At 39.7% G+C, this 72,089-nt stretch overlaps 1 protein-coding gene across 1 annotated transcript; it reads right to left on the bottom strand.

The window, feature by feature from the left end:
* Positions 1-24,175: 24,175 nt before the first annotated feature.
* On the bottom strand, positions 24,176-65,270 carry clvs2 (clavesin 2). Its single transcript, XM_018094305.2, has 5 exons — positions 63,647-65,270; positions 45,852-46,026; positions 30,210-30,320; positions 26,879-27,099; positions 24,176-25,560 (listed from the first exon to the last, which is right to left on the bottom strand). Exons 1-5 carry the CDS (start codon positions 64,033-64,035, stop codon positions 25,473-25,475), a joined length of 984 nt encoding a protein of 327 aa, XP_017949794.1. The 5' UTR covers positions 64,036-65,270; the 3' UTR covers positions 24,176-25,472.
* Positions 65,271-72,089: the final 6,819 nt, after the last annotated feature.

Below are 72,089 nucleotides of genomic sequence, written 5' to 3'. Positions count from 1 at the left end.
CAGAGCAGCAGTTCTCTCATGCTTTATGGCTGACGTTCTAGCTATCTTTATAGAAAGTAATTAGATCACACCCTGTCTGAACTGTAAGTTATTTCTTAATGGAATACTGCCATGGCAAAACATATCAGTTAATAGAGCTTCTCCAGCAGAATCCTGTATTGAAATCTAAATGCTAACTTTTTTTATATTTAATTTTGAAATTTCATATAAATTTGTCCATTTTTTCAGTCCTATTGACACCGTGTTAGGCTTTCATTGGATTATGTTGCCTTTTCCATGAGATGATGCAGGGTCGGACTGGGGTGTGAAGGGTCCACGGGGCTCCCGTCCCTCTAACCACCCCCCCGTAGGGGCCCCCCTAACCCCCCCCCCGCAGGGCCCCCCACCCGACGTCCTCCCCCGAGCGCGTAAATTTGACGCAGCAGGAGAGGAGCGTTCGGGAGGGGGAGCACCGGGCCCACCAGGATTTTTCCCGATTTCCTGGCGGCCCACTCCGACCTTGAGATGATGTATGTGAGATGCACTATTGCAGAGGCCTCCTTAGTTTGAAAGTGTAACGTGATACAATGTGACTTTTGGACATGAGTAATGCCATTAATCTTTTTCTTGGCCATTACTGGGTGGGGGGGCTCCAGTCTTTCTCGGGGGGTTGACGTTCGCTTTTGCTTGGCGGCTGGATTCTCACCAGGGTGGTGTGAGCAAAATGTGCTGCGAATGGCCCATGCACGTCAGAAATTAGATCCAAAGTACATGAAGGGGAGGTTTTGAGAAAGATAATTAGAAGCGTGAGATTCTGGGTCTATGAGTCAACTGCTGCGTGACTTGCAAGTTAAAGTCAAGCCCCATAGAAATGAAGGGCTTGTTACTTGCTAAGGAAAGGGGCTTTCTCTAGACAAGCCAGCAGGTGCCCATTTGGCAATCGGTATTCATGAGACTCCATCAGAACCTCAGGAGGCACTTCTACACCAGAAGCCTTAGCCACCCACAGAAGGTTTATAGCTCTCCAGCAGAAATGTGTCTTTGACTTACTACTGCGGGTTAGCATAATGCTCTTCCTTTTGCAGCACGAAAATCCTCCCATATTTAGAGATCACTAGGACAAAGGTATGGTAAGGAGCCGGGGGGAGCTTGGTAGTGGGAAACTGCACAGCCTATAAATAATTCATACAAAGTTCTGCAGTCAGTCCTTCTCTGCCCTTTCCAGATTGCAGGTTTAGGATGAGAAGACCATACAAGTACAACTTCCTTAAAGGAGACATATTGGATAAATTGGAAAAACCCTAAATTTGTAGGCAATTATGAATAATATATGGTACTGGTTTCACTTTGTGCTAAAAATGAATCCTATCTGCAAAAATGGCCCCTTTATTGGAACTCCCTATAGATTCTCTGTCACTGTCTGAAAATGAAGAATGGGCGTGTCCTAACGGTCCCAGCCAGAACGCAGTAGGAGGGGGTGAGCCAATCACAGTCCTGCAGTCACACAAGCAAACTAAGGCTTCAATTCCCTATCAGGTCAGCCTAGCTGCTGATTGGTTCCTATCCTACAGTGCCTGTACTGAGAGCCGCTGGCTCCCCTGCACATTCAGAGAATTCAGCCAACAGGAAGTTAAACAGATGGGTGGGACTAGTGGGGTTTCGTGGGAATTTCTCAATAAATCAGTCCGAAACACAACTCTTTTAGGCTCCTTCTATATCTAGAGGAATATAATTCACTGGTACATTCCTAATTTTTATAGTATATGTCTCCTTTATGGCTTTCGCTTGGAAGGCAACTCTTCCCTACTTTCACCATATAAATGGAGGGAACTCTTGTTATGTTTCCTAAAACAGCTGTTTTGTTGGTAGAATAGCAATACTGGTCTTCCTATACTACTATATTTCTTTTCTCATAATAGCATTGGCATCATGCATCATTTTTAGTGCCCAAAATACCAGCCAGGTGGCAACCCTCTTTGTTAGCAAGACTGTTATTCAGCTTACAGCAAATGGCTATACCACCTCTTGTTGGGATTATGTCAATCTTACATCTGTCCCCTGGTCCAAACATAGCACCAAATCATCTTTTTCAATGTGCATTTGAAAGTAAAGAGCTGTAGGCTATTAGAAAGGAAATACAAATTATGTGTTGCATTTAAAGGGGCGGTTCACCTTTACATTAACATTTAGTATGTTATAGAATGTTCAATGCCTAGCAACTTTCCAATTGGTCTTCATTATGTATTTTTTAAAACTTTTGAGTTATTTGCCTTCTTCTTCTACCTCTTTCAAATGAGGGTCACTGACCCAGGCAGCCAAAAAACGATTGCTCTGTGAGGCTATAATTGTACTGGTATAGTTAATTTTTACAACTTATATTCCTATTCAGTGCCCCTCCTGTAGTTATTCAAGCCTATCACTCAAACCTGTGCCTGGTTGCTAGGGAAAATAAGACCCTAGCAACCAGAAACCAGCCACTGAAATACTGAAAGCAGATAAACAAATAGCCAAACCTGATGTTGCTGGGTTTAGAACAACTGATGCAGGGCAAGAAATTAAATCAATTCTTTTTTGCTCAAGAGCATAAAATGAGGCCTTTGCAAAAAACAGGCATCTCAAAGGACCACTACAGCCAGTGAGAGAATCTATTACCTCACTTAATAGATCAATGTAACCAAAGACCACATTCCACTATAGAACCCTATATATAATGTAAGCTTGCCAATGCCTTCTGCTAATTAAAGGGCACATCAAGTACAGTGATCGCTGCTGATTTTTCATTAAATAGCAGAAGTGACAAAATGCTAGTAATTTCCAAAGATTCCCCCGTGGCATAGCTAACAGAGGCACTTTTTGGAGGTCTCTTGGTGGAGATCTAAATAATAATATAATTTCTGTGTACTGCTCCCAGCAAACTATACATGCCATGCAAAAACACAGTGGGAATATTTATTGTCAGAACCTTGCCAAAATATACTTGCAGCCAAAGCAGCTTCCAGTACACTCTGCATGGGACGGCTCAACGGCTGTGCTGCCACATGGGCATTCTTGCCCTGGGTCACCCAGACACATGCCAATTTATATCATACTTTTCAGATGGAGAATATGCAAAATTCTGTTCTTCTGAATCCGCTGAGTCTGTTTCACTTAATACATATACAGATTCTTTTAAAGAGAATACACCAAGTGAGCAGATACAAAGCTTAAGTGAAGGCTGCTCCTACCTCTGCAGGGAAAATAGGCTTAAAGGAGAAGGAAAGGCTAGTAAAGAGTTAATCTTAAGATGCAGGCATACCTTCAGTTCTCCCCATATTTCTTCCGTTGAGATGATCAGAAGCTTCAAAGGCTAAGCTCTGTAAAGAAAGTTCCCATAATGCCTCGCTCCTGCACCAAGACTGGTGTACATGCTCAGTTAGTAAGACTATGGGGGAGATTTACCAAGATACGAACGCTCCGAGCATATTCTTGCCGATTTTTTTTTTTATTCTTGCCGATTTTTTTGTGACTAATACGATTTTTTCGTAAGCATTTTCGGGATATTTGCGATCTTCAGAAATTTTCATTTCCAATCCAAATTTTTCCCATTTGTGATTCGAATTTGCGGATTAGTTAATCTGCCCCTATGAGTCAGCTTCCTGTTGATTGGCTCAGATCCACATTCCTAAGGGGGGAGGGAGTTCTTAGCATTCTTGAGGGAGGGGGGAGCAGGAGAGGGGAGAGAGCAGTGTGTCTCTGGCAGAGGAAAACAGAGAACTCAGTGCAGTGTTTCTGTGAGTGCTTATGGCTGTATTTACATAGACCTTCCTGATAAAGCTTACTTAGTTTGTACCTTTCCTTCTCCTTTAACAGATTGCTGCCAACTTGCTCTTATGTCTTCTGTCCATACCCAGACATTGCTGGTTACCAGGGCCGGAACTAGGGGTAGGTAGAAGAGGCAGCTGCCTAGGACGCAACGATTGGGGGGCGCCAGGCAGCAGCCTCTCTTGCCTACCCCTAGTACAGTTCGCGGCGCTTCATATCACGCGTCGCAATGTAGCGGGGGTTGCCTAGGGCGCCCGGTCGCGTCGGCCCACCCCTGCTGGTTACCCATCTGTATCAGTTGGTTGCTGCAGGTAGATTGTGCTCTATCTTTCTTTGAGTCTTAGTCGTCTTTCCCTTTTTTATTTGACCCAGCTATTCTCCATGTTTTGCCACTGAATGAAGTGTTTACTGGGGAAGGCACTGGTATTAGCGGCCAAGCAATTCTGTGAGTTCCAGGCAATATGATACCTATGACGTGTTGAAAGACACGAAAACGCGTCAGGACAATTGTGAATAAAGCTATTTCTTAAACCACCTTCACCCGTGTCTGGAGTGCGTACCCATCGAGAAATTGTGCTAGTTCCAGGCAATATCTAACTAGATATGAATAATTGTTACTTGTGTTTCCCAACAGGAGAATCAAGTATACTTTAACATAGATCTGCACATGGAAGTAAGATACAAGGAGCAGTTCCTTGAATACTTTTGGAACCCTCACTGCCAACCTCACTGCAATAGTAACAGTCAACCCTGTCTAATTCACTTTGGAAAAGGGTACGTCTTCCCTCTCATATGTTTATGGTAGCTTCCATGATAAAGGGTTTTTTTTACCTTTAAATGAACTTTTAGTATTATGTAGAGAGTGCTATTCTAAAACAAACTGGTCTTTAGTTTTCATTATTTGCGGTTTTTGGAATATCTACCAATTTGTTCCTTTCCAGTTTGCAATTTTGCCAGCTATCTGGTTGCTAGGATCCAACATAACCTTGCAACCAGGCAGTGGTTTGAAAGAAAGGCAGGAATATAAATAAAGAATATAAATAAATAGACAGATAAGTAATAAAAATGAATAGTAATAAAACTGTAGCATCACAGAGCAATAGTTTTTCGCTGCCGGGTCAGTGAACCCCATTTGAAACCTGGAAAAAGTCAGAGGAGGATGGCAAATAATTCAAAAATGAAAAATAACAAATGAAGAAAAGTTTCTAAGAAAAAAGTTGCTAAGTATAAGCCATCCTATAACATGGTTAAAATTAACCTGACGTTAAACCACCGCTTTAAAGTACGTTAAGGAACACCCCAGTGAGTAAAATTATAAAGTATTATTTCCTGGGACGCTGCTCCTTTTCAGGAAATAATTCACCAGCGCAGGGATCTTTATAAGGAAGTGCTGTGCCACCATCTTACTTCTAATTCCCAGGGAGCCTTTGCGTAGTCTTGGACTTGTAAAATATACTAAAATTGCATGATGTTACTTAACTGCACATGTGCAGGGCTATGTAGGGCTACTAGAGAACTAGTACAGGGAAAACACTTTAATGGGGAGGGCTATGTTTGAAACCCCACCTCCAGAAAATGAGCCATTTCTTGTCCTTTAAGTACCAGTGGCACAGTGACCAAAACCTTGTGTGTTAAAAATGGGACAAACTTATAAAAAATGCAAACCAAGTTACCCTTGGGTGGAAAGGAGTCAGAAAAACATTTTCAGAGTGAATAGTTTGGAATTTAACATAGAAGAATAATCAGTACAGCCAAATTGGTGGATATTTTCCCGATTTGGCCACCCATATGCAGGACCAAATTGGCAGATCTGATTGTTGGTAGGGAACAATATTATTGCACTAATGTGGATCTCATCCCAATAAGAATTAAAAACCCGCCCCATAGATATGTGAGCAATTTTAGGGCAACATGTTTGAAAGGCTGCCAACTCGGTCGGAAGGGTCAAATCAATAGTTTTATCAGCCAGGGTATGGCTGGCTTAAGTCTAGATAAGTATTAGTCTTAATTATGGGGATATCCTCACTACTCCCAAACAGACCACCCAGCAGTAGAATAGGCAGGAGGATTGGTTGTTTTGAGGCTATTTGTGTGTTGTTAATTCATAGTCATAAAACCACAGGGGTTAAGTGATCTCAGGTTCCCTGAAATATAAAAATATTTAGTTTCTGCAGTAAAATGGCATAAAAACATTATCTCCCTTTTTCAAGTCTGTTATTGCTAATTGCAGAATTTCTGGTACTGACACAAAAGCACATTGCTTAGAACCTGCATGTCCTGGTTAATTTCTGGCCAGAGCCAGCATTAAAAGCCTTAGGGGGGAATGTAATAAAATTCATTAACAGAAAAAATTGGGCACAAACAAGAATAGAAATTCACACTTCGCAATGTAATATTTTTCATTAGACTTTTATTGCATTAAGAATTTTAATTGTACATTGCATATGTGTAAGACGTGCTTGAAGATGGCATAATTTTTAGTGTAAAATAAAGATTTTTTTAATAAGAAGATCCATTACAGATACTGCGCACTGGCACAAGGTAAAAAATTGGGACGTTTTCCGTTACTGACCTATATTCCATTCTCTTCTATAAATGCCTTGAAAATATACATTAAGGTATCTGAATGTTACTAGTTCTGTTGTATTTAGCATCTTCTTTAGATTTAGTTTTGAGCAAGATACAAGAAGGCTGAAATCCCCCCTAAACTTCCCCCGTTTCCCTCATTATCGCACACATTGGGGCCGATTCACTAAAGCGCGTTTTAACGTGCGCTATTTATAGCGTGCGTTAAAAATTTTATCGCGTCTAAATTTTCGCGACTTAACGCACGATTCACTATAAGCATACTTGCGTTAATTTACACGCGATACTGCATGCGTTATTTAACTCGCAAAGATTATTTTCATGCAGTATTTGACGGTACATGCGCTAAATAACGCCCGCGTATAGTAGCCGCATATAAATAGTAGCATATAAATAGTGCATATAAATTGTCGCCGCATATAATGGTGTATATAAATAGTAGCCACATATAAATAGTAGCATATAAATGGTAGCATATAAATAGTAGATGCTTATAAATAGTAGCCGCTAGTGATGAGCAAATGTGTTCTGGTTATCTTCGGTGAAAAATTCGCAAATCTTTCGAAAGATCCACGAAACAGCAAAAATGTTGTGTGGCCAAAAAAATTGTTGCCCGCGACTATTGTTTTTTGACGCCTGTGTCAATTTTTGGACGTGCCGTGAATTTTTGCGTGGCAAATTTTTTCATGCGTTTTGCCATTGGCAGATTGTTTCGCAAAACGCATGAAAAAATTTGCTGTGGAAAAATTTGCCGCACGTCCAAAAATTTGCTGCCAATCCATGCCTGGCGAAACATTTCATCACTTGTAGCCGAATATAAATAGTTGTGCGAATAAATGCACGCCATGTTAGCCATACACGCCAATACTTGCGGAAAATTACTGTATTAAAAATGACCATTTCGCTGCAAACTGGTGGCTGCGTCACCCTAGGGGAAACACAGACTTGAATAAATAACACTGCAAAGTCCATATTTTATTGCCAAAAGCTCACTAACTGTACTTTTCTATAATTATCGCCTGCCTCAAGTAGGTGTTAATTTTCGCATAGCCTAATGCGATATTTAGCGCGCCTAAGTGATTGTGAATCATGCGTTAGTATTCTTTTCTGTGCGCTAATTAACGCATGCGTTAAAACTACCGCATGCGGTCACGCGAAAATTAACGCATGCGATATGGCGACTTAACGCACCCAATAATACTGTAGTGAATCGCGTGCTAATTTTCGCATCTATTTTAACGCAAAAAACGTGCGATAAAATTTATCACACTTTAGTGGATCAACCCCATTGTTTCAATTCTTTTAAACCCCTTATCCACTATCACACCCTGTCAATGTGCACATAGGCTTACAATACGCAAGTTAAAAATATATATAAAATATATGGTTCATTCAAGTCAGAATGTGTCTTAATTATAAAAGTGCAAAGCCCTGCCTAGCAACTCCTTGTGACATAGCATTCCTGACAGCAAAATACACACATGCTGGTGAAAAAGGTATTGTTCCAGGGCTGATTAGGGGCCATGGTATAATTAATACAGCTGTAAAATCATTATCGGTTTGTGAAGTGCCACTCAAGACAGATTAATTAAATACTGCTGTGTTCCTACAGCTTTCTGATACTAACTGTAGATACAGTATAAGCAGCAGACTAATAAAACTCAAAAGCTACATTTGGGGAGAGGGAGACAATTTGTACATAAGGTGGGCAATGGAATAAGGCCCCTCTGTAATGCAGACAGGCCACACGCAGGTTCCCTTGCTTCGGCCACACAGCTAAACATAACATGGCTGCAAGGGACTATGGGTAGACATTTTCCAAACGATCCCTTAAACAAAGCAATTTTTTTCGTAAAATCAGACATATATGGGAGATTCTCAGAAAGTGATGCTGATTCCTAATCTTCCTTATTTTTTTCCCCAGTGCGATAGGAAAAAAAACCTGATAAAAAAGACCAGCCAAACAGGAGACTGGATCCTCCAAAATCTGCTGTCTTGATTTATTGACATTGCTTGGCTAAACATCCATGTTCAATTTAATTTAAAAAATACAAGTACAGGTATAGGACCCATAATCCAGAATGCTCAGGACCAAGGGTATTCCTGGATAAGGGGTCTTTCTGTGATTTGGATCTCCATACCTTAAGTCTACTAAAAAATCAATAAAACATTAATTCATTAGGATTGTTTTGCATCCAATAAGGATTATTTATTTCTTAGTTGGGATCAATTACAAGGTACTATTTTATTACAACAGAGAATAAGGAAATCAGTTTTAAAATTCTAAATTAGTTGATTAAAATGGAGTCTATGGGAGACAGGCTTTCCGTAATTTCAGAGCTTTTTGGATAACGGGTTTCGGAATAAGGGATTCCATACCTGTATAAAGGAGATACTTGGTTATAATATATTATGAAAATAAAACAGAACCTTAAAGGGGTAGTTTTCTTTAAGTTAACTTTTACTATGTCATAGAATGGCCGATTATTAGCAATTTTTCATCTTTTATTCATTCACTTTTATTTTTTTTATAGTTTTGGAATAATTGGCCTTCTCCTTTTGACTCGTTCCAACTTTCAAATGTGGGTCACTGAGCCCAGCAGCCAAAAAACAGTTGCTCTGTGAGGCTACAATTATTCCTGTCTCAAACCACTTCCTGGTTGCTAGGGTAATTTGGACCCCAGCAACCAGATATCTACTGAAAACCCAAAATGGAGAGCTGTGAAACAAAAAGCTAAATTAAAGTTAATTAAAGAGTGAAGACCAAATCATGGAACATTAGGGGCCTCAATGATAAGTTAAAAAGAGCCCTCCTATTTACAGCACTCAAACAATGGTCTCCAGCAATAGTCTGTCTACAGGAGACTCATTTAACAGGTCAGAGAGTGCTGGCTATTAAAAGAGGTTGGGTAGCACAAACATATCATGCCACCTTCTCATCCCACGCAAGGAGTATCAGTATTAATTAAAAATCTCCAATTTGCACTACATCAAATTCACACTGACCACTATGGGCAGTGTCGAACTGAGATGCCTGGGGCCCACCAGAAAACCATGGGCCCACTCCCTAAACTATTATTCCTCATTTGATCATTTAATCTCTTTATTGTCCTAGTCTCTTTGTTCCTCTTTGTTCTTATACAGCATTAGGGAATGACCATGAAGCAGGCCACCGGGAGTTTTCCTGGTATCTCAATGGACCAGTCCAACTCCAGCAAATAGTTAGAAGTAAGAGGGCCCACTGACACCTGGGTCCACTGGGAGTTTTCCTGGCATCCTGGTGGGCCAGTCCGACACTGACTATGGGAGATATATTATCCTTCATTGTACTATCCTGGCTTTTGAGCTCATAATAATTACTGTGTATATACCCCACCCTTCTCTGTAGACATTCTGGGCCAAATCTCACAGAAAGTGGCCTTACTACCACTGTTGCCACAATGTTGGCTGAGCGATTTTAACTCTGGTCTCCTACCCTCACTAGATAAGATGGGATCATTAGATGACACGCCTACCAAATTAAAAAGCTGGGCAGAATCTATGGGACTCCAGGATGTCTGGAGGTCTAGAAACCCTTTGTCACGAGTCTACTTATGCCACTCAATGACCCACCGGACGTTGTCCCACATAGACCAATATATCTAAAATATCTCTCCAGATATGTTTCCCAGAATTATTGATATTAGATATGGCACCAGATCAGACCACTCCCCCCTCATTATTCAAGTGCAGTGAATACACACTCAGATATTAAATGGTGGTGACTTAGCCCCTTGTGACTGTCCCAGGAAGAAATAGCTGAGAAGGTGCAAAGCTCAGCAGAACAATATTGGGAGGAGAATTCTGGTTCGGCCTCACCAGCCATCCTATGGGATGCCTTTAAGTTGGTAGCTAGGGGTAATCTTATACAAGCCATTAAAATAGCTAGGACCAAAACTAAATTGGAGGTTAACCAAGCAACAAAGGAAGTAGAGGCGGCAGCGGCCACCTATATAGCAACCCCCTCACCAGATACTCACCACAGGCACAGACAAAACTGAAATGCAAACTAACTGAAATCACACAAAAGAAGATGTTATATGCAGCACAGTGTGGGAAAAAACAATTTGGATTTAGGGGATATTTTATAAAATGGATCAAACTCCTACACAACAATCCCATGGCCTGTATTCAAGCAAATAATTTTACCTCACCGGATTTCTCCCTAACCAGAGGGACAAAGCAGGGGTGCCCCCTATCGCCCTTACTATTTGCGTTAGCAATAGAACTTCTTGCAATACAAATTAGGCACTCTAGGCAAGTGACAGGGCTAAAATACGGCCTAATTGAAGAAAGTGTATCACTGTATGCTGATGATGTTCTGTTTTACCCAGCAGACCCAGGCTCCTCTCTAACAGGAATCCTAAGAGTTTTTTCCCGGTTTACTATATTCTCGTGCCTCCGCATAAACTGGACCAAACCGGTCATTTTCCCCCTGGAACCCACGCTGATGCCACATCAGCCAGCAGACTCCCGACTACAGTGGGTCAACACATTTAAATATTTGGGGATAAATGTAGACTTGGACCCTGAGCAACACATCCCAATGAACATCACCCCCATTAATCAGCAACTGGCAACAACCCTAACGCATTGGGCCCCCCTTCCCCTCACTTTGTGGGGAAGGATAAATGTAATTAAAATTATATTCCTCCCAAAGTATTTATACATCTTTCATAATGCACCGACTATAATGCCTAAACAAATTTGCGACTCTATCCACACTCAGATACGCCCCTTCCTTTGGGAAAATAAGTTACCCCGGGTCTCATTCACCACACTGACGGCCCCTTATGATAAAGGAGGATTGGGTCTTCCAAATCTCTTCTTCTACTACCTAGCAGCACAACTTAGTTATATTAACAGGTGGTTTACTCAGGAACTGGAAAACCGAAACGTGGTACTCCAGGTCAATACTCTAGGTTCACTGGAAGCACTGAAATATTACCTGTTTAGAAAACCAAAAGATCACCCACCTTTACCTCCATGTATGAAGGCACCGATAGCCGCTTGGCACATAGCATCAAAACTTGCAAAAGCTACATTCCTAATACTCTCCCCCTCTCTACCATTGTGGAAAAACTCAAATTTACAACACTTCTATCATTCTAAGGCTATATGGTTTTGGGCACCAAAGAAAATTAAATATCTTTTAGACGTACTTACGAACTCCAAATGTATTGATACATTGTATCAGGTATCTGCAGATGAGACGTATTCAGAGCACAGTTTGGGGCAACCAAGCTGACCCTAAAGGAACCACCACTCCTCTCCCTGTTAAGAAGAGAAGACCCCAGTAAAATGGTCTCCAATATATATATACACAAATACTATCTACTGGTCCAGCTCCATTTAAATCAGCATATCAGCAGCGAATATCAGCATTTCACCATTGGCGAATTGTTTTGCAAAACTTCAGTGAAATTTCGCTGTGTAGAAAATTGTGCCAAATTGGGAGCAGTCATGTCAAAATTGGGCACGGCCATGCGGGCGACAAAAAAAATAGCCGCAAGCGACAAAGAATAGATGCGGGCGACAAAAAAAATTGTGCAAACAATGTGTTTCGTGAATTTTATGGCAAAGCCATGGCGAGATGTTGAGAAAATATTCCTGGTCTAGGGCCCAATCAATGGGAAAAAATCATTGGAAACCTATATACATTTCTGATCTGCTCTAGAGACAGATTGATTCAGCATAAATTTATACTTAGAACATATTATACCCCAAATAGACTATTCCGCATGGGCCAAATATCAGCTCCCATTTGTAAAAGGTGTGGAGAAGTAGATGAGTCATACTGGCACATGATCTGGGCTTGTCCCATCATTAGCAGATATTGGGTAAAAATCACCAGGTATATGATAAGAACCTTAGCCCTCCCACCATTACTTCAACCAGAAATATGTCTATTAGGTCTTGTCGATGATCTTGTTTCTACTAACTATGCAAGAATTTTGGTAAGATCAATATTGTATTATGCTAAAAAAGTGCTAATCATGCATTGGATGACTTCCATTAATCAAACTCACATATGAATCCAGAGGCCCACCAAATAAGTTTGATAGAGTCTGGGGAGGCTGGCTGGAGACCCACCTACTTAGATTACCATGAGTGAACATGTTAGACAGAAAGAATGTATTTGTATGTTATCCTGAAATAAATGATAAAAATCAACTATGGCGGTAATCCCCTCCCCCCTTCCCTTCCCCCTCTCTTTTCTGTATCCCTATCCCTACTAATACAAAAATCAATAAAAAGAATTTCTGTTAAAAAAAAAAGAGTGAAGACCAAATGTTAATTGATTCAGAATATCAATCTCTACATAAAAACATAGTAAGTTAGGCTGAAAAAAGACATACGTCCATCACGTTCAACCATAATTCCTATATATAACCTGCCTCACTTCTAGTTGATCCAGAGGAAGGCAAAAAACCCCATCTGAAGCCTCTCTTATTTGCCGCAGAGGGGAAAATAATCCTTCCTGACTCCAAGATGGCAATCGGACCAGTCCCTGGATCAACTTGTAACCCATAACCCTGTATTCCCTCACTTGCCAAAAAGCCATCCAGCCCCTTCTTAAAGGAACAGTAACACCAAAAAATGAAAGTGTATAAAAGTAACTAAAATATAATGTGCTGCTGCCCTGCACTGGTAAAAGTTGTGTGTTTACTTCAGAAAGTCTACTATAATTTATATAAATAAGCTGCTATGTAGCCATGGAGGCAGCCATTCAAAGGAGAAAAGGCACAGGCACATAGCAGATAACAGATAAAACACTATTGTATTCTACAGAACTTATCTGTTATCTGCTATGTAACCTGTGCCTTTTCTCCTTTTTTCCAGCTTGAATGGCTGCCCCCATGGCTATACAGCAGCTTATTTATATAAATTATAGTAGTGTTACTGTAGCAAACACACCAGTTTTACCAGTGCAGGGCAACAGTGCATTATATTTGTATTACTTTAAAGCTTTTTCATTTTTTGGTGTTACTGTTCCTTTAAAGCTATATAATGTATCAGCCAGTATGACTGGTTCAGGGAGGGAATTCCACAACTTCACAGCTCTCACAGTAAAAAATCCTTTCCAAATATTTAAACATAACCTCCCTTCTTCTAAACACAGTGGGTGCCCTCGTGTCCGTTGGCAGGACCTACTGGTAAATAAAGTATGACAGATTATTATATGATACTCTTAAATATTTATACAAACCAAATTAGATGCCGCACTCACAGGACTTAGTAGAAATAAAGAAAAATTTATTTGATGGAAACACGTCAAATTAACGTTTCGGCCGTATCCACAGTCTTTCTTTGAGAAAGGCTGTGGATACGGCCGAAACGTTAGTTTGACGTGTTTCCATCAAATAAATTTTTCTTTATTTCTACTAAGTCCTGTGAGTGCGGCATCTAATTTGGTTTGTGCTACATTTCTTCATACTGCACCCAGGCATACTTTGACCTTGATAAACGTGAGTGCCTACTTGCATGCATTTCTTAAATATTTATACATAGTTATCATGTCACCTCTTAAGCGCCTCTTCTCTAGTGTAAACAACCACAACTTGGCTAGTCTTTCTTCATAACTGAGACTTTCCATACCCTTTACCAGCTTAGTTGCCCTTCTCTGGACCCTCTTTAACTCAATAATGTCCCATTTCAATCATTGCACACTCACAGTCTTTGGGGTACCTGAAGAAACAAAGATATGCAACTGCATATGGTTCCTGTACTTTAGAAATGATCAAAGCAACTTCTTTATGTAACGCACACACAAAATGTAAGCAGCTTGTTGTGAGGCTTTCGTTTACCTTTTACTTCAATGCTCTATATCAGTGCTGTCCAACTGGTGGCCCCCGGCCCCCCTCTGTGTGGCCCTCATAAATGTCTTACTACTGTGACTGCTTACCTTTGTGTAAGCTTTAACATTGTAAACTTGTAAGATTTAGGCTGTAATCCCCTAAATTGTTTACACATGTAATCCCCTGTACTGTTCACATCTTTTAGTGCCTTCATTGTTCACCCCCTGCATTGTTCACATCTCAGGCTCAGACTGTAAACCATCAAATTGTTCACCTGTTCACACCTCAGACAGCCAGCATTGTGTCACTGTGTGCTAAGCAGAGTATGGCACACACAAGCAGAATAGGGCAGGCAGAGTATGGCACACACAAGCAAAATAGGGCAGGCAGAGTATGGCACACACAAGCGGAATAGGGCAGGCAGAGTATGGCACACACAGGCAGGGTAGGGCAGGCAGAGTATGGCACACAGGCAGGGTAGGGCAGGAAGAGTATGACACACACAGGCAGGGTAGGGCAAGCAGAGTATGGCACACATATGCAGCATAGGGCAGGCAGAGTATGGAACACACAGGCAGCATAGGGCAGGCAAAGTATGGCTACACAGGCAGGGTAGGGGCAGGTAGGGTATGGCACACACAGGCACCATAGGGCAGGCAGGATATGGCACACACATGTAGTACTCTGTCTGCCCTATGTTGCCTGTGTGTGCCATAATCTGCCTGCCCTATGCTGCTTGTGTGTTCCATACTCTGCCTGCCCAATGCTGCCTGTGTGTGCCATACTCTGCCTGTCCTATGCTGCCTGTGTGTACCATACTCTGCCTACTTGTGTGTGCCATACTTTCCCTGCCCAATGCTGTCTGTGTGTGCCATACTCTTCCTGCCCTATAATGCCCATGGGAGTTGAATCTGGCATTGGTTTGTTCTAGATGTTTGTATATGGTATCTAAGGTGTGTAATTATGTGCTGGGGGTTGCTGTGCTACGCACAGGGGAGCAGGAGACATGGATTTAAGCGTGTGTCTTAATATGACATAATATAATTCTTTTACATATGAATGAAGGTACCAACATTTTATATATATAGATGCCAGGGGTCCCCCAAACAGTTTCATGCCCATTGTGCATAGGATCACCAAAGTATCTGACATGTAGAGGCCTCAACTCACTTCAAGTACTAAATAGCCCACTTTCCTGTCAGAGTGCTTTGCATCTCTCATCGCTACACCAGCGGCGTAGAAGTACGTTTCCCCTGCATGCAAGGTAATGCCAATGACCCACCCGGGATACACAGGTATTAGCCCATGAGTCACCTGGGAGCCCTGGGTGGAGAGGCCTGCAGACCAAGTACCATGATTCCCCAATAAAAGAATATTTTCCCTGCTGGCAAGGTCACGCCAATGATTCACCAAGGACACTCCTTCACCTTCCCAACCTGCAGCCCCCCAAATCTATCCCAGCAAGACCCACCCCAATGGAACCCACCAATACAGCAAATTGGCAGCTCTTGCGTCGGCCCTGTATTCATTACTATTGGAACTTTGCGGAACTTTGCTGGAGCTGCCATCATAGGCGGAGGGTGACTGTTTTGTTTGGGGAGGCTAAAGATGGGCCATAGATAGACTGGTTTAAAGCTAATGTGAGACTTAGTGGATTCACTGCTGGTGTAAAAAATTAACTTTCCAACTACCTCTTGCAGTTCCCACTGACTTCCAGGGATAATGCGCAAAAGTGCGGGTGGAAGTTTGTTTTTTTTTACCCTAAAATGCTAAGGATGTAAAAGTATTTATGTGCACTTCTGTGAGGGGTTCTCCATACATTTTGTTTGTGATCAGTTAGCTTAAAGGGGTAGTTCGCCTTTAAATTAACTTTGAATATAATGTAGACATTGATATTCGGAGACAATTTGCATGTGATCCTCTTTTATTTTTAATGGTTTTTCAGTTATTAAGCTTTTTGTTAAGCAGCTCTCCATTTGGTATTTCAGCAGCTATCTGGTTGCTAGGGCATTTTACCCTAGCAACCAGGTAGTGGTTTAAACAAGAGATGGGAATATCAATAGTTAAGGAAAAATAAGTAATAAAAATTACAATAATAATAAAATTGTAGCCTCTCAGAGAAATACTTTTAGGCTGTCGGATCAGTGACCCCCATTTGAAAGCTGCAAAGAGGCAGAAGAGAAAGGCAAATAATTCAAGAACTATTAAAAAAATTAATTAGGAAGACCGGTTGCTAAGTTGCTAGGAATAGGCCATTCTGCGTACCTGCGTATAGTGCCCGTGTATAATACCTGCGTATAGTTCCTGTGTAAAGTACCTGTTTATAGTACCAGCGCATAGTAACTGCCTATAGAACCTGAGTATAGTACCTGTGTAAATTAAATGTTTATAGTACTTGTGTATATTACCTGTATATATTACCTGCATATAGTACCTGTGTATAGTAATTGAGTATAGTACCTGTTTATAGTAATTGCATATAGTACCAGAGTATAGTACCTGTGTAAAGTTTCTCTTTATTGTGCCTGTGTATAGTACCTGTGTATAGTATCTGTTTATAGTACCTGCATATAGTACCTGTTTATAGTACCTGCGTATAGTACCTGTTTATAGTACTTGCGTGTAATACCTGTTTATAGTACCTGCGTATAGTACTCTTTTTTAGTACCCTCTGTATAGTACCTGTGTATAGTACCTGCGCATAGTACCTGAGTATAGTACTCTCTGTATAGTACCTGTGTACAGTACCTGCATATAGTACCTGTGTATAGTACCTGCGTTTAGTACCTGTGTACAGTGCCTGTGTACAGTGCCTGCGTATAGTGCCTGTGTATAGTACCTGTTTATAGTACCCTGTGTAAAGTACCTGCGTATACTATTTGTATATAGTACCTGTGTATAATACCTGCGTATAGTACCTGCGTATAGTACCTGTGTAGTACCTGTTTATAGTAATTGCATATAGTACCAGAGTATAGTACCTGTGTAAAGTTTCTCTTTATTGTGCCTGTGTATAGTACCTGTGTATAGTATCTGTTTATAGTACCTGCATATAGTACCTTTTTATAGTACCTGCGTATAGTACCTGTTTATAGTACTTGCGTGTAATACCTGTTTATAGTACCTGCGTATAGTACTCTTTTTTAGTACCCTCTGTATAGTACCTGTGTATAGTACCTGCGCATAGTACCTGAGTATAGTACTCTCTGTATAGTACCTGTGTACAGTACCTGCATATAGTACCTGTGTATAGTACCTGCGTTTAGTACCTGTGTACAGTGCCTGTGTACAGTGCCTGCGTATAGTGCCTGTGTATAGTACCTGTTTATAGTACCCTGTGTAAAGTACCTGCGTATACTATTTGTATATAGTACCTGTTTATAATACCTGTGTATAATACCTGTGTATAGTACCTGTGTATAGAACCTGTTTATAGTACCTGTGTAATGTACTTGTTTATAGTACCTGTGTATAGTACCTTGTGTACAGAACCCTGTGTAGAGTACCTGTGTACAGTACATGTGTATAGTACCTGTGTAATGTACCTGTTTATAGTACCTGCGTATAATACCCTGTGTACAGAACCCTGTGTATAGTACCTGCGTATAGAACCGGCATATAGTACCTGCGTATAGTACCTGTTTATAGTACCTGCGTATAGTACCTGTTTATAGTACCTGCGTATAGTACCTGTTTATAGTACCTGCGTATAGTACCTGCGTATAGTACCTGTTTATAGTACCTGCGTATAGTACCTGCGTATAGTACCTGCATATAGTACCTGCGTATAGTGCCTGTGTATAGTACCTGCATATAGTACCTGCGTATAGTACCTGTGTATAGTACCTGTGTATAATACCTGCGTATAGTACCTGCGTATAGTACCTGTGTATAGTACCTGTGTATAGTACCTGTGTATAGTGTCTTTGGGAGTGGGATGAAATCTGCAGCAAAAGTTCAGAGTTGATTCTTAGGTAAAGTTACAGCTGCAGATTCTGCTTTTCAGTCTTGATTTCTGCACTGCCTTCAGTTCGTAATATCTCTCGAGCCCTGTATGCATCTGTACCTTCATTGGTCAATTTTACTGTCTGTTAAGAAAGCTGTGCTCTGATTGGAGAATCCACAAGAAGAAATATCCAATCAGAGCACAGCAGAACCAGCTTGCAGGAACAGGAGAAGAATTCCAGGACAGTGCAGAATTGGAGAGAGTTGTTTTTTTTCAAGGTGCCAAGCAGGTTTAGGGAGGCTTAGTTTCCCCTAGCCTTATTGAAAATCCGCCTGTGGCTGCCATACAGCCAAACAGAGCCTGTGCAAAATGAAGCCGTGGCTTAAAACAATGCAATACGGGAGAACCCCTGTGCATTAGCCCACCAGTGAACGGGGCCTCTACCTGCAAGCCCTGCCCAAGTATGACACGCTGGAGCTGCCATACAACCAAACAATCACTTGGTATTCAGTATTTATTTTGTTATTAAATTATCAGCCCTCCAATAGTAGCCTATCACAGCCTTCATTTTGGTTGTCATGTAGTGCTCATCCCAGCAGCCAAACTGATTTCAGGGCTTTAGTTTTATCACTAGTCTTAGATGTTAATACGATTTTTTTTTTCCTAGGGAGGCGGCAGGAGGAAGAAGCGACATGCTTGAACCAGGAGACCAGCCCCTTTAAAGATTATAAACTAAGTTATAAACTTCATAAAAAGCTTGGGCAAGGCAGTTCTGGCAATGTGAGCAATATATTATCGATGGAAATTTTTGTCACATAAACATGGAAGTTGAAATTTTTTCCTAAAATAGTAGATTTAGTGCACCCATAACACCTAGAATTTATAATAATGTGAAGTGTATTTATTTATAAATCACTGAATTCTTGTCTTCTACTACTCCTGTCACTACAACAGACCCAGTGAAGCTTACTCTCTCTCAGGTGACCACGGATCATGGATGAACATCATGTGCAAGTGTTTGCTAAAGGAAACCATTTCCTGTGCCATGCTTTCCAGTCAAAGGTACCGGATGGGGGGCAGGGTTGCCAGTCTTCACTTGCAGGGCCGGAACTAGGGGTAGGCAGAAGAGGCAGCTGCCTAGGGTGCAACTATTGAGGGGCGCCAGGCAGGAGCCTCTCCTGCCTACCCCTAGTGCTACTTTGTCATTGCCTCTGCCGCTTGTCATTAGCGGCAGAGGCAATGACCAATCTAATTGCACCGCCCCCCCCTGCACCGCCTCCTGTGCTTTGTCGCGCATGCGCCGTTAGGGGGGGCAGGAAGGTGGGCGGAGTTGGCCGACCGGGTTGCCTAGGGCACCCGGTCGGCTTGGCCCGCCACTGTTCACTAGGATAGTGTTTCAGCAACCTTTGCTAATTTTATCTCAAAGGAACTCTCAAAAAATATCTCATATATATAAGGAAGAATAGAGGTAATTTACTTATTATAATAACTTAATATGTCCCACCTCCCACCACCTCTCCATCCCTTGTGCATAATTCAGATATGCAAGTTAAGCTGTGCCAGAGGATGCAGGTCAGAATATCCTAGAAAAAGGTGGAGAGCTAGTATACACTCTGTAATTTGGTGTAGAGTGAAGACAGTGGCATTCTAGGGGCATAAATGCTTTGTTCTCTTGCATTTGCTCCCCTGGAAAAAATAAATGATCACTAAGGTCTATATATGCAGCAATCAATACTTAAATAATGGCATCAGTTTAAATATAAACCATTGAAATTTAAAGGGTGGAAATGGATTGGCTGTTGGTGGCTCTGCCCACTTGTTCTAACCGTGAATATGTAGTCAGACAGTGACTGACTGTTTGGGGACCCTGACATAAATAGTGTGAGAAAGGCAGCATTTTAAATTTAAGCAAAAAGTCTGATTGGCTGGTAGTGGCTCCACCCACTCTTTAAAACCTAAAAATGCAGTCCCCTAGTGACCCTGATGTTAATACTGTGAGAATAGCAGCAGGTTGAATTTCCCCATTGAAAATTAATAGTTAAAATCTGATTGGCTGTTGGTGGCTCCACCCACTTTTTATAACTTTGAACCACAGTTACCTGGTGTCTAATTCTGCAAAATGTGGGGACCTTAGTATTCATATTTAAAGGAACAGTAACACCAATAAATGAAAGTGTATAAAAATAATTTATATATTATGTACTATTGCAATGCACTGGTAAAAGTTGTGTGTTTGCTTCATAAACACTACTACAGTTTATATAAATACCCTGCTGTGTAGCCATGGGGGCAGCCATTTAAATTGAAAAAAGGAAAAAAAGGCACAGGTTACTAAGCAGATAACAGATACAGTAAGTAGTATAGATTCCTATTGTATTCTACACAGTTTATCTGTTATCTTCTTATGTAACATGTGCCTTTTCTCCTTTTTTCAATTTAAATGGCTGCCCCCATGGCTACACAACAGCTATTTCTATTAACTACAGTAGTCTTTCTGAAGCAAACACACAACTTTTACCAGTGCAGGGCAACAGTAATTATATTTTAATTATTTTAAAACATTTTTATTTTTTAGTGTTACTGTTCCTTTAAAGAATAGCAGCAGTTTAAATTTAAACATATGAAGTCTACAGGTGAAATCTGATTGGCTGTTGTACTTGGAACATAGTGACCCAGTGACAAACTGTGAAAAGTTTGGGGACCCTGACATTAAACATGTGAGAATGGCAGCAGTTAAAATTTCCCCACTGAAAACAATGAAAGAAATTTAATTGGCTTTTGGCGGCCCCGCCCACTTTTTCTAGCCATCAGTACCCAGTGACTGACTGTGCAAAGTTCAGGAACCCTGGCATCAAACTAATAAAATTCAATAGGTGAAATCTGATTGGCTGTTGGTGGTTCTGCCCACTTTTTTAAAACTAAAACTGCAGTCCCCTAGTGACCAACAGTGAAAAGTTTGGGGGCTCTGGTGTTAATACTGCGAGAATGGCAGCAGGTTGAATTTCCTCATTGAAAGTTAATAGGTAAAATCTGATTGGCTGTTGGTGACTGCACCCACTTTTTCTAACCTTGAACCACAGTTTTCATTCAGGCTGACCCCATGACTATGGGATTCAAGTTTGGGGAGTGTAGCTGTAAGCTGTAAGATTGGCAGCAGTTTCAATTTCCCCATAAAAGTCAATAAGTGAAATTTGATTGGCTGTTATTGGCCCCTTCCACTTTGGGGGTCGTCCAACAAATGTTGTTGTTTCATTCGGGGTGACCCCATTATTACGGGGGGGTGTAGCTTCAATGCTGTGGCAGCAGTTTGAGAATCTTCCCTGTCAAAGTCAATGGGAAAATTGGGGTGTTCGGAGCGGCGTCACAAAAAGACGGGGACTGGATCACTTAGAGAAGCACAAGCAACCTGCTCCGCTATAGGGCAAAGAAGTGTGGCGAGTTTGGGTGTTGTACCCCTAAAACTGTAGGAGGAGTAGCGTTTAGAAAATGGGGGGCGCTCAGAAGAAGAAGAAAAAGTGGAAGATTAAGCTGAAGTCAAAGAACAATATGTTGGGTTTTTCAACCCAACAACCCACATAATAATTTGTCTTCGTTCAATATGTCTGAGCACAATTATTGCACTGCAATACTAAAAATAAATATGGTTTTAATTGTGCAAATAATAATTCTTATTCTTAATGTAATATTAAAAGTATATTGAGCACATATAGAAATGCTCTTATTTTTGCAGATATCATTACAGTTATGTGTCAAAAGAAATATATATATATATATAACCTTAGTTTTTTTTCATGTACATACTGTAAAGACAACACACTTTGAAAATATTGGAAGACAAAAGAAGAGATTGCAGAATGCACATAAGTTTATTCCTGGTAAAATAAGTTAAATAAATACAAATAAATAAAATATTTATCCTAATGTATTCTGTTGTATTTAAACACTTCGTAGATAGATTGTAAAAATATTTCATTTTTAACTGGTTGAATCCACAGGCATCACACATTAAGGTAAGAATAGCTATAGAAGTAGAGAAAGCAGAAAAGAATAAATCTTACTCCCTTTAGATCATATGCCATAGAACAGTGTTAAAAGAGTGTCACTACATTATGGGTTTTAACAGGCCAGGGGACCAAGATTATCCCTGTTTGAGGTGGGGCAGATCATTCAGTGGCATGGGCAGCAGTGTGTTGGACACATGTGGGCTTTAATAGGGATAGCCTTAATGTATGGCTTTTATGGTCCATGTGAAGGCAACAGGTCCCAGTTCATGCTTTGTAATGCCCAGTTATAAATATTTAGCAATATTTTCCAATACAAGTAATGCAGTGGGGTGGAATATTATATTTCTATACAAGCAAAGCATAAGGATGTAATACCACTGCTTTTTTTTTCTTTTTAAAAGGCAAGATCATACAGGATATTCTCCATAAAGAGTGATGCGTGTTGATTTCTCTCTCCCTTTGAAAAAGGTTGGCAGCAGAAACATTTTCTCACATTAAATATTTATAATGCATGGAAGCAGCACGTCAGCTAGAGAAAGAATCACTCTGTTACCATAGTAACAGCCAAAAGCCTACTGTCTCTGGAGTGCATCTGAGCGTCACATAAAGTACCAATCATGTACAAAACATGTACATTCTCCTATGTGGGGTTCATGGTTATATACATGCTAGGTCCCATAGCCGTAGGAAAAACAAAATACAAGTGTTTATCAAATTGGAAATGTGACTGCATTACAGCTAACTGTATATAATTTATAAAAAGAGTGCATCAGGGATTTAGGCTACAAGCACACAAATACAGACTGAAGTAAGACGTATCCTGTTGAATAAAACAGGTTCAACATGATGTCATAGTGTGCTATTTAATATAATAATCTTAAACACAACATATCTCTGTTATCAATTATGTATTTTTCTTTGGTCAGATCTTGCACTAGTACTTGTGTCAAGAGTTACATATTATTACAAATGTATGCAGTAGACTGTGGGGCTGTCTAGTTATCCATAGCAATCCAACCAGCAAGCATTTACCAGCTTCTTGTTAAAAAAGCGAGAATATGACTAGAACCTATGGGTTACTAGAGCATTTTTTTCATTGATTCTGATCTAACTCCATTTCTATCTAGCAAACAAAGAGGAACTGAAAAATAAGGTAGGTTTAATAATGACATGAACAAAGTAAACTATACAGTGAAAATCTAAAAAGAAATCTGAGACATTTTTTGTGTATATGAACATCCAGAACAAAGTCTACATTTTTAAATTATCTTGGTGAAAATATAATAATCTATGGGGGTGATTTAATAAATGGTCTTACGTTTTCTTCTTATCTAGTAACCCAGCAACCAATCAGCAGGTAGCATTTACAGGTCAGCTGTTTGAAAACAAAATCTGATTGGTTGCTAAGGGTTACTAGATGTGGTCAAACATACTGTAAGGGGCTGATTTACTAAGACACGATTTCGAATCCGAATTGGAAAAATTCCGATTGGAAACGAACATTTTGCGACTTTTTCGTATTTTTTGCGATTTTTTCGGCGTCTTTACGATTTTTGCGTAAAAACGCGAGTTTTCGGCGTCTTTACGAAAGTTGTGCAGTCACACTATACTAAAATGTACTTATTGTTACACTTAAGGCGCGACTTTGCGACTTGTGCGCAAAGTCGCGCCTTTTTCGTAGCATTAAAACTTAAAAGGCGCAACGTTTCGCGCAAGTTTTAACGCTACGAAAAAATCGCGACTTTGTGCAACTTTCGTAAAGACGCCGAAAAACTCGCGTTTTTACGCAAAAATCGTAAAGACGCCAAAAAAAAAAACAAAATTACCGATCATTACGAAAAAAACGCAATCGGACGCATTCGGCCCGTTCGTGGGTTAGTAAATGTGCCCCTAAGTCTTTTTATTAGATTACACTGTAATTGTATTCTGGTAAGAATGTAAAACACTGTTGACATAGCATAATTTTTACACATATGACAGAAAACAAATATTTAAACATGTCTTGCAAACATTTTTTTTTAAAAGGATTTTTAACCATTTACATACAAAATTACAAACTTAAATGTCTCATTACTCATATTATCATAGATTTCTGTTTTCCCTCCAGCCCCAGCATAGATTAAAAATGTGTCTGTGGTGGTTTTTCTGATAGAGCCTTTGTTTTTTGACTGCTCTGTTAACTTGGTAGGTTTTTGTTTGCACATTTCAAGGCCAAGCTCATAAATCAGTAAGGTCCAGGCTGTGTATTAAAGAATATGTTTTACCAAAACTCTTTGAATATGCACTCTTTGAGCACAGCATTTGCCAAAGTATAGTAACTAATATAAAATTGTGTTGGAAATTACAGTGCATTACATAATAACCCACATAAAAGAACTTACCAAAAAAGATAACATTAAACATAATTTGCTTCACTGTAAAGTGGTATTTAAATTCTGTGCAGCAGTATATACTGTATGTATATCACCTTAAGTGTAACAATAAGTACATTTTAGTATAGTGTGACCTAATGTGTTTGTTTACTATCGGCAGATGATAAAATATGATCTGAGTGACTACATAAACCCAACAGTAAACTATATACAAGATCTTAGATAGCGTTATCATTGTTGGATTGCTCTATAATTGTGAAGCACAATATGAGTTTCAAAAGTGGTTTGAGTGTATCCAATTAATTCCATTTTATGGCACTGTGTTTGCACTCTGTGTTATTTTTATATATTTCACTGACAGGCTGTAATGACACTATAAAAAAATAACATCACAAATCCCCAAAGCAAGCCAATTTGGCACATTACAGATATTCTTTTCTCTGGTTTTTAATTCATTAAGCCAAGCAAGATAAACTGCAGACCCCAGTATAATGTTACTATACAGTTATAAATGTTTCTTTTTTTTAATTAGCAAAACAATTTTGTACAGAAATTCCTCTATGCTGTACTCAAAGTAAATGCAGTGTGGCAGCTGCTTTATGGCTTTTTATAAAAAACATGGAGCCTAGGACAATGATATTTTCTGTGTTTTATGTTTTTTGTACAGTACACATTTTCAGACATAAATTGGTGTTTACATTTTGTTCACATGTTCTAGTCATATAAATCTAAAGATAGATCACATTGGACTCTATTTACAGACAAATTGGCACTTACAGAATAAATGCATTAATGCATTGGTGGGCTCTCAAAACTGCAAAGAACACTTTTGTGTGATTACACCTCTTAACATTACATACATAATATTTTCCAGTTACATTCTTTTAATGTGTTTCACTATTTCAGAAAGTTCTGACTCTCAGCAGGAGCTGTTGCCATGAAAGTGCTAATCAAGCGACAATAAAGGCTGCAGGTTTTCTTCTTCATTTTTGTCATTGTGTTTCAACACACCTGGATCCACTACTGACTGTGATCTGCAAGTAGGCATAAAACTGAAAGTTATTCTAATGGTTTTAGAACACAAAACTCTCCAGTTTCCTAATGATAATGTCTTGACATTTAAAAATGCAAACATTTCATGTGAGATGCATATTCATCTGTAAATCAAGTATACTATATTGTTTTACTGTTACAGATTTATACTTTTGTATTTGTATTGAATCTATGAGAAATGGGGATGCCAAATTCCTGGGTTTTCTGGGTAACAGGTTTCTGGATAAAAGATCCTATACGGATAACAATATTGTCCATGTAACCAGTGTTCATTTATATTATAAAAATATACACTGGTTATTAAAGATGTATAGATTCTTGGGAGCTGCAGGTAATTCCTATCTACATTGTATATGCAGTTTAGTTTTACTTCTAAAATAATGGACATTCACGAAAAAAGCAACAACATTGTTTCTATTGGTAAGGATAGGTGTAATATAATTACACACACACACACATAAATATACGCATATTTATTATGTGTAAATATGTGTGCATACACACTTGCCCTTATACTCCAGACATGATTCTGTGCACATGATTCTGTACATGCAAGGAAAAGCTTAGATGGAAAGAAAAGTATAATTCTGTTTTTAGTGTCAGAGAGATGGTTTCTGACAGACAAGCTTCCTAAAAAATAATTTGAAAAAAAAAACAGGGCAGATTTAGGCCAGGGAATGCACAAATTAGAGGTTGGTTTATCAACATGCTTGTAAAACAATGACTAAACTCATTTTGATGTCATTCATTTATCAAAAGATCAAAATTGAAATAGCACAAACAAAACAAGAAGCAGGAAAGAAACAAGAAAACCGCAACTTTTTCATATTGTCACATGAATGACAGTATAAAAAAACCTCTAAAACCACGAAGCAAAGAAAGATCTGCCAGATGTAAGGAACATCTGTCATTGACTTCTACATGATCTAGACAGGTTTTAAATGGTGTATTTTAGCTTTCGGATTTGTCGTGGTTTTGTTGCATAATAAATTGCGAAAAAATCACGTTTTTCCGTGAAAAATCATATTGCAGTGCAAAAAATATGAAACATGAAGGAAAATAGCGTAAATGCTCCCTTAGAGTTTTCTGGCTGAAATCCACCACATTTGCACATTGAAAATTCCACTAGAAAAAAATGCCATGTGTCACTAGCATAAAAGCAAATGATAGTAAATTGAAAAAGCACAGTAAAACCGGCAGACTTGTTGTTTATCGTCTGAAAAGATTGCTTTCACCAGAACTGCGAAACATTTGTGCATTTTCTGTACAATTTCCTCAAACCCACACAAAGAAACAAACCTTTTCATGGCTTTAGGAGACAAGTCCTTTTCCACCTCTTTTGTTGGCATACTATAAGATTCCACATTGTATTCACTCTCATCATCATACTCATGATCCAACAATGTTCTTGCCCATGTTCCCATGTCATAAGGTGGCAGCATTCCTCCAAACTCAGAAGGTAGAATCTCTGGGTGAATTAACTGATGCAAACTGTTCAGATTATTCCCATGCAAAAATATCTTTAAAAAGAAAAGGGTTAATTAGCTAAAAGGTTATATTTTTCAAAAGACAGTAACTGACATAATGTTGCATAATTAAAATGTGGCATTTCCATCTGAATAGCTAAAGGGAACTAAAATTGCTCTTTAGCAGAATCAAAGAACCCTAATAAAAGAGAAAGCATGATATTTTTAATAATAAAGATACATCTAAAAGTAAGAATTACAAGTTTCACATCCTCTAGGGCTCTGTCTAAAGATGTTTAATGAGCCATGTACAAACAAGGGAAAGCAGAATCAACCTAGAAAACAGAGTTAGCATAACTGTTATATTCATTGTGTAAAATAAGCATGATTAACTATAAGTGAAAATAGTTATTCTCGTATGCTCTATTCCATAGAGACCAAGCTAGAACTGCTGATATTAGTTTTTGAAACATAAAACATGACTACCGCTATTATCATTCTTTACTTCACAATTCATGATTCTTTAGGGACTGGCCTGGTTCTGCGAGACTGACAAATTGCTAATGTGGGGCCATTATTCAAAAACAGATTTTTTCTCAGACTAAAAATTATAGGCCTGTTAGTATGACATCAGTGGTAGGAAAGCTTTTGAAAGGGGTCATAATGACCTGGAGGTGGGCATAGACAGTACTGTTTCTATTTTTGCTGATTGCACAAAATTGTGCAAAACTATAAATTCCAGGCAGGATGCTGCCGCTTTGCAGAGCAATTTGACAAAATTGGAAAACTGGGCAGCAAACTGGAAAATGAGGTTCAATGTTGATAAGTGCAAAGTTATGCATTTTGGTAGAAATAATATAAACACAAACTATCTACTGAATGGTAGTGTGTTGGGGGTTTCCTTAATGGAGAAGGATCTAGGGGTTTTTGTAGATAACAAGTTGTCTAATTCCAGGCAGTGTCATTCTGTGGCTACTAAAGCAAATAAAGTGCCGTCTTGTATAAAAAAGGGCATTGACTCAAGTGAACATAATTTTGCATCTTTATAGGTCCCTGGTAAGGCCTCACCTTGAGTATGCAGTGCAGTCCTTAAGAGGGATATTAATGAGCTGGAGAGAGTGCAGAGACGTGCAAATAAACTGGTAAAGGGGATGGAAGATTTAAACTATGAGGTTAGACTGTCGAGGTTGGGGTTGTTTTCTCTGGAAAAGAGGCGCTTGCGAGGGGACATGATTACTCTGTACAAGTACATTAGAGGGGATTATAGGCAGATGGGGGATGTTCTTTTTTCCCATAAAAACAATAAACGCACCAGAGGTCACCCCTTTAGATTAGAGGAACGGAGCTTCCATTTGAAGCAGCGTAGGTGGTTTTTCACGGTGAGGGCAGTGAGGTTGTGGAATGCCCTTCCTAGAGATGTGGTAATGGCAGATTCTGTTAATGCCTTTAAGAGGGGCCTGGATGAGTTCTGAATGAATATCCAAGGCTATTGTGATACTAATATCTACAGTTAGTATTAGTGGTTGTATTTATAGTTTATGTATGTGAGTGTATAGATTGGTAGGTGTGGGTTGTGTGTGCTGGGTTTACTTGGATGGGTTGAACTTGATGGACTCTGGTCTTTTTTCAACCCTATGTAACTATGTAACTATGTAACTATAAGGGATACGCTACTTAAATACATGGCAAATCACAATACTATAAGTTTGTGCCAGCATGGATTTATGAGTAACAGATGTTAATAGACTAGTGCAATTCTTTCTATGGGAAGGTGAGCAGAAAGCAATACTCTGTGGTGGCAGTGGATATGATATACTTAGAATTTGCTAAAGCATTTGTACTGCACAGTACAGCACAAAAGTTTACCAATTAAATGAAGGAATATTGTCCTGGATCGTAACATTTATACTTGGATAGACAACTGGCTGAAGGACAAATTACAAACAGTGGTAGTAATGGAACATTTTCCAATTGGATCAGTGTTGTTAGTGGAGTACCGCAGGGTTTTTCCTTGCCCCCTACAGTATATATTAACTTTTTTAAACTATTTTTAGTGACATTTAAAATATATTTAAAGGTTGCTTGTTTTATTTTGGTTCAGATATCAGTTTTCTGTGGGTATTGTTTTTGGTATATTGTGTTTTCATTTAAGGTGCATGACCACTGCATCTACAGGCTCTTGGTAAAATTGAAGGACATTTTTTATTTGACTTATTATTTTTTATTATGCTAACTAGAATTCTTTTATCCATCTATTTATATATTTTATCCATCTATTTATATATTTATTTATATATTTTTTCGCCATATGCATAGCTTATAAATAAAAATATTATTCCTAAAATAACCTTGGAAATTTTTGCTGAAACCAACCCTCTTGCCATCATTTTCACGTGTACATAAACTACAATACTGAATATGATCTAAATATGATCTAAAGATGTCTATGACAGAATAATGCAGATAAGAAAAACCTTTAAAATGTTTTAAATATACTTTTTATGTTAATATAAAGCCTAGACATTAAAGCACTTTAAAAATTAGGGTTCCCTTTAAACAATATGTTTGATATTTTCTATGTTGCCTGTATTTTAGTTGCCTGAATTTTTACTTTTGTGACTCTGACAAAGATCAGTGGCTTTCTATATATTTTTCAGATTGTAGCGCTGAGTAAGGCCCTCTTTCCCTCCTGTACTGATTAGTATATGTATGCAATTTGTATGATTTATGTACAGTACTGTAGAATATGTTGCCTCTTTATAAATGCATGTTAATTATAATTTTTTATGATCATGTTAATATTGACCAGGGCTGCTCCTCCCATGAGGCAAGGCAAGCAGTGTGCAGTTACCAGAGGCAGCTTTAGAGTAAAGTGAAAATTTTGCAACAGCACTCTCTGCACTAGTGATGCAGCCCCCTCTGGACCCAGTCCAATGTTAAAATTGTAAGTACTTAACAGAAGAGGGGGGGCTGCAGCAGCCCCAGCATGACTGCTGATATTTTCAGTGTATGGACATTTTTTGCATTGTAAGAATGTGTTACCGACATTTGCACTCTCTCTTATATTTTTATTTTAATTGTTCAATCTAAGAATGTTATTTTCTTACCTCAGGCAGTTAAAACATTTATCTTACAGGAATATTTATTACAGGTATTAACATTACCCTTTTCCGTGTCTTTTCCTTTAAGAATGGTCTTATAACAGTGTACAGGGCATGTATATACCAAGGTTGATTGACAAAATGTATTCCTCCAAACCGTGCAGGAAAACTGTCCTGTTAAACAAACAAACAATAAAACAAATGAATAAAATGAAAAAGGTAAACATCATGAAAGGTCTATTTTCCTTTTCAATTATGTTTGGTACAGCATACTTATTTAACGTTATTCCTGCATTGGCCAGATTGTTTGACATGCAACATATTTGAGGACAATATTATATCAAAATTATAATTTGCAGCAAAGTCTATGACAAACTGTCATGAATTCCTTTCCAATATGGCAACTTTTACAGTGCCTTGTCTAAGTAATCACCCTTATTTGGACTTTTCAACATTTTTTGTGTTACAATCTTGAATTAATTCTGGTTTAAATTATAAGTAATGCACCTGGCTTGTGAGAAGTAGGCAAGCAAGAAAGAAGTGTGTCATCAGGGGCCCATGTACCCTCTTTGTATTTTAATGTATCTTTCTTAATGTGCCTGCATGGGAGAAGGGAAGGCAGTAGGCAGGCAACTTACTTAAGGAAGGAGTACAGATCATCCATGCATGCGACGCATCTGCACCCGAGCTCTCTATGGGTGCGCACCAGTGACATCACTAGCACACGCTGAACCCAATCTGGCATAGAGAGCTTGGGTACATGCGCATATCATGCATGGATGATTTGTACTCCTCCCATACTTAAGTAAGTTGCCTGCCTACCGCCTTCCCTTCTCCCGCACAGGTGCAGTTGCAATTTTGCTCTCAGCTTAGACAAGAAGTGGAAAAGAGAAACAGCTTAATGAATCGTAAGACATATGCCAAAGCAGTACACACAAACATAGGTCACTACACAGGACATGCACTAAATAGTAAAATTGCAAGAACTTTCATTTTACACTTAACAATTCCACATGGTTGCTGTAAAGCAGTTATGAGAGGAGGGGAATGGTTCATTATATTTTCCCCAACAAAATCCCCTGTTTACTAAAATATATAGCAGATGGATGAAGAGTGTAAAATTAAAACAAAGTTAATAATACATTTAGTTCTTTTATAATTAAAAAAGAAGCAATGTATATATTTTTAGAAGAATAGGCAGAAAGCATTTTAACGCAAGCCCTATTTACAGTATTTGGCTCACGCTGAAATTTATACCTATTTCTTCATCAGAATTTTAGCCAAATATATCTAAATATATCAAGATAAATCTTGGCATGGGAATCAACCATGATTTGACTTAAAGTTCTTGAACTGGTGAGGTTAGAGCACCTGTTGTACAATGGCCATAATGGATTCTGTCCTGTTTCCCCTAGAAACCTGTCAGTGGCTTGAATGAGATATTAAAATATTAATAGGAAAGGGCCTGAATAAAAAAACAAAGAATACAATAACAATAAAATTGCAGCCTCACAAAGCAATAGTCTTTTGATGTTGGGGTGGGGTCAATGACCCCCGTTTGAAAGCTGGAAAGAGGCGGGGAAGGGGAAGAAAAATACATTTAAAGAAATGTTAAGACAAATTTAAATGTTGCATGAAATGTTTGCATGAAAAAAATGGCAAATGACATTAATGCATTTTGCACATAAAAATGCAGTGCTTTGTGAATTTGAATAATTTTGTTAATTTTCCATGGGTTTGCAAAAAGTTAAAAGGGCCATTGTACGCATGCGCTCATCACTAGCTGAGATGACTGATTTACCTACTGTTAGTTATTAATATATTTTCTGAAAGCAGAATGTTTTAAAAAAATATTAAACAACCACTATATTAAAAATTCTACTTTTTGCTCCCATTGTATTCTGGGTAGATGCTATGTAAAAACTAGTGCCAAGAATCTCATTGAGGTGCCACATAGATTAAAAATTTGCCTACTATTTTGAAAAAGTGACATTTGAATGCAAAAATGACTTTAAAAGGCTGGCAGACAATTTACTGTGATGAACCTAATAATCTGACTATGCTGAAATTGCAGTCAGTGTTGCTACAGTGCAAACATCTTCAAAGCTTCTCAGAGAAAACCTCATCTTCTGTCATAGTAACTGAAAGTGATCTATTTTATCCTGTAGCTTAAGGAAATGCTGAATATCTTGCCCATAAGAAAACCAAAGTCATCGTGGAAAAAATATTGATGAAAACTGAAGCCTTAATATATATAATGCTTTATATATCAAAAAATATATACAATATATATGTATAGTATTTGTTTTTTTAAATCAGTGTTGTCCAACTAGTGGCCAGCTGCCCTCCTTGTGTGCCCCCCCATCTGTATGTATTAGTACTGAGATTATCTGCCCCCTGGATTGTCCATACCTCACATTCAGACTGTAAGCCCTGCATTATTCACAACCGTAAGACCCTGTATTGTTCACATCTATAAGGCACGATGGTGTTCCCACCTGTAACACCCTGTGTTGTTCACATCTTTAAGACCAGAGATCCCCAACCTTTTATACCTGTGAGCCACATTAAAATAGAAAAAGTAGGGGAGCAACACAACCATGAGGTTCCAGGTGGTGCCAATAAGAACAATAATTGGTTATTTAATAACCCCTATGTGGATTGGCATCCTACAGATGGCTCTGTTCAACATTATACTGGGTTTTTATGCAACAAAAACTTGCTCAAAAATGAGCACATGTTGCTCACAAGCCACTGGTTGGGGATCACTGTTTAAGACTATGCATTGTTCACAACTCAGACTGTAAGCCCCTGTATTGTTTAACTGGTCATACCTCAGACAGACTGTAAGAGCAGGGCCAGCATTGTGTCGCTGTATGTACTGCAGTTCAAACTGTTCATCTTAGTGTGGTTTAATATGACACAATAAACTTCTTTCACAAATGAGTGAAATGACCTTCTGTTCTAAGTGACTACTTCTGTGCTGTCATGGTTATTTTTAATTTTCCCAATAACTGCTCTTAGCAGACACATTTTGAAGCTCTTCTCCATTGATACTGTATGGGGCATATTTATTATGCTGTGTAAAAAATGGCGAGAAACTTCACCACACATGACCAGGCTTTGTCGTGTAAAAACGGCGTAAAATCTGCGTTTTTTTCTTCCACCGGAACTTATGGAAAATAACGGCGTAATATCCGGCATAATATACAGCGTTCAGACAGCGATCTTTTCCATTTATTTTTTCACAGCTTTTTACTCAGCATTTTTTTCAGCGAATTAGTTTTACACAGCATAATAAATACGCCCCTAGGTGTACTAATTAAGCCAAATATAAGGACTAATTTACTTTTTCCCTGAGTGAATCTGTTAGTGCTCATCTAACAACTTTGTGCCTCAGGGAATGCTGCAATTATCACCTAGTCAGTGCCTTACTGAAAATCTAGAGCAAGGATCAGAGTGCAATGTCAGGAGGCGCAGGCCAGCCCTAACCTGGCCCTGCTGGGGGTTGCATCTTCTGCTACCCTATAACTAAAGCATCTGAATGTCCAATACCAATACATCGTTAACAGACAGTACTCATGGGGGAGCCACACATAGCTGTACTCTGAAATGGAGTGCATACATGTGCAGAAATTCAGAAAGACCAGAAGGCAGTGTACTGGTTGATTTCTGTTTTTTTGTGCTTTACAGGCTGCCTTCTATTCTTCTATTAAGTAAATGATCCCTATAGTGTTTTGGCAACTGAGACATACATATTTTCTTTTGTCAAATCGTCATGGAAAAAAACTTTTCCATGATGAGGTAGGAAGGCCCATATGAACCATAGGTAGAAACTTAAAAAAAACCTTCTGCACAATGCAGCTCAAACAAAGTAAAAAAATACAGAGTTTCTAGGGAAGACGTCATTCTACCTTTTGTAGTAGGAGAGAAAATCTCTGTATTGTAGAGGATCCATGGGTTACTAGTTACTGCCAAATGGAATTAAGGCTAATGAAAGCTTCCTTTTAAGAGACCCAAGTCTCATAATGTAACTATTTATGGTTGGTTGGCTCAGGGTCAGGTTCATTCTAGAAGTAGGTAAGCAGAAGCCTAGATATTAAGGTGGCAGTGGATGTGAGCTGCTTAAATTTTGCTAAGCATTTGGATTTAATTTTTAAAACCAAATTAACTATAAATTCTTTATTAAAAAAAAAAACAAAACATTTTTGTCCTGTCACCAAAAAATATAGTAAAACTAGTTTTTGTAATCCCTGTAATAGGATTTCGCCAAATTATACTAATCTAGAAGCTCAACAAATATAGAGAAGCATAACATTTTGCAAAGAAAACCTTTGTGAAAAGACAATCTATTTGTGAGTTTGATCTTCTTATAGTTAAACACAAACTATAAAAACAACAAAAATGTTACACACAAATGGAAAAAGGGTTAAACCTTAAATACTGCAGTTTTTTTTGTAAATGATCACAAAATCTGCATAACTATCATATTCACCCTGTAGCAATCAACAAGAGCAGGTTGCTATGACAGCTGGAATGGCCTTCATACTACATCTCTCTACTAAGATTTCAGGTCTGATTCAAATCACTACAGACCTCATCCTGACTCTGCTTGTAAAAATTGTGAAGCACAACACAGTTTTCCTCTGCACTAATGAGTTTTCCTTTGCACACAGTTAGGATATCCTTTATGAACATACAGTATATTAGCTCAACCAACAGTGGAAAAAACTTGATATTTGTGTCAATTTGAAGGAATGTATTACAGAATCGTAAGAAAAGCAGTTCTTCTGTGCAAAAAAAAATAAAATAAACCACCTTTAAGGGGGTCTTACAAGTGTTTAATGCATAAATAAAGTTTACAATATAATAAACTGCATAATGAAAATTATTGCATTGCAAAATGCAATTTCTGTACTTGTTCTTGTAAATGCATACATTTTATTACATTGTGCTATAAGATTTTTATATCCCTGTGGTATTAATATTTCAGCCTCACTTTAAAGAATATTTAGTTACCACAACATGTAGACAGGTGACCAAAAAGGTGAATGTATTAGAAAAATAGACCACAGCTGTAAGGTACAAATACATTTTATGCTATATAGCCATGTTGTGGTTATGCTTAATTGAAAAGGATCTGGGGATTTTTGTAGGTAACAAGTTGTCTAATTCCAGGAAGGGATGCACGGAATCCAAACCCCAGATTCCTTTGGAAAGGATTTGGCTGTATACTGAACCAAATCCTAATTAGCATGTTAATGTTAACTAGGTTTTGGAAGGGTAAAATGTCGCTGCATGCGAAAAATTTTCAACTTCCGTGTTTACATGACAAAAAGTCACAGGATTTTTAGGATTGGGATTCGGTTCGGCCAGGAGCGTGAATTTGGCCGAATATGAATCCTGCCGACAAAGGCAGAGACATCTTGGCCGAATCCAGAACCGTATCCTGGATTCGGTGCATCCTTAATTCCAGGCTATGTCATTCTGTGGCTACTAAAGCAAATAAAGTGCCGTCTTGCATAAAAAAGGGCATTGACATTGAAGGGATGAAAACATAATTTTGCCTCTTTATAGGTGATAAAGGCCACACCTTGAGTATGCAGTACAGTTTTGAGTTCCAGTCCTTAAAAAGGATAGCAATGAGCTGGAGAGAGTGCAGAGACATGCAACTAAACTGATAAAGTGGATGGAAGATTAAAACTATGTTGTTAGGCTGTCAACGCTGGGGTTGTTTTCTCTGGAAAAAAGGTGCTGTGAAGGGACATGTTTACTCTTTACAAGTACATTACAGGGGCTTTTAGACAGATAGGGGATGTTCTTTTTTCCCATAAAAATGATCAGCGCACCAGAGGCCACCCCTTTAGATTAGAGGTACAGAACTATCATTTGAAGCGACGTAGGTGGTTTTTCACATGAGAGCAGTGAGGTTGTGGATGCCCTTCCGAGTGATGATTTCTTGAACAAGCATAATATCTGAGGCTACTAGGGTCAGGGCTGCCATTAGAAAATTTGGGGCCCCGTACAAGTTATTTATATGGGCCCGCCCATATAAACAAATGTGCAGTACTAAAATTTACCCACGACCCTTGTGTGTGCAATATAAATAGATGATGTTAATCTATAATAAACAGTTCATATAAAGAGTTCTATTAATTAATGTTCTAATTAATAGTCAGGGCAAACGCCAATGACCACTGATGAACTTAGTTTAAACCCTACACTCCTTCCTGCCCTGCTCTGCTCTGTCATTGCTTTATATGGAAGTTTTGAGTTTTTGAGTTACTACATAATTTTTTGGGCCTAATAACTAGTCAGTATTCCTTCAAAATAGTGAAACAAATCAGTTTAAATTGGAGAGGGGGCAGTGGAGTTTATAAGAAAGTTGCATGGGTTTATTTGAAAGTAATGTAAGTTTTTGCATAAGTTACATAAATTGTGAAGCATAGGGGCCCAATGTAGAAAACTAATGTAGAAAATTTGTATATTTCAGTAAATAGATCCCAATATAAATAGCTGATGTTACTCTATAATACAACCCATATAAATAGTTAATAAAATAGTTTGGATCTGCCTGTCCAGTCAAGCTTTTCTGCATTGTATTTTACTTGATATGCAAGTTTCTAGGCAGGTTACATTAGGTTTTTGCACAAGTTACGTATTTGCATAAGTTTTGCTGTAACTCACAAGCAGAATTCACTGGGCCTGGCACACCAGTACCAATATTTAGAAAGATGTGATTTTTGTACGTGTGTGATTGCCTGTGTTCCCTCCAATCCATGGCCCCTTACTGACCAGCCCAATAACTTACAGCTCAACAACTTCTTGCTTTTTTTTAATTTTTTTTTTACTTTATATTATTAAGAAATATTAAAACAATCCTAAACCATCCAACAAGATTTATTGATGACAAATGTATAATGTTTTTAAAAGAAAAATATTTTGGATACAAATGACCTTTAGATTGTAAAGCAGAGGATAAGAAGTTTAAGTAGATAGCCCTTTTTAGTTAACTATATAACAATGATGAAAAAGAGCCATGTTTTTTTTTGGTATGACAGAACAAAAAAAGAGCATTTCAACACACAACTTGCCCTTAAAGTGTACTCAATAGATTAACTATAACCTGCTTAAACGAATTGCAGATTAGCAAGTGTGTATGAGCACAGCACAATATCAGTGTTACCATAGCATACCATATCAGGCATATAAAATGCACAGCATATACAGAAAGATGTTTCAAATTTCCCCAAATAAAGATAATTTTTGTCTGTTTAAAATAAGGATTGCTTCTCTACTGTGTTTTTGTTTAAGTAGGCCAAAACACACTGCTTCCCTGGTGCATTTTAAGTAGGCAAACACGCAGGCATGGTCAAATTTGTAATTGGGGAAACGTCCAATAAATAAGTTAGAGCAAATGCATGTTAAAAGTGCTTCCCAGATTCTTCTGGGGAGGGTGCCGTGATATGTTATTGTGACGCCCCTTACGAGAATTCTGCATTGTTTGATGAGGATTTAGAAAACAATGGGGCTTGTTGTTTGGTGCTCATTCCCATAGGATTGTGTAGTGGAAGGTGTAAGTCCTGAAAAGATGCATTAAAGTTTGTGGCCACAGAGCATTTGGTTAAAGAGGTATGGCTACTAAGGCTGGAAAGTGACAGTGGGAACAGGGTATACCTGTACCTAGTACATGGTGATAATGGACTAGTATAAATCCATTTAATTGTTTAAATGATTTTACTAGACTTAAAGGGTTAGTTCACATTTCAATTAACTTTTAGGATTATGTAGACAGTTATATTCAGACAATTAAGACAATTAGCAATTGGTAATTGCGAGGAATGAGTGAGGGCACGGGGCCATGATAAGGTTAGGAAATGGCCCGGGAAAAGGTTTTGGCGCAAGGCATTATGGGGAATGTAGTCCGGGAGGTGATTGGAGGAGAGAAGGAAAGAGAAGACAAAAGGGAAGGAGAGCAGAGAAGTGCAGCCATTTTGGTTACAGCAGCTGAAGAGGATGGACGCACGGGAGCTGATGGCGGGGATCCAGCAGGCCATGTCGGAACGAGGCGGAATTCAGACGCATTCAGACGGGAGCTGATGGCCATGCTGTCCGGAGGCCAGGAAGGTGAAGCGGCGCAGTCGGGACCAGCGGAGGCGGACGAGGAGCCGACGGCGCGGAGGAGACCCATGAGGCGCACCAGGCCCCCAGAGAGACTTAGCCCAGGTTCGCCGCGGGACCGGAGGCGTAGGAAGAGCACGTCACCGGCGGAAGCGACAGGACACAAGGAAGCGGTGGGACCAGGAACGGCACGCCGAGGAGGTCGCAGAAAGGGGGACCAGCCAGAGGCCGCAGCAGGACGCACCAGGAAAGCCGCGGGCCCGGGGACCAGACGCGCGACTGCCAGGCAGGTGACGGCAGCAAGGTGCGTGGTGGGAGAGGCAGAGGAAGGGAGCGGGGGGCAGAGCTCAGAAGGGGGGCCCGGCACACAGAGAGAGGTGCAAGTGAGAGACGGGGAGCCTCCGGTGCCACCGGACACGGGAGATACGGGGGACCAAGAAGGGAGCACCCAAGTGGTGACCACCAGGGGCGGGACACCGGGCCCACGGGGGCTAGGCAATGAGGGTGGCAGCCCAGGGCCAGCAGAGAGGACCACCAGAACACAGCCTACAGGGAACAGGGATGGGAGAGGGAGGGAACGGCCCAGCAGGAGGCGAGAGTCAAGGAGAGATAGCCAGGAAAGAGACCAGGCACAGGGCACGCAGCCCCCCAGGCGGCGAACAACCACGGGGCAGAGAGGACAGGAGACGGTCACGAAGTAGAGAGGGGGGGAGGAGATACGGCCAGCCGGGTGGCCAGGAGGGCTACGCAGGAGGGAGGAGCCCAAGGGACAGATGGACCACATCCTGGTCCAGGGCAGCGCACTGGGACAGGAGGGAAGGAGGGGGCCGAGGGGACAGGTCCCCCAACAGGAGGTCACCTCGATCGTGCGGCCGTTGCGTTTGCTCCCACAGGTCGGCAGGACACGACAGGAGGAGCCAGGACAGACCGGCTGAGAGCAGCAATGCACGCGTGAGCTCAAGGGGCAGCCAGATACGGGACACCTCCAGGGAGGCAGCCAGCTGCGAACACCAAGGGCACCTGGGAGGCGGGCGGCCGCAAGAACCGGCGCGGACGGCCACAGGACACGAGAAGGCCAGCGCGTCAGGAGCGGGTAAGACTGGGGCAGGGAGCGGCACTGACATAATAAGAGGCTTGAGGGAGCTACTGGACAAGTGGGAAAACCCCAGCCCAGGAATGGGGGGGGGGGGCGACAAGAGTGTGGACAGGCACTTCAACAGCACTAGGACAGGTCGGGGAGACTGGGAACCCGGGAACAGCCGGGGGCACGGGACCAAACCCACAAGGGGACGGAACTAACACAGGCAAAGGCGGGGAGGACCCAGGAACAGCGGAGAGGGAAAAGGAGAAAGATTCCATGACTGGGGGAGTACCCAAAATGCTTATGTATCCTTTGCAGGGCCATTAAAGAAAGAGACAAGGGAAAAGATAGACAAAGGGGAGTTTGTGGAGATATTTTCCCTTCTCCCCTTGGAGGAGATGGTGGAGTTAAAGGAGGATGACAAAAAGGACGGGAAAAAAGAAGAGGAGGAGAGGGCAAATCGTTATAGGAAAATACCAAAAACCTTTGGCAACTGGCTCAGAGCATTTTGCATCTTGGCCAGCGTCATAGGGGAGAAACACCCTGACAAATGCTCAGCGCTGTTTTGTTACCTGGAGGGTATATGGGACGCGTTAAGGGTCTACGGCGGGTTAGCATGGTGGCGATACGACGAACAGTTTCGCCAACGACTCGCCGTAAACCCCGGGATGAGATGGGACCAGGTCGACATGACCTTGTGGATGAGGCTCATGATGGCGCAAAAATCATCTCCCTTTCCCAGGCCCGCCAGTGGGGGACAGTCGGCAACCCCGCCGGAGGGTTACAGAGTGGGATGCTGCTGGCAGTTTAATGAGGGGCAGTGTAGGTGGGGTTTGTCCTGCAAATATAAGCACGAATGTGCAGGCTGTGGGGGGACACATCCCTATAACAAGTGCTTCAAGAAGGGAAAAGGGGGCACAAAAGGGACGGACGCTGGAAAAGGGGAGGACTCCGGTGAGCTTAGGCGCGATACTGCCTTGGCTAAAACAGTACGTTAGGCGAGGGGACGCGGAGTTTTTACAAAACGGATTCCAATTTGGCTTCAGAATACCCTTTAGGCCTCGGGAGGGGGGTGGTACCCACGGGAACTTAAAGTCATTGGTGAGGAATCCAGGGATAGCACGGGAAAAAATATCTAAAGAAGTGGCTCTAGGGAGGATGGCAGGGCCATTCAGGGAACCACCATGGGACAACTTGAGGATCTCCCCTCTGGGGGTGGTACCCAAGAAAGAACCGGGCAAGTTCCGGTTGATACACTTGTCGTTCCCGAAAGGCGAGTCGGTGAACGATGATATCGACCCGGAACTCTGCTCGGTATCGTATACATCGTTCGACAGGGCATTGACTGTGGTCCAGGAAGTCGGGCCGGGGGCCCTAATGGCCAAGGCAGACATAGAGTCAGCTTTCCGCCTGTTACCCATACATCCAGAGTGCCACCACCTGCTGGGTTGTGAGTTAGACGGTGAAATTTACGTTGATCTATGTCTGCCTATGGGATGTTCAATTTCTTGCTCCTACTTCGAGAAGTTTAGCACCTTCTTGGAGTGGGTGGTAAAAAAGCGCGCAGGGTCCAGGAACTTACACTACTTAGATGACTTCTTGTGCGTGGGACAGGCTTCTACGGAATGTTGCGCATTCCTGCTAGAAATACTAAGGGAAGTGACAACTGAGTTCGGGGTACCATTGGCGCCTGACAAGACCGTAGGGCCGGTCACCCGTTTGAGCTTTTTAGGGATTGAAATTGACACAGTGGCGGGCATGACAAGATTACCAGAGGACAAATTAGAAGACCTGGGCAACGGAGTGGGCGAGATGGTGGGCAGGAAAAAGGCGACAGTAAAAACGGTTCAGTCACTGCTCGGCAAACTTAATTTTGCATGCCGGATGATCCCGATGGGGAGGGTGTTTTGTAGGCGTTTGAGTGCACTACTGAGAGGGAGTAAGGAAGGGCATCACCACGTGCGCCTGACAACGGAGGTCAGGGGAGACCTGATGATATGGGCTCAATTCTTGAGGGAATTTAACGGCAAGATAATTTTCCAGGGCAAAGAGGTTTCCAACCAGGAGATTCAACTGTTCACCTTGGAGGTAGCTGGTGTGCTGCACCCTGGCCGAAGGGATGGACCGAGGGTGGTTTGGTAAAAAACTTGTGTTTTTTGGAAATTTTCCCAATTGTGGTGGCGGTTTTCCTATGGGGGAAACAACTCGCCAACAGACGGGGGGTATTCAGATGCGACAACCTGGGGGCAGTGCAGGCTCTCAACAAGCAGTCGGCCACCTCGCCGGAGGTGGTGCGGTTATTGAGAGCCCTAGTACTGCAGTGCCTTAAAATCAACTTGTGTTTCAGAGCAGTGCATGTGCCAGGTGTTGCGAATGTGGTGGCTGATGTGTTGTCTCGCGCTCAGTGGGAGCGTTTCCGACAGGTAGCACCAGAGGCGGAGTTACGGGGAGCCCCCATGCCGGCTGGACTGTGGCAGCTCGGGACCGGAGACTTGAAGGGATGGTGAGGACATCAATAGCAGACGCTACCTGGTCGGCATACGGTAAGGTCTGGAAGGACTGGGAACAACTGATGACTTGGTCGGGGGGTACGTTTGCACCGGAAGACAGGATGGAAGCATTACTTTGGTGGGTTTATTGGAAGGTAGAGGAGGGAAAATCAGCAGCAACCATAGAGAAAGGAATGGCGGCGTTGGCCTTCCTCTTTAAACTCAAGGGATGGGAGGACATAACGAAGAAGTTTGAGGTGCGGCAGGCGGTGTTGGGCTTAAAAAAGGGAAAGGGAAAGGCGGATAGCAGGAGGCCAGTGTCAGTCGAGCTACTCCAAGGGTTACAAGGGATACTAGTCAACATTTGCAGCTCAAATTACGAGGTGAAACTGTTCCAGGCGGCCTTCACGCTGGCATTTTTTGGGGCCTTCCGAGTGGGCGAGCTAGTGAGCCAAAGCAAGGGAAAGCCGGGGGGGCTTGATATCCGGGAAGTATCTATGACGGACAGGGGTATATGGGTCTGGCTGAGAAGGTCTAAGACGGATAAGTGGGGAAGAGGCCGCCAAATAGAATTGGCAAAATTGGACGGGGGAGATATCTGCCCGTGGGACTGCTTAGGGAGGTTTTTGGAGATAAGACCTAGGTCCACGGGCCCCCTGCTAGTCCATGAAAACGGACAGCCGTTGACGAGATACCAGTTTACCGCAATACTTAGATCAGGTTTAGAGAGGCTAGGAAAACCCCCAAGGAATTTGGTACGCACTCATTCCGAATTGGGGCAGCCACGGAGGCAGCAAGAGCGGGCCTGCCGGAAGATCTAATACGTAAGATAGGGAGATGGGAGTCACACCGTTTCCGCAGCTACATCCGACCATCACTCTTGTAGAGATGGGCAGAAAAGAGGGGGAGATGGTAAGTTGCAGCGTTATACATGTTGGTTTTAGTTTTATTGTCTTTAAGGTCCTGAAAAAGAGGTGTGGCTGATTGGACACTCCTACATCCATTGGGCAAGCCAAAGAGCAGCAGCCAGGCATGCGGGAAAGCAGCTGGGAGTTCCGGAAAGCCAAGCGAAGGTGAAATGGTTTGGGTTTAGGGGGTTACGATGGCAAGATTTACTTGCTAGGGCAATGGAGATAGCGACAACGGAGGCACTGCCTAAGGTGATGGTGATCCACGCAGGAGGCAATGACATGGGCCTAGTGGAACAAAGAGAATTGGTAAGGATGATGAAACGCGACGTAGACACGCTGCGCTCACGTTTGGTGGGGGTAGAAATGGTATGGTCAGAGATGGTGGGGAGACTACATTGGAGGGGTGCCAGGAACCAGGTAGCAATGGAACGAAGTAGGGTGAAAGTGAACAAGCTGATGGGTGCATACATTAGGCGCATTGGGGGAACAGTGGTAAGGCACAGGGAGTTGGAGGATAGACTGCCTGGATATTACCGCAGGGATGGAGTGCACTTGTCACCAGTCGGCCTGGATATCTTCAACATGGGCCTGGCTGATGGGATAGAAAAGGCCTTGCAGCTTGCGGTTGGGCGGGCGCACCCGGGGTAAGGGGGTCACCCCGGAATGCTAGTGGCGGAAGGTTAGGCCTGAGGACAGGGATTACAGCCATAGGTCGGTGGGAAATGGGGCTGTGGTGGATAGAGAAAGGGGTCTAACCTCAGGGAACTGTTTACAGTGGGGGCAGATACAGCTGCCACAAAGCAGCCTTCAGCGGCTTATTGTTATTATTGTTATTATTGTTATTATTGTTATTATGTTATATTATATATTACTAAGTTATATTATTTAATGATATATGTGTTATTGTTAAACAATTTTGATACAGTTACAAATAAACTGGCTGCGGCCTTTTTCTACCAAAAGGTTGTCGTGTGAGTGTCTCGGGGGGAATAAAGGAGATAGGTTTAACGGTAAGGGGCGGGGGGTTGTCGGAGAGGGCCACAGAATTGACGCTGCCCTTATCAAGGTATTTCTGCAGTTATCTGGTTGCTGAGGTATTATTTTCCCTAGCAACCAGGCAGTGGTTTGAAGGAGAAACATAAATATGAATAGGAGAGGGCCTGAATAGGTAGATCAGTAAGAACAGGTAACAGAAACAATGCAATTATAGCCTCGCAGAACAAAAGATTTTTAGCTACTGGGATAATTGACCCCCATTCGAAAGCTGGAAAAAGGCGCAAGAATTAAGAATTTGACATTCTATAACATGCTAAAAGTTACCTTAAAGGTAAACCACCCCTTTTAGGTATGTCAAATATTGAAAAAACATATCTGCAAACCCCAGGTGTGAAGCATTTTGGATAATAAATGAAATTCCTTTACTAAGTTACTTGCTTTTCTATGCAAGCATAAAAAGGCGATAAATGCAAAAATAGTTTCTAAACAAATGAAATGCATCATTCAGATTATCCACTATGCTTTGTACAAACTGTATACTGTTTTTAAAATATTACACAAAAATGTTATCTTCAAAAATCAAAAGAAATTTTGACTGGTGTACATCTTTGTTTAACCATTAATATCAAAGCAAATTTAAGATGGTGGTCTAGTAAAGATTTTCTAGTAGGCTAATGTGTCAGCCTTAAACAGAAGGTTAGAGACAGATGGACAGTGGGCAATATTTAATCAGTATATAGGAGTGTCTGCAATTTAATCTCAACAAGAAATGTCAAATATTGTTGTCCTTGAGGTTAGTTCTACAGTTATGTAATTTAAAAGTAATCTGTATGAATATTCATCCTTTCAACCCACTGGTAAACTAATCACATAATTTAAAAGCATTAGGGAGTGTAAGGAATTTCATCAAATCACCTTTAACTACAAAACAGTTCTTTTCAGACAGATATTTGTTAGTCATGTGTACATTGTTCATTGTGGAACATTATCAAACATTATAAATTGTTTTTAATACATACATATTAAGTTAGACTGGAAATGATCAAGCCCAACTGTTTCAAAGCCCTCTACAAAATAATTTTTAAAAAGGCAATAAACAAATCAAATGCAATAAAATAAATAAAAAGGCCACCTGCTAATTCAGCCTCAATATAGAAATGCTACCTATATTGGCAAATGTAGAAAATACATTGCAAGGTTTCGGAGCTCTAAGGCCCCTTCGTCAGGCAAAATACAAATGAAAACTGGAATGGCACAACATATTTACTGTTGGATCAGAGAGAAGTGTTCACGAGCAATAAATTAGGAAGTTACAGATAGAGATAACTTGTGAAGATAATAAAAGTAATTAAGGTTTATTAGGATGGGTTGTAAATAGTCCAGGGGTCTGGATTCAGTCAGCTCATATAGTGTGACATGAAACCTGACCCCAAATTAAGGCCCTGTCTAAATGTGTTGAATAACTCCCTACATTTGAATCCATAGATCTTCCTTTCTCGTTCAGATCCAAAGTTCCCTTTTAGAATTAATTGTCCATTTCTTTCATAACCTAATTAATTAGGTTGCCCTTCATTAAATATTTTCAGGTTTAATATGCAATTTTTGTGCCATGTGTGTCCTTGCACTGGATTGTGAACTTGAATGAGTGTATGTATGTATAACTTTATAAATCGCTACAAGGATAAACAGCGCTGTCCAACCTAGTGCACAATGTACAAAAGCACACACAGGGAGGACAAGTATTATAATAAATAAAATAATTAAGAATAAATACACAGAGATGATTTGCCATGTGGTAAGAGACACAGTAGGAAGAAGATGCCTGCCCTGTAAAGTTTACAGTCTACGTTCAAATGATAATTTCTAATAAGTTGGACATCACATATTTTTTCAATATATAGCTTATACCTGACTGTATACTCAAAAATGTAAGGTTCTAGCTTCCTTTCCGTAAACTGAACTTGACACCTGACAAACTCAAAAGTCATACAGAATCCTAAAGAGCAAGCATAAATAACTATTGTAGTATAAATATCTAGATTAGTATTACTTTAAGTTAACACATACTGTAGAATATGAATTTTTACAAGGATACTAATATTTTTACCTGCAGACCTTCAATGGCCAATCTCAGCATGCTTGGAGTAAGTTTGGATGCTTGTTTAAAGGTGAAGTTGCTCCAATCTATAATCAAAACAAATCCATTGACTTGTAGTTCTGGGTCTTCTATCATAGCTTCCAGTGATAGCAGTATTGCCCGTAGAATGTCTACAAGAGTATACCTGGACAAAAAAATGTAAAAAAAGACAAAAAATATAAAAAGAAAACACTATTCAACAGCAATACCATCTTAAATGTCTTAATACTACTACTGTATTTGCATTTGTAAAATAATATTTTAATTCACACCAATATTTTAATTAACATTCTACTTTATAAGATCCAATATTATCCTTTCAGTAAAATGCAGCCTAATGTCTAAGATCAGTGTGTGTGTTATAAATTTAGATGTAGATAAGCAATTTTTATGATAAATTCTTGTTAACATTGACTTTTGATATCATAGAACTGATAGGTATTAACTAAATTTTACCAATACATTTGCCAGTAGCTATCAATCATAAATTAGTTTTAATCAACTTCTCAGTTTGAAAATAAAAAAAATAATCTGATCAGTTGCTATGGGTAACTGCAGTGATCTAATTCAACATCTCTTAATATCACTTCTGTTGTGTCTAACTAAAACCTTTAAAAAATCCCATGTGGTTTTGAAAGGGCACCTTAGGAGGAATATTGCGTAACTGCAGTAACCACTCCAATCACAACCATGCGAACCATTTTAAACACAACTACAGCTTCTCAACAACAGCTTTCCCTATTTTTTCCATTAATATAATACAGCTGTCACAATCTCCCTGAGGAGACGCCGTGGAGTACCAGGAAGGTGGGAGCCTGAAGACTGGGTAACCCGGAGTGTAACCATAGATCACAGAACTGGTGTCAGAGGCCATGATGATAGTGAGGAACTTTAATAAAATTAGTGACGTAACAGTGCACACAATGGATATACACACTGAATATAGAAACAGCAGGCAGAGACGGAATCCAAAACAGGCAAAAGGTCAGGGCTAGCAGCAATCAAGCGAAGGCGAGGACAGGCCAAGGTCAGAACCGGGAAATCAAGGCAGAACTAGGAAGGGCACCAGAGAACGGGGCAAGGGCAGGAACAGGACTCAGAATCTGGAGCTTGGAACCAAAAGGAAAACAAGAATAGACACAGGAACAGGGAACACAGCAGCAGGGTCACAGGAAACACTTAATGACCAAGTAAGGGGCAATGATCAGGGAAGGGGAAATGGTCAGGCTTATAAAGGGTGAAGATTAGAGAATGGGAAACACATGAGGATAATGAGGTGGGCGGAGGAAAAGGAGCAGACAGATAAGTAGAAGACAGAAAATAGAAGAATCAGACAAAGACAGCCCAAAATGCCTCCAGTGGCTCAAGAGGCAAACGCACGCCGCCAGGAACACCCCAAGTGGTGTTCGAATCCTCACTGGTCCTGACAACAGTGCTGCTGCTGTTTAACTTATTTAGATGAATAACAATACATATTTTTCTGTACTCATCCTATGTTCTGCCACCAACTGTGCTCACATTTACAATATATTATAACAATATATTAATTTTTAATTTTCACCTGCTTGATTTTGCATTTTATGTATATTTAATACAATTGATCCCATGAGGGAGTTATACTCAAAGTGAATGTCAGATGAAAATAATCTTTCAAAAACTGCAAAAATGTTAAATATCTAATTCATTTAATCATTTATATCACCGTTGGGTTGTTTGAAATATCAGAATTATTACTACGTGCTTGAATCATGAGATGCTATAACTAATTTTGGATATTCCTGCATCAGTAAAAAAGGATAAATAAATTGTACTAATACTACAGATCGATCTGTTGACACTACTCTGCAGATAATTACAAATTGTGCACTGTTGATAAAGTCTGAAAGCAAGTTTAAAACATGTCTTAAAGGAGATGTCAACTCAAAAAGGACATTAGAAAGAGTATTAAAAACTACAACTAAGTTCATAAGGCAATGTTGTACCATTAGTAAGACTATAACATCAATTATACTAGGCTGCTACCCCAAGTAAGGCTAAGTACGAGTTCGAATCCCGAAATGGGAAAAATTCAGATTAGATACGATAATTTCTGATGATCGCAAATATCACGAAAATGCTTATGAAAAATCGGAATAGTCACAATAATAACGTATTGGCAAACCGTAAGTCACAAAATTTTCATATCGAACGATCGTAAACAGCGGGAAAACCTTTCCAACTTTGATCCTTCTCTGCATGATTTTGGAAGCCTCCCATAGGACTCAATGGCACTCTGCAGCTCCAACCTGGCCCAAGGAAAGTCACGATACCTAAGCTTGATTGAATCCAAAACTTTCATACTCAGCGTGACAATTTTGTCGCACAAATTTTGTCGCAAAGTACGAAAAAGTCACGCAAAGTACGAAAAGTTTGCAGAAAATACGCACAGTATGAATCAATACAAATTTTTTGTTTTCGGACTCATTCGTACTTTGATAAATGTGCCCCTCAGTCTGACTATCTGGATACAACATTGTTAAAGAAATATAAAGTAATTTAAGCTCCTTATTCTCTACCCCACATCCCAGTACAACTTTATATTCCTTAACTACTTCTCCAACCATGTCACTACTGTTAGAGACAGCCTCTTTAGCAGCCATATATTAGTGCTTCTATTTATTTCACACAAGGAATACCTTAAAACATTTACAAATTATCTTAGACTGCTTGTTATGAGAAATCTGCAGGAGAGATTCTGGAGTGCCCCCCTAACCCACTGTGCTCGGGTCAAGCCAGGGGGCTGCATCACTAGTGTTCTTTCTGCACAGAAGGAGATGAATTGCCAGTTTAATAATTGTAAATGTACTATTCATTGATGTAGAAGAAGCAGTTTAAAAAATTCTGGTAATGCTGAAAAAACATTTAGTTTTAGTTTTAGTTTTTAATTATAAAACTAATGTTGGTGTTTCTCTCCTGCTCACTATGATCTATTTGTTTTAAAGAATAAGTAAATCTTTTATTTTAAAATGCGTTTAAAGGCTTTAAACAGCCCCTAAAATGACATACCTATCATCCTACATTAAGTCTGATGAGAAAAACTCAAAGAAAAATGATACCCCCAGAATGAATACTTAACCAACAGACAGTTTATATTGTGTTAAGTGACCTATTTAAGAATCTTGCCAAACTGGAATATATATCAGTAAATATTGCCCTTTTACATCCTTTTCCTTGATCCACCATTTAGTGATGGTATGTGTGTTCCCTCAGAGATCACATGACCAGAAATACTGCAGCTCTGCAAAAAGCAAAAGGCAGATGTAATCAGCCAATGTGCCTTGGCTTGTTTGTGCGCACTGCAAATCCTATGATCCCAGGAGGCAGCCCATAAATCTTAAAATGGCAGTTTTCTATTTAGGAGTACCCAATAGTACATACTACTAAAAAAGTATATTTGTATGAAAATGGTTTATTTAGATAAAGCAGGGTTTTACATATAAGCTTGTTTATGCAATATATTAATATAGAGACCAACATTGTTTGGGGGTATAGTTTTCCTTTAAAACTGCAGCTGAAATCAGTAACTTCCTTATCTACAGTGAAGCTCCACCCCTTTAGAATACAAAGCAAAATGTCTTCTTATTTGAATAGAGCTGTAAACTGCGCATGTTGTATTAAATTCTATTAGAGCTGGTGGCAGAAAGCAGGTGCAGTAGACAGTTTTTTGACCATCTTTCTTATTAAAATAGGAAGAAAGGTTCAGTATACTATAGGGGGCAGTGTGATTGATTTTAGCTGTGGTTTTCAGCTTTTGTCTATCAGACGTATGGGCCTATTTATTTTGCAGAGTAAAATGAAATTCAACAAAAAAACATAAAAAGCTCTGTAAAATAAATTATGAATTTGACCATCTGTATGGCAGATTTTACGCAGTTATGTAAGTTCCAGCAGAAGAAAAAATGCGTAAAAAAATTATGGAGTTTTTTTTACGTGGTGAAGCCTGGCAATGTATGGCCGTTTTTTATGCAGCATAATAAATAGGCCCCTGAAAAGAGGGAGAGAGGTATGTCATAATGGGGGATTATCCGCTGCTCAGGTTTGGATTGCCTTTACTATAGTGATCATGTAATTAGCAATGAAAATATTTTAGGTAGTGTACATGCTCAGAGTGAGTCAGGTTGCCATGGTTTGCAGTGATGTCACCAATTGCAAAATGACTCCCACTACTTTAGAGATTGAAAAACTAACAGCCTGAAAGTAATTGATTTCTGGATGACAAAACTTGCTATTTACATATCCAAAATACAGCAGTATTAATATAATTCAGTTCATAGCGAAGTCATTAAGCACATGTTCACATTTTGGGTTGATAGTGCTTTTAACTGTCTGTCGCTGATGTAATATTTAGAACTGTACAATTTACAACTGTATCTCTGTTTATATAAATGTAACCCACAGATAATGCAGTATATTAAATGATGATTGGGATTTTAATTTATTTAATGTGTAGACCTTAAGCATAATGTCATATTCTTGCTGTATTTCAGAAGTGAAAATGATATTGCATAAGGTAAGCTTAAGGTATAGTGATGAGAAAATTTTTTCACCAGGCATGGATTTTGCTGCAAATTCCGCATTTCACACATTTCTTTCAGGGAACTGCCACAAAAATTTGCAGAGGAGGAAAAAGTTGCAGTTGTGTCAAAAAAGTTGTGCTTGCATCAAAAAAAGTTTCACATGTCAAAAAAGTCATGTGGTAAACACAGTTCGTTGTTTCATAAATTTTTCAGACAGATTCTCTCATCACTACGTTCTGGGCCATCTTTTGGCTACTAATGAGATTTGTCACTAAAACCAAGAAGTCAGCAGCAAGTCAGGGAATCTTCTTGTGTATCTGTATCTTTATAGGGCATCAAAATACTATATATACTATAGTATATATACACCCAAAGGGTAAGGAAAAAACACTAGCAAACAATATGTTTAGTGGGTAAATAAATTCTGCTAAAAAATGCTGATGACCTAGTTATTATTCTTGGAATAATCAGTTATTGTTAAAGTAGCAGTGTAGTATTTTGATGTCTTATACAGATACAGTAGAGTAATGGAACTTCTAAACATGGAAGAGGTTAAACATCTCTAAACACAAATACATAAACACAGCTCTTTCATACTCTTGCTGCTGAGTTCTTAAAGCATTTCTCTCGTAAACAACCACCAATGTAAAATAACATTGTCAGTTCTTTTTAACATACCTAAATCCCCAAAACTAAAGACTACAGGCTGATGAGTGAATCTGTCCTGCAAGTTTTTTTGCTAAGCATGTCTTTTTTATCTGCAAGCGCAACTTTTTTTACGCAACCGCAACTTTTGTTAGCGCAGCTTTTTTAGCTGCAGCCACAAGATTCCACTGCAAAATTTTGCAGCCGTTTTGCACATTTCAGAACTAATACTCTCTATGTATTTATCAGTAGTACAGGTATGGGACCTGTCATCAAAACACGGGACAGATTCGCTTGTCACTATTAGTAAGAATGTATTTTCTTAAACCCAGCAACAACTTAATTACTTATTTAAAATGGATCATACTTTGGGTTTTTATTTCTGTATGCTGCAAAACAGAAATAAGATGATTGTGATGTTTGAATTACATAGGCAGAAGAATAATGGGTTCCAAATATTCAGTGAATTGCGTGGCAGCATCCCATATATATAGCCTCATTCAAATCTGGATTGCATTGTAACTACAACAGAAAAAAAAAATTAAGATGAAGTTATTTAGTTTTATTGAAACATATTTCTGATTAGTCTTTCCACAGCTGTGTTCATCCTGCTGTCTTTTTTTGCAATTAAACATCCATTTCAGTGATTTTCTATAAAGTACCCACAGAAGTCATATGTCATCTATTTTGTTGGCTCTTTGAAAGGATTCCATTTGTTCGTGAATAAAATGCCAGAATTACATTCTTTTATTTGAAATGGCAATTAAGTAAATAGAAAATAACTGCATGGGGGCAGTCATTTTCCCCCTAAAAGAAAGAATAAAATATCTACGTGTTGCTACTGAAATATCAAGATTCAACATTTTATAATAATCCATTCAGTATCAGCAGTATCTGCATATGAAGTAATTTTATTCAGTACAAACAATATAAAAATCTGCAAGGCAATATTTTACTGGGTAGCATATAAATTATACTTTCAAAAGGTAGTGACTTGATTTGTTGCATATTAATAATACTCACCAACTCTAATTTGTGGACTTTTCAATGAAAAAACACACAGACTTACTATACATAGTCTTCTTGCAATATATATATATATATATATATATATTGCAAGAAGACAGGCACTCACGTATAAGTAGGTCCAAGGGAGCCTGGGTGCAGTCCCAAAATAATAGATGGAGTAGCTGTAGAGAGAGTCCGCACTCACAGGTCTTACAGAAAATGTAGAGGTTTTATTCAAATCAACATCAAGATGTTGATTTGAATAAAACCTCTACATTTTCTGTAAGACCTGTGAGTGCGGACTCTCTCTACAGCTACTCTATATATATATATATATATATATATATATATATATATATATAAAATAATATAATCCCTTCATTTCAATGGCTCAAAAGTAATTGGACAAATTAAATAACTACCGTATATACTTGAGTATAAGATGAGTTTTTGAGCGCTAAAAATGTGCTTAAAAAGTAAGCCTCGACTTATACTCGGGTATATACGGTAGTTGGCTATGGATTCACTGATGCAATGCACTCCGTGCGCAAGGCATCATACGCGTCGTAGCATTGCTACCGCGCTACCATTAAGAGCCCAGCCGCTGCATCCGTAAGGGATCACCTGTGACAAGCGCTACATCACACGCGTCGTAGCAACGCTACCGCTACGAGCCCAGTCGCTGCATCGGTAAGGGATCTGCAAGGGAAGAGATGTGACACGCGCTACATCACAAGCGCCATACCGTCGCTTCCATTATGAGACGCTCCACTGCTTAGTTAAGGTATAAACTCTGCATCAGTATGGGATCGGCAGGGAAGAGATGAGACACGCATAACATTTCAGGCAATCCTTGGCTTATGACCTTCACACAGTCCTTTCACATGTACGTAATGGCACACAAGTTAATTGCACACAGGGGCACCTGCTGCTGCACTCACGCAGTGCTATTAACTCCGGCTCAGTACAATATGAATAATATACAATATGAATAACACATTCATAGGGTTTGGTTAGACATGCATCGTCGTTATGGGGCGCATTAAACAGAATACAATATACTTGGATCAATATACTTGGGTCATTGGATGTGCCTGTCACTGGTAAGAAATAATATGCTAGGAAGCCACAGTATTCTCCCACTTGTGAGTTTTGCTGTGGGCCTCTATTCATAGTGCACCATGTAAAGGGAGAAGGAGGAATGAGCAAGAGTGGGTCTTCTTGCAGGGAATTGATTAGTGAGGTTTTTATACACAACATATCAAGTAAATTTTAAAGGGATACTGTCATGATTTTTATGGTATACTTTTAGTTCTAAATTACACTGTTTACATAGCAAATAATTTAAAATTGTGTTCTTGAACCAACAAATGTATTTTTTTGGTTGTAATATAGGTGTGTAGGCACCATCTCAGTGCATTGCACACATTAGAACTGCTTTGAGGTAACCTATTGTTTCTCCTGCTCCCATGTAACTGGGGGAGTCCCAAGCTGGACTTGGATTTCTTACTATTGTGTGCTATTCTGATATATACTGGGAGCTGCTATCTTGATGCTTTCACATTGTTCTGCTAATTGGCTGCTGGGAGGGGGGTGATATCACTTCAACTTTCAGTAGTGGCTGCACCCTAGGCTTATACTCGAGTCAATAAGTTTTTCCAGTTTTCTTAGGTAAAATTAGGTACCTCGGCTTATATTCGGATCGGCTTATACTCGAGTATATACGGTAATACTTGGTTGAAAACCCTTTGCTGGCCATGACAGCCTGAAGTCTTGAACTCATGGACATCACCAGATGCTGGGTTTCCTCCTTTTTAATGCTCTGCCAGGCCTTTACTGCAGCGGCTTTCAGTTGCTGTTTGTGGGCCTTTCTGTCCAAAGTTTAGTCTTCAACAAGTGAAATTCATGCTCAATTGGGTTAATATCAGGTGACTGACTTGGCCATTCAAGAGTTTTCCACTTTTTTCCTTTAATAAACTGCTGGGTTGCTTTGGGTGTGTGTTTTGGGCCATTGTCTATCTGTATCATGAAACACTTTATGTCTCTGAACACCTCAGAATTCATTTGGCTGCTTCTGTCCTGTGTCACATCATCAGTAAACACTAGTGTCCCAGTGCCACTGGCAGCCATGCACGCCCAAGCCATCACACTGCCTTCACCGTGTTTTACAGATGATGTGGTATGCTTTGGATAATGAGTTGTTGTTCCACCCCTTCTCCATACTTTTTTTTTTTTTCTTGCCATCATTCTGTTATAGGTTGATCTTGGTTTCATCTGTCCAAAGAATGTTTTTCCAGAACTGTGCTGGCTTTTTAGATGTTTTTTTAGCAAAGTCCAATCTAGCCTTTCTGTTCTTGAGGCTAATGAAAGGCTTGCACCTTGCAGTGCACCCTCTGTATTTACTTTCATGCAGTCTTCTCTTTTTGGTAGACTTGGATATCGATATGCCTACCCCCTGGAGAGTGTTGTTCACTTGGTTGGCTGTTGTGAAGAAGTTTCTATTCACCATGGAAATTATTTTACGATCATCCACCACTGTTGTTTTCCGTGGACTTCCAGGTCTTTTTGTTGAGTTCACTAGTGCTTGTTTTCTTTCTCAGGATGTACCAAACTGTAGATTTTGCGACTAATATTTTGCTACTAATATTGTAGCAATTTCTCGAATGGGTTTTTTCTATTTTTGCAACTTAAGGTTGGCTTCTTTCTTTTTTAGGTATAGTAATCCAAATTACACAAAACATCTCTTATGTGGAAAACACCAGGTCCCAAGCATTTGCAGATCAGCACATTTTTTCACCAGTGTTTGCACCAATTTTTGTATATGCTACTTACAGTAGGCAACTTACAGTATGCATCATAGTTTGCATGTGCTGTAACTGGCTTGTGCACCATATTCTTGCATGCACAATAGATGACCTCAGCTTTTTGTTATGCAGTAGCTGCCCGTTGAGTAACCTTGTATTTTCTCACTTGCAAAAAAAATCATGCAAACCGTTCTTTAAGCTATTTAATATATCTGCCAGAATAACCACTTCAGGGAGAGAATTACAGAACTTAACAGCTCTCATTACAATTTTTTTGTCAAAAAAAAAATTTGTCACGCAGCAAAAAAAAAAGTCACGGTCGCGGCAAAAAAAAAAGTTGCGCAACAAGCACGTTTTGTGGATTTTTTGGTGTTTCGCAAATTTTCCTGCTGTTTCACGAAATTTTACAAAATCTGAGTGCAAATCATTCATATATTCATTGTGCTTCACCCTCATGTACAGCATGACTGACAAGTGATAACTGAGATCTGCTTAATTTCCCCTGTAATATCCCTCAGGTTATTTCAGCAAGTAGCCTTCAGGATATTCAGAGGTTAAAATGATCTGCATAAAAGGTAAAACATATACATATTTTCTTACTAGTTTTAGCTCTTAAACATTTTTCTTTTTTATAGCTACTTGAGATCAGTTAGAGAGAATTAGAGAGAATGAATCATGATTTTCAACCCTCTTTATTTTAAAGGAATAGTTCAATGTAAAAGTAAAACTGGGTAAAATAGACAGACTGCGCAAAATAAAAAAAATATTTGTAATATAGTTAGGCAAATATGTAATCTATAGAGGCTGGAGTGAGGGGGTGTCTAACACAATAGCCACACTACCTCCTACTTTCAGCTCTCTAACCTCTTGGTTAGTCAGTGACTTCAGGGGGGGCCACATGGGAAATAAATGTTCAGTTAGTTTGTGAGCATGCAGGTCTCATTCAATAGCAAACTAACTGAAAAGTTATGTCCAATATGGCCCCCTCAAGTCACTGGTCTGGTTACTGACAGCTAACAGCTTAGAGAGCTATAAAGGAGGAAGTAGGATTCTAGCCATTATGTTAGACACTCGTTCCATCCAGCCTTTATAGATTACATTTTTGGCTAACTAACTATATTGAAAATATTTTTTTATTTTACCTAGTTTACAACTAACTATTCCTTTAAAGGACAGTCCAAGTTTTTAACTCTATGTCCCTGGAAGATTTATTCTTATTCCTGGCTTTTAAAATTGACAAACTGCATATGAGTATTTCTTATGACCAGATATAAGTTCTTTGTGTCTGCCCTTCATAATATGGTATGTAATTATAAAAATAATTGGGCTTATAACTCAATTTAAATGTTATAAAATAGCCATTAAGAAGGATGCACCAAACCCCACCATATTTTCCAAGATGAAAAGATTTAAAAAGTTTTAGCATTGATCCAAAAGAATTTAAAAACCTGATTCCATGTGTAATAAAAGTTTGTCTAAGTAACCCACAACAACCACCTGCTATTTGGTTGCTAACATGTAGACTAGTTTCATACTTTGCACCTCATTCCCTATTAATGTCATATTGATCCCAAGCACTGAACAAAGAAAAATGCTTGCATTCTTTTCACAGATGTACTAATACAGTGCAATGGTGACATGAACTTTGGTAAGATCAGGGAATACTAAGTTGTCTTTCCACAGAACATACAAAGGGTAGGTGTAAACCTGCCTTGCCTATACAAAGCTTTGCAATATGCATTGGCACACTTTTCATTGAAATGTATGTAGGGACCCATAGGGTTACGCTCCCTATGGCTTTACAAACCTACCTCTTCACATCTTTACTGTTATTGGGCAAAGCCCTCTGTACTCAGGTTACAGTTAAAACACTATTCCCTATTGGTTTAGTCTGGTTGTCCCCTGCAGACTGATATAGTGTCTAGCAGGAGGGTGTGACTTCCTCTTTGGATGAAGTCTGCCTTCCAAGGAACACTCCATTGAGCCTGGGAGCAGACAGTAGGCCCCAGAAGCCATTGTACCCCCAGAGGATACTATCCCTCTGGTGAAAGTCAGGACAGGGCGCCGTGAACGAGGTTAGCCAGTACAGCAGATTGTTAAATAGCACTTTCTAGGAAAGTGACATAGTCAGCTCTAGCAAGAAAGGGCAGCCTAAAAGCCCCACCAAAGGAGTGATTAGATCCAGGAGTATTTCTCCTATCCGGCAATGTTGCCTCAGTGTAGGGCCATGGAGTAGAGATAGTGACAGGCTAGGATAACCCCTGATCCCTACTCACCCGGAGGACTCATTCACTAGAGGTTATCAACCTGAAGGAGTAGATATCTATTTGGTCTACCTCAAAAAGGGGGGTACTGGCTGAAAGGTGTGTTTCCCTGCCAAGACTCTACCAAGAGGTGGGATAAACCACTGCATTCCCTCTCTTCTGCTTCAGTGTATTCTCACTTTACCATCTATATTGCTTGTGTCTGTGAGTATATGACCCTGCTTACCACCTGTCTATTGAATCAATAAATCTGTATTATAGTTCACCATAAGAACCCCTCTGGCGTCCATTTATACCAACTGCACTACACCGCTTCAACAAGTTGTAGTTCAACTACACCCTCGGCTCCTATCCAGTTTTCTTCCATTTAGCGAAGGCCCATCCTAAGAAAGAGGATTGCATGTAACACATGCTCTCATTTCACTACTAGCCTGGTTTAACCCCTACCTAGCCAAAATACTGTTACATGTACATGACCTCAGAAACATTCTGTGATACACACACAGAGCTCCAAGTACTGTGGCAATGCAGCACATGGAGGGAAAAAAGGAAAACCAATAGCTCCACATAGTTTAGATCTGATTTAGAAAGGAAAAGGAGGAAGCTACACCTGCACTTAGATACCATTATAACTAATAAGCTAAACATGTCTCTTGGGGGAACTGAGACTTGCAGAGCAATTTCACCTTTTTTAGGAAAACTGTAATAACACATAAAACAAGACCCCAAATTTTGTAAAAATGGGAGTGGTATTTAGGGGGTGTGGTCGCAAACATGGGCATGGTCAAACACATTCCACCACGCTACACGCAGCATTTCTTTTTTTTCCTCTTTACACTTTTCAAATGTTGGGAGCTATGCCCCTGGGCATAAATGAAACTAGTACAGGTATAGGATTCATTATCCAGAATGCTCGGGACCTAGGGTATTTTGGATAAGGGGTCTTTCCGTAATTTGGATCTCCATACCTTAAGTCTACTAAAAAGTCAATAAAACATTAATTAAACCCAACAGGATTGTTTTGCCTCCAATAAGGATAAATTATATCTTAGTTGGGATCAAGTACAAGGTACTGTTTTATTATTACAGAGAAAAAGGGAATCAAATGGGATTAAAATGGAGTCTATGTGAGACAGTCTTTCTGTAATTCGGAGCTTTCTGGATAACGGGTTTCCGGATAATGGATCCCATACCTGGGGTTTTCCGGAGAAGACGCCTTGCCGTAATTTGGCCTTTCCGTAATTTTGGACAATTCTACTAAAAATAATAAACAAACCCAATAGGATTGTTTTGCCTGCAATAAGGATTAATGATATCTTAGTTTGGATCAAGTACAAGCTACTGTTTTATTATTACAGAGAAAAGGGAAATAATTTGTAAAAATTCGAATTATTTGCTTATAATAGAGTCTATGAGAGATGACATTCCCGTAATTTGGAACTTTCTGGAAAGTTTTTTTCTCTAGCTAACAACTTTTTTTAGGTTTCTCTAATAATTTTTTGTCTCTGTCCCTATCAGAGTGCTATGGCAGACTGACAATAAAATACAATAATAAATTATTACCTCATTCAAGCAGTAAGCCTTGCCAAGGCATCCTTGATCTTGAGGTACAGAGGGGTACTAGTACAACCGCAGACCTGGAAACAATTAAGACTGATATCCCTCTCATCAGGCAGAATATGCAGAACTTTAATCAGCTACCAAAGTGTAACAGAAAGTTTCTAATCTGGAAGTGTAACAGAAAGTTTCTAATCTGGAAGACAACTTTAGGCCTCTACCCAGCAAACAGTCCGGTTTTACAACTTTCTGAAGTACCGGCCAAGCCAGAGGGCTTGAAGAACAGACTCCATCACAACAATCTCTGCTCTATAGGCCTCCCTAAAAATGTGTAGGCCAAAAACCCTGAATAATTTTACCATCCTGGGCCCTTCATTACAAAATTTCCCAACTACCACGACAGGAATGCTGCAATAGCTATGGCAAGACCAAAGTTGCAGCTAACCTTTAATAGCAGTACAATTCTTTTATATCGTGATGACCCTACCACTCTCTACATGTAGTAAGACTTCATTTATGATAACTTAAAACCTGCAATGATAGCTTTAGCACTTGCAATGAAAAACAGCAACACATGTCACAAGGTGCAAGAGAAGAAAGTGCATTTTGTAAGATGTATCAGAACAGCACATTTAACATCTGTACAGCTTTATCCTTCATGGAAAATAATGAATTCCCAAAGCACCCCCCATACTGTATGTAATAAGAGACATTGTTTGCATAGGTGCAGTAACCAATAATAACCAATCAGGAGGTAGAATTTACTGGTCACCTGTTTAAAGACAAACATCTTATTGGTTGCTTTGGGTTACTGCACCTGAGCAAAGTTAGTGCCTTTTATTGTTTAACGGGACTGAAGCATCTCCAAAAATAATTCTAATATTTACAGGTACAGGTATGGGATCCGTTATCCGGAAACCCACTGTCCAGAAAGCTCAGAATTACGGAAAGCCTGTCTTGTTTTTGTTTTGCAGGATAACATTTTGAAAAGTCTGATTTGAATTAGTTACATACTGTATGTATACATAAAAATTACAAAAAAAGTAAATGTAAGTAAGAAGCTGGACAGTGGGGAAGCAGTAGATATAATCTATTTGGATTTTGCCAAAGCATTTGATACCGTTCCCCACAAACGACTGCTTTCTAAAGTAAGGTCTATTGGTCTTAGTGAAGTCATTTGCACATGGATAGAAAACTGGCTACAGGATCAGGTACAGAGAGTGGTTGTTAATGGTACATTCTCTACTTGGAGTAAGGTTCTCAGTGGGGTCCCTCAGGGTTCTGTACTGGGTCCATTTTTGTTTAACTTGTTCATAAATGACTTAGGGGAGGGTATTATAAGTAATGTATCAGTGTTTGCAGATGACACAAAACTCTGCAGACCAGTTAATTCTATCCAGGATGTGGCATCCTTGCAGCAGGATCTTGACAAACTGGCAATCTGGGCAGCTAAGTGGCAGATGAGATTTAATGTGGATAAACGTAAGGTCATGCACCTGGGATGTAAAAATATGCAAGCCACTTATACCCTTAATGGGACTGCACTAGGCAAATCAATAATGGAGAAGGACCTTGGAGTCCTTGTAGATAATAAACTTGGCTGTAGCAGGCAATGCCAGGCAGCAGCTGCAAGGACAAACAAGGTTTTGAGCTGTATTAAAAGGGGTATAGATTCACGGGAGGAGGGGATTATTCTTCCCCTTTACAGATCGCTGGTAAGGCCCCATCTAGAATATGCTGTTCAGTTTTGGTCTCCAGTGCTCAAACGGGACATGATTGAGTTAGAGAGGGTCCAGAGAAGGGCAACTAAGCTGGTAAAGGGTATGGAAAGTCTCAGTTATGAAGAAAGACTGGCCAAGTTGGGTCTGTTTACACTGGAGAAGAGGCGCTTAAGAGGTGACATGATAACTATGTATAAATACTGTATATAAGGGGATCATATAATAACCTCTCTAATGTTTTATTTACCAGTAGGTCCTTCCAACGGACATGAGGGCACCCACTCCATTTATCAGACCAAATTAGTCGTGCTGGCTGATACATTATATAACTTTAAGAAGGGGTTGGATGGATTCTTAGCAAGTGAGGGAATACAGGGTTATGGGAGATAGCTCTTAGTACAAGTTGATCCAGGGACTGGGCCATCTTGGAGTCAGGAAGGAAGAGAGACTTCAGATGGGGTTTTTTGCCTTCCTCTGGATCAACTAGTAGTTAGGCAGGTTATATATAGGCATTATGGTTGAAAGTGATGGACGTATGTCTTTTTTCAACCCAACTTACTATAACTCCCCATGTAAAAATAACTTTAGCTTTTCAACCCATGCAACTACATCCGATTTGCCAATCTGACACCAGCCCACAAAATCTCCCATTGAGTTTAGCCCTTAGTGCACATACATACAAGGGGTGGAAGGCAGAAGAGTGGTTTTCTCCGCAAACTTTTGCTGGACCAGAGGGAAATTATATTCTACTGACATTGTTTTATTTAGTATTCAGGTTACATGCATTTGCACAATGTATTTTAAAATGTATCAGTGAAGTGGAAAGGCACAACTAAAAAAAAGGTAAAGAAGAAGTCTATTAAAACAGAGCCATGGACAGAAAATCATGTGTTGGCAACTGTAATCAGCTTGAAAAAGGAACTAAAATGTTCTGAAAGCTTGCTATGGTTATCTTAGTTAGCCAATAAAGGTATCACCTTTATACCACTTTTGTTATTTTTTATTTCAAAAGGGTTACCCTGTAAACATTTTTGACTGGCTAACACGGTACATCACCTTTTCCTGCAACTAAACCAACACTTTCCATCTTCAAGCAAGAGCACAGTCAGCTGTTGGTCAATATCGTGCAACAAAATGTTGCCGTACACAGGCAAATAAAAGCTACATCTTGGTCACGCAGACCACCAACCTATTGGCTAGTGTACGGGGCCATAAAGATAACCTGCATGAATTTATAGAGTAGGTTTGAAAATCCCATAAGCAATAACTGCACTGGTGCATAGGCCCATGGCAGCCTCACCAAAGGATAAGATCTTTAAGTGTTTGACAGACTTTAGGCAATTCAAATTCAATTGTTCCTTAGTTGTTATGTGTATCTATCTATCTATCGATCTATCTATCTATTTTAATAAATAATCCCCAATCACTAAATAGTTTTGTTTTATCAACACTTCTACATCCTAAGGGAAACCGAATAAAAATAGAAACATATTTTCTCTTTAACGGGGATGTTCACATTTGTACAATACCTTCTGTAAAAAAAAAACATTTCTAAAATCATCTTTATTACATTTTGGTAAGATACACACCATATAAGTTGTGTACCAAAGATGCTAAAACTATCTCTTTTTTTTTCCTCAAGCAGGGGATTGCCAACACCAATGACTGTATGACGTGCAGGAAGCTAAATAAGGAAAATAAGGAAGTTCATGACTGCACCAGTACTGCATATTCCTTTCCTGCTTTATTTGAAGGTTTATTAAGGGATCACATTCAGAGTTATCATAAGCATGGCTAGATGAAGGATAGGTTATATCAGATGAATTTAGTAAGGACAGTTTATTAGTGTTTGCAGATGACACAAAACTATGCAGCCCAATTAATTGTCCTTGATATGCAAACAACTTACGCAAGCACGAAGCAGGAAGAGGAAGCACTCGCTGCAGGTACCCCGGGCTGGTGCGCTTTTCTCCTAACAGGTGCACCAGCCCAAGGTAAAAGGTAAGCGATTAAAGTCACTTGGGGGTTCCTAACATTTTGGCACCCCCAAGTGACTTAGCCTTTCCTTCTCCTTTAAAGGGACATAGATTTGCAGGAGAAAGGGGGTCTCCAGTGCTCAAGTGGGACATTATTGAGTTAGAGAGGGGATAGGAGGAGAAAGGCAACTAAGCTGGTAAAGGGTATGGAAAGTCTTAGTTATGAAGAAAGACTGGCCAAGTTAGGGTTGTTTCCACTGGAGAGGTGCTTAAGGGGTGATATGATAACTATGTATAAATATATAAAGAGATCATATAATAATCACTTTAATTCTTTATTTACTAGTAGGTCCTTCTGACTAACATGAAGGCATCAATTTAAATTAGAAGAAAGGAGGTTCCTTCCAAATATATGTTAAAGATTTTTACTGTGAGAGCTGTGAAGTTGTAGAATTCTCTCCCTGAATCAGTCGTACTGGCAGATACATTAGGTAGCCTCAAAAGGGGTTGGATGGCTTTTTAGCAAGTGAGGAAATGCAGGGTTATGGATGACAGCTCTTAGTACAAGTTGATCCAGAAACTGGTCCAATTGCCATCTTGGAGTCAGGAAGGAATTTTTCCCCCTCTGCGGCAAATTAGAGGGGCTTCAGATGTGTGTCTTTTTTCAACCTAACTCACTATGTTACTATGCATTTCTATGTAAGCAGAAACCTAGGCAGTAAGAGAGTAAAATGCCTTTCAAACTATCATCCAGTAACATGCTGACTTGATGTCAATATTGTGGACATGCTAAAATGACATAAAGAAGAAAGGGTGTGGAAAATACATGGACAATTTATTACAAGCCACCATGGTACCTTGTGATTTAAACAAAGCTTCTGATAGGCAGGCTGATAGACAGTCTGTCATCTCTATGACAGACTGCCACAGACAAGTCAGACACATTCATAAATAGATCATAGTGACACTTGAGGACTTATTTTACTAAGCCTAAGTTCTAGGTATATTATAATTTTACATTTTACTTTTTATGCATTTATCATCTATATATAACGTGTTTGGTGCATAACACAGTACCAGGCTGCACACTGCTTTTACTTTTTCCCCTAATTATATGTCATGCCCTTGCAAATGTAAACTCATATATATATGAAGGGATATATATATATCCCTTCATTTATATTTTACCAACTTGATTAATAAAAAATATTTTTTTATTTTCTAAAGAATTTACCTGCTCTGGTCCCAGTTGGCAGCAAACAACACCAGGATCTTCCTACCAAAGTGATCAAGATTGGAGAGCACACCAGGGAATCCATCCTTTAGTCCTTGCTTGATGCCTGGATCTGTGGCCTTGAAGTTCTTGAACATGTCCAGGTTCTGCTGGCGATACTCAAAGTACTGGGCTAACAAGCGGAATGCCTCAAAATGATTAAACTTCCTGGCCCTTAAAAACCTTAAAATGAAAGCATCATCAGTCCTGAGAAAGCCTATATCTGGCCTTGTAATTACCATGTCCCTCACCTCCTGAATGTCTTGATGCAAGGTGTCTGGATTTTCATTTAGCTCCAATCGGGCTTTCTCTAGTGTCTCCGGAGACAGGCCTGCCTGCAAGTGTGTCATGCTGCAGATTCTATGCAATGATGTTATAATTCCTTATGTACCTGAGTAGTGAAGAGGATGCTTTTTGTGGTCAGTAAAAACACACTGCAATAGGAATGAGCATCACCCAGAAATAACTTAAAAACTGATAATAAGATGTAATTTAAACAATAAAATATGAGTGTGCCCACATTAATAAGATGTAAAGCAGCTAGATCCAAAACAGATTGTTTCTGTACCCCCTGACCTCAGTGATGAGAAGCAGATAAAAGGAGAGAGCGCCTCTCAGGTAGCAGCAGGGAAAATCCTATCCAGTCTTGCATCCCTCTCAGTACGGTGACAATCCCAAGCCGTCTCCTGATCAAGTGCACTTTACTGAAGCATTGCCTTCCCTGCCTGCTAAGATTCCTTTGTTTGATGAATTGCATCAAGGGTACAGGCTTTTCCTGCTGTGACCATGTGCAGAATATTTACCAGTAACCCACAGTCGCATGTAGTTAAATTCTCATACAGCTCCTTAAATATTCATACAGCTCCCATCCTCAGCTCTAAGCCGGCTGCTCACATTAAGGATGAAATACAAATCCAAAACGAGTATCACATCTTGAGACAGAGAAAAAAAACATCTAATCTATGCGGCAAGCTGCAGTAACTGGTCTTGTTACAGAAAGCCACATGGATGAAAAAGGAACCATTAGTCTTAAGGACAAGCAAATAAAGGATAGAGGGAGGGACCCCTCTAGATATACAAAATTAATATCAAGCTGATATTAATAATATGGCAACAACACCCTCCTGATTAGGTAGCAAAAAAGATCTGGCAATTCCTTTTCCTTTTGTGCCTCCTATGCAGCATCAACCTGTAGGCTGTCTTTTTCAAAGAAAAATCTAGAAAGGCAAGAACCCAGTTTTAAAGTGAATGAGATGCTTGCGTTGGCTGTGGTTTATGCCTTGCAGTTGCTGGGGTTTGGATGGCAATACGAAGAGAGTCTGCCCGGCTGTTGTGTGCATTCAATCACTTCTGGTCCTGCTGCTGATGCTAGAGGCTGGCTGACGTCATCCTGGGCTGAGTCTGTACTATGCAGCTTGTGCCTCTGCTTAGAGGTGCTGGTGCGGATGAAAGCAGGGTCTCCAGCTGCCCTTTATCCTCTCAGCAGAGAATGGTGCACATCTTTTTAACTGTCCTCCTCACCACATGTTACTTGCACTCTTTGTTAGCAAATCCTTTCAAATCCGGCACCTGCTGCCTCTTATTTATGATTCATAGCCCCTCCTTTCTTGGTCCAGGCCCACCAGAAGGCTGAGCGCTTATAATATGGGAATAGGCAAGCCTGCTGCTCCTTGTCCTCTCTTCTCTGATTAATAAAAACAGAATTTACATATTTATGCTCTGGGTTTTGAAGCAATAGGCATTTCAAACTCTTTTAACCCTTTCCTCTTTTAAAAAAGTTCAGTTTATATATGCAGTGTACTTGGAATAAGAAAAAAAACAAATTTGTAAATAAATATGTACAAGGCTCATTTACGTCTGTAAGTGCAGTGAGCAAAGTGCAATTTTGAGTGCAAACACCATGTTTTTTTCTCACGGTGTAGCATTTTTTCCAGGATCCCAATGTCACTGCAGTCACAAGAGGGCAATGCACTTGCGATGCAATTGCGCTGCGCCTGACACCGATTTGTCAAAATTAACAAAAAAGTGTGTTTTGAGGTACCTTTAATGAATGTGGTCTTATGGGCAACTGACTGCAGGAGAATGTGCAGGAATGCAACTGCACTTGCGGTCGTAATTACCCCTCCTATCTTTTTTTTGATGCTTTGCTCACTCTCACCTTAAATAAGCCCAACTCCAGAGCACTAAAATGAATGCAAATTTCAGAGTGCTTAGATATTATTTATACACTCTTTATGATTTCAGCCTGCCCTGGGGTGTACAATTAGCTGCTTCCAGTAATTCCAATTTTCCACTAATGGGCTGTGCCAACACCAGTTCAGTGCTATTGCTATTATGGTTTTCTTGAACTAAGTGGGGCCACTCCCACACTAATAATGTAAGGGAAACATGGTACAACTTGCACGTGTTCCACCAGATTGCATTCATAATGGCAAATTGCAAGCAATTTGTGGCATACAATATTTACTGGGTGTCCACAATGACACTGAAATTCTGGGGGGGGGGGATGTTGTATTGTAGTATGGTAACTCAGTGGGGAGCATTTTTACCTTGCCCTGCTGGGGTCCTAAGTTTGATTCCAGCATACATACTATCTGCAAAGAGTTTGTAAGCTTTGCTAGGGCAAAAGTCTAAAAGAGTCTCTAAATTTAAAGAGTCTTCTTGTAAGCAGTGCCAGTCAAAACTGTATTCTGAAAACCATTAACCATTAAAAATAGGGTTTAAAAATTTTTTTTACTGAAATTCCAGGTACAGGTTCTTTCCTAAGCTAATTTGGAAATGAAAATTGTACAAATATTATGTAATAGGGCTCTGTCAGATGAGCGTTTTTCCTGCATTCCCCTGCAGTAGATTTTTTTTAAATGGATGTCTCAACACAGGAGTCCATACAGCCTATTCTTTTCAATAAGTTTGTATTTAGAGATGTTCAAATTTTTTGGCAGGTTTTGCAGAGAAAAAAATGTCCATAGACTTTAATGGCCTCCTAAAAAAAAGCGTGTAATTAAAAAAAGTTGCAGAAAGAACACCCCTTGACCAGTGTGTTTCATACTATCATATTCACATTATCACATTACAACAATAAAGCAGCAATGGCATATACACTTGGTGACAGGGAGAGATGCAATAAGCAGAAGCCCAATATAAGAAATTTCCTCTCAGAGCCTTGGCTTCTGTCTGCTGCTAATAACCTATGTCTCTCCATGCGAGCAAAGGTCACAAAGCATGCATATTGTGTTTTTCTTTTGTTTTTAACCTGCAACATATGTAGAGCTGCTTTATCTTGGAGGGCTCATTTACAAACACAAGTGCTAAATTTCACAAATCTAGTTGCCAATAGCAACCAATAAGGCTTTAATCTTAAATTGTTTTCTAACATGTAGTAGACTCTTGAAAACAAAAAACTGATTTGTTGCTATTGGCAACTGCACTGCGACCCCAATATTTGTTTTCATACACAAAATAGCTGTCCTACCTCAAGACTTATCTATCTGTCTATATGTCAGTCTGTCTGCCTGTCTATCAAATACCTAGCTTTTTAATCAGAGTTTCTTAAAGAGATACTGACACCAGAATTCAAACCATTTTTACATCTATTATAACCTTGTCTTTGCATGCTATTAATCATTTTGCCATAAAAGTATTTAACTGATGCTTTTACCTTACCTATCTGATCCCCCATGTTCCTATGAGGGGGCTGCTATATTTGTGCAGAGGAAGTCCGTAAGCATTAGAAGCTACAACTGAGGGGTTGATAAGGGACAGTCAGGTTGGCAAAACAGTCAGGTTTAGGAACTTCAAGTAAAAATTTATTACAAAAGTATAACTATCAGCAAAAAATGATCAACATAACCTATAGGCAACTTTTTATGTACATTAATATTTTAAAGAGGTGTGTTTCATTGTCAGTATCACTTTAAAGGAGAAGGAAAGTCATTTTGGCATTTTCTGCCAATAGATAAACCACATTAGTGCAAGGTAAAACGCTATATGTATTCTGCAGAAAGCTTTACCATACCTGAGTAAACAGCCCTAGAAGCTTCCTCTGTTTAAGATATCATTTGCCAGGGGTGGATCAAGCCTTCCGGGCACCCTAGGCAACCCGGTCGGCCACCTGCACCTTCCCCCCCCTTGCGTGTGCTTGGGCCCCCAAATAGTTGCACCCTAGGCAGGTGCCTCTTCTGCCTACCCCTAGTCTGTGCTCCCTTATCAAATCCCATGTCTTGGTGCCCCTGTGGTTTGGCTTAAGCTGGCCATACACGCACCGATACTATCGTATGAAACCTCGTTTCATACGATATTCAGTGCGTGTATGGCATGTCGGCGAGTCGACCGGTATCGCAGGAGGCTGCTGATATCGGTCGACTCGCCGATTGGACCGGTTAAAAGATTTTGATCGGGCGCCATAGAAGGCGCCTGACCAAAATCTGCCATCAGGGCTGAATCGGCAGAAGGAGGTAGAAATCCTATTGTTTCTACCTCCTTATCTGCCTGTTTCAACCCTGACGGTGTGTGGCGGATCTGACGATGTTTCGTGCGACCGATGGTTGCACGAAACATCGTCAGATCGTCACCTGTGTGGCCACCTTTACATTGGCAAAACTATAACTCTATTTTGTGACAGGATACGCAACCACAAATCTTCCATCCATAAAGCCCTTGAGACTGGTAGGCAGAACTACCTATACCAAGCACTTTCTACAAGACACTCATTGCCACAATTCCATTATATAATCATTGATCATGTCCCCATTCCCAGAAGAGGGGGAGACAGAGAACTACTTTAAGTGCAACAGGATACCAGATGGATTTATAAACTTGATACTGTTGCTGCTGGAGGATTAATGAGAGGTTACCCTTATCTGTTTTGTCTTAAACTAAGTGACTATACAATTATCCATACAAATTGACTTAATGATCATGAAATGCTATTATTATGAGTTTCTAGGTGATTATTAATCATGTTTAATCTTAATATTATACGTTATTTCTATATACTTTATGCTTTTTTTCATATATTACTCAATTTCTTTGCTGTGATTGACCTCTCTTTGACTATGTCTTAGCAACAGCAGTCTTATCCTCATCTGAGCACCCTTAAAAAGGCTTAGTAGTGCTATAACATTAATGATCTCTTCTTTCAGTTTGTCCAATTCTTGGTCATTCCATATTGTTATTTATTGTTTTTTTGCTTAGGAATTGTCTATATGGTATCTTCTGAATAAAACCACCAATAAACAATTAAATATGGTATACTCCATACAGATACGCATTACTCTATAGTAGGTCATGTTGTAATAACCTAGTAACATTTTATAATATCAGTTGCACCTTTTATCCTTATTGGATTGAGAGTCAATAGAGGATGACACACGTGTTAACATGGTACCCATTAGTTTATTGCCATATGGTTCGGTTGGACTGGGTTAAGATGACAACCTCAACATATTTTTTACCATTGATATTCATCCTGAAGGTCACAGTATCTGCATATATTTGCCCTAGGTCCTTCCAACGGACACGAGGGCACCCACTCTGTTTAGAGGAAGGGAGGTTCCGTTTCAATATTCGGAAAGGATTTTTTACTGTGAGAGCTGTGAAGTTGTGGAATTCCCTCCCCGAATTAGTCGTACTGGCTGATACATTATATAGCTTTAAGAAGGGGCTGGGTGGCTGTTTAGCAAGTGAGGGAATACAGGGTTATGGGAGATAGCTCTTAGTACAAGTTGATCCAGGGACTGGTCCGATTGTCATCTTGTAGTCAGGAAGGAATTTTTTCCCCTCTGCAGCAAATTAGAGAGGCTTCAGATGGGTTATTTGCCTTCCTCTGGCAGGTTATGTATAGGCATTATAGTTGAACATGATGGACATACATCTTTTTTCAACCTAACTTACTATGTTTTTTTCTGTTTGTTTTAAAGTGCTGTAAATAAATAAAACACCCTAAATATGAACACCAGGGGTCCACTGAACAGTTTGATGCCCACTATGTATAGGTTTACCTAAGTATGTGGCAAGTAGGGGCCCCAATGTGAACATACCCCCATATGATCAATCATTTCTGTTATTTCAGCTCCAGCAAAATCAACACATTTACATCATTTTATGTGGGATAAAGCTAGTAAAAAGTACACCCACCCCAGAAAGTCATATATTTTTGGAAAGTACACATTCCCCCAAATCTAAAATGCGTACCCGTGTCTTTCTACTCCAAAGTACCACAGCTTTTCTAAAGTTAGCAACTTTGATGACATTTCCAAAAATCCCCTCAAAGCTTCCACTTTGCAGCATCTTATCTCCCACAAAGCATTAGGTACCAAGATAAAACACCCTAAATATGAACACCAGGGGTCCACTGAACAGTTTGATGCCCAATATGTATAGGTTTACCTAAGTATGTGGCATGTAGGGGCCCCAATGTGAACATACCCCCATATGATCAATCATTTCTGTTATTTCAACTCCAGCAAAATCAACACATTTACATCATTATATGTGGGATAAAGCTAGTAAAAAGTACACCCACCCCAGAAAGTCATATATTTTTGGAAAGTACATATTCCCCCAAATCTAAAATGGGTACCTGTGTCTTTCTACTTCAAAGTACCAAGCCGCACAGCTTTTCTAAAGTTAGCAATTTTGATGACATTTCCAAAAATCCCCTCAAAGCTTCCACTTTGCAGCATCTTATCGCCCACATAGCATTAGGTACCAAGATAAAACACCCTGAATTTGAACACCAGGGGTCCACTGAATAGTTTGATGCCCAATATGTATAGGTTTACCTAAGTATGTGGCATGTAGGGGCCCCAATGTGAACATACCCCCATATGATCAATCATTTGTGTTATTTCAGCTCCAGCAAAATCAACACATTTACATCATTTATGTGGGATAAAGCTAGTAAAAAGTACACCCACCCCAGAAAGTCATATATTTTTGGAAAGTACACTTTCCCCCAAATCTAAAATGGGTACCTGTGTCTTTCTATCCCAAAGTACCAAGCCGCACATCTTTCCTAAAGTTAGCAATTTTTATGACATTTCCAAAAATCCCCTCAAAGCTTCCACTTTGCAGCATCTTATCTCCCACATAGTGTTAGGTACCAAAATAAAACACCCTAAATTTGAACGCCAGGGGTCCACTGAACACTTTGATGCCCAATATGTATAGGTTTACCTAAATATTTGGCATGTAGGGGCCCTAATGGGAACATACCCCATATGATCTATCATTTCAGCTCCTGCAAAATCAACACATTTACATGCTTTATGTGGGATAATGCTACAAAAAAAGTACACTCACCCCAGAAAGCCATATATTTTTGGAAAGTACACATTCCCCCGAATCTATAACGGGTAAACATTTCTTTTTGCTCCAAAGTACCAAGCTGTAAAGCTGTAAAGCTTTCCTAAGATTTTTATGACATTTCAGAAAATCGCATAAAAATGTTGCAATTTGCATTTATCTCTCACAATTTCTTGATAAAGATCAGATAAAGGCAAATGACCACAAATAGGAACATCTAAGGTCTACTGAACAGTTTGATGCCCAATATGCATAGATATACCAAAGTCTGTGTTATGTACTGAACCCAAAATGAAAATAGCTCATAAGGATTTCTCACCTGCCAGCTCAGCTTTCGCATACAGAGCCCCCTGTCAGTGTATTATGTGCCGAAACTTAACCTAACTATACAGAGACCCCCAGAAAACCATATATTTTTGGAAAGTACACATTCTGTCAAATACAACAAGGGTAAATAGTCCTTTCTACACCAAAGTACCAATCTGCAAAGCTTTTCCTAAAGTTATTGGTTTTTATGAAATTTCAGAAAATCGGCTAAAAATTTTGCAATTTGCCGCATATATCTCACACAATTTATTGTGTACAAAGGCAAATCACCCCAAATAGAAACACCTATGGTCTACTGAACAGTTTGATGCCCAATATGCATAGATAAATTCTATGGTGTACTGACCCCAAAACAAAAATAGCGCATATGGATTTCTCGCCTGCCAACTCAGCTTTTGCATACAGAGCCCCCTGTCAGCGTATTATGTGCCGTAACACCCCCTAACTATACAGAGACCCCAGAAAAACATATTTTTGGAAAGTACACATTCTGATGAATTCAAAATAGGTAAAGTTATTTTTGTACACCAAATTTACACATGGCAAAGCTATGCTAAAAACAGATTAGGAACACTTATACAGGGATAAAAAAGCGATAAAACCACAAAAATTGTGCAAATCAGTGAAACAACAAAATAAGTCACACAACAGTGTAATTAGTGGTCAGAATATCTGATCCAATAGTCACGCTGTCAAAATAAACAGTTTTTAGGTAAATGAAACTAAAAACAAAGTGGTAAAATGAAAAAAAAACAAAAAAAACAAAGTGTTT

This window comes from Xenopus tropicalis, chromosome 5 (assembly GCF_000004195.4).
Source record: "Xenopus tropicalis strain Nigerian chromosome 5, UCB_Xtro_10.0, whole genome shotgun sequence".
Taxonomy (NCBI): Eukaryota; Metazoa; Chordata; class Amphibia; order Anura; family Pipidae; genus Xenopus; species Xenopus tropicalis.
The sequence above is the reverse complement of the archived record's forward strand: the minus strand, read 5'-3'. Positions and strand labels throughout refer to the sequence as shown.

Excerpts from the sequence above, each read along its gene's own strand:
- clvs2 (XM_018094305.2), bottom strand. The coding sequence starts at position 64,035 with ATGACACACTTGCAGGCAGGCCTGTCTCCGGAGACACTAGAGAAAGCC. Across the intron at positions 46,027-63,646 it reads GCCAACTGGGACCAGAGCAG|GTATACTCTTGTAGACATTC; the intron begins GTAAATTCTTTA and ends TTTTTTGTCCAG. Across the intron at positions 25,561-26,878 it reads TCTCCTAAAGCCATGAAAAG|ATCACAGTCAGTAGTGGATC; the intron begins GTTTGTTTCTTT and ends GCCTACTTGCAG.